This window comes from Lithobates pipiens, unplaced genomic scaffold (assembly GCF_037356315.1).
Source record: "Lithobates pipiens isolate NorthernLeopardFrog02 unplaced genomic scaffold, aLitPip1_a1.2 Scaffold_16, whole genome shotgun sequence".
In the NCBI taxonomy this organism is placed as follows: domain Eukaryota; kingdom Metazoa; phylum Chordata; class Amphibia; order Anura; family Ranidae; genus Lithobates; species Lithobates pipiens.
This window is the reverse complement of record NW_027507748.1, coordinates 214,003,402-214,075,490: the sequence shown is the minus strand read 5'-3', so window position 1 is coordinate 214,075,490 and position 72,089 is coordinate 214,003,402. Positions and strand designations below refer to the sequence as shown.

Here is a 72,089-nt window from a genome sequence, read left to right as displayed (position 1 = left end):
CTGAAATAACAAGTAGAACTCCGTTTAGAAAAAAAAAAAAAAAAAATATTTGACTATATTGGGAGAGCCAAAAAAAAAGAGGTAAAAAGGTAATGGGGTATTGAAGAAAGCATATGTAACTGGGGGGGGGGGGGGGGGGAACGACGGCAGTCATTACCTGAGTGCATCAATTGTCCAAGAAAGGATCAAGACAGTTCCCCTACCCGACATCTACCGCTGGCAAGGTGGGTCATTACAGTCCAGGGTTGAAGACCAGCACAGACAGTCCGTAATAAAATAAAGACTAGCTTACCACTTCTCAGAGTTATGGTCCGGAGGTGTCATGCTCCAGTCGCCTGGTGGCATTAGTTGCGGCTTGTTCAGGAGCCCGATGCTGTCTGCTGTGTGAAGGCAGAGAAAAAACAAAAACAAAACACAAACAAACTAACAAAAGGCAGAAGCAGCACTTTTCTAGCGATGTCCGTCTGTTGAAGCTTCTTGAAACCTCTGAGCCTTGAGAGAGCGGAGGGCTTGGGATCCGTGCTGTGAGGATTGTGAGGATCTTGGTGGGGCCCGGAAGGGACCCGGGCGGGCCACTGCTGCATCGGGTTGAGAAGGAGGGAGGTCAAATTGCAGCTCCTGGAATTGCCGCCTCAGATCCGGCAAAGATGAGGCATGAAACTGACATCCCAAATGATAAAAGGAGAGTTTAAAGGGGAACCCCCATCGGTAGCGGATGTTTCTGGCTTGCAGAATTTGCAGATAGGGCTTCATATTCCGCCTTTTAGCGATAGTGACCGGGGAAAGGTCTGCAAACAGTTGGAGGGTGTTTCCCTGAAATGTAATGTCCGACAATTCTCTGGCCGCTTGGAGAAGTCGTTCCTTGGTTCTGTAGAAGTGAAATTTTATGATCACATCTCTAGTGGGGCCATCAGTTGGCTTGGGAGCGAGGGACCTGTGAATACGGTCGAACTCCAGGCGTTCCGTAGGGATATCGGGTGCAAGCTCCTGGAAGAACGCTGTAGCTGTACCCTGAAGGTCTGTAACAGTCTCCGGGAGGCCGCGTGTACGCAAATTTCCTCTACGGGCCCTATTTTCTGAGTCCTCAAGTTTGTCCTGGAGTGTTATAAGTTCTGCATTCAGTTTCTCCACCTCTTCCTCATGACCCTCCAGTACCGTAGTTGTGAGGTCCATCCGCTCCTCTAACTGATTAGTGCGGTGGCCTAGTTCTTTAAGACCCTTCACCAGCTCAGCTGACAGTTTGCGAGAGGCCGTGGTGATCTCATCCCTTACTATGGTACGGAATTTCTGCAGCAAAGCTTCAGAATTAGTGTCCACAGGGCTTGCAAGGTTAGAGGGAAACTGTGACAGGCTATCGCCAGAATGCTGGATGGTGTCATCAGGTTCCGGCGGTTCGGGCGCCATCTTGCCCTTCCCTTTCGCCTTCACCCGGACCGGAGAGGATTTCTGTTGTGATCTGTTTCGGGGACGGTTCCGGGGCGTATTATACATACCCGCCGGTTGCCCAATAGTGCATGCAGTGATTGGGGTAGATGTGACAATAATTGTTAGCTGAATATGCCTTATCTGCCAAGTGGAATGTTCCGACGGCGCAGTGCTAGGGAATTATGCTGCCATTATCCCTGCGACCGCGTATGCACCCCCAGTCAAGGTATATATAATTACATGTCCATCCTAAGGCCCTCCAGGGCCACTATATTCTGGTTGGGTGGTATGCAGTTGAGGGGGGGAGCAGGATCTGCCTGTGGGAGTGTGAAGGGCCTGTAATGGTGGACTGGGTGTACCAAGATGGCCACCGCCTACCTCAGCCTCCAGTGTGTCCTCCAGATAAGCGTGCGGCCTGACAGCGCCGGTCCTCGCCGCCGAGTTCCTTTCCCAGGCCTCAGGGGGGGCTCCTCTGACACACGATGGGCGTGTGTGTGTGTCGCCGCTATCCGCGCGGCCGTCGGTACTCGAGCGCGGAGGCTCCGGTGTCACTGTAGGCCGCAAGATGGTTGCCGGCGTTCACAATTTGAAGTAGGCCTCGGGCCCGATCGCGGGACTCACAGCCTGTCCGGAGCTGCAATACCGCAATGGCTTCACTCAGGGGACTTGCGGGGAGTATGCTGAGGTGTCCGCCGGCCAGAATCCAGCCTGTGAAAGATGGATGGAGAAGGATTATATCTCGACCGGCGGAGCTCAGCAGAGATGCGTCCTCTCCCCAGTACTTCCAGTCACGCCCCCGCCGCAAGAGTTTCCATTCGGACCATTGACCAAAGTGGTAGCCGTCACCAGGATCGCCATCATTACCAAGGAAAGTCCTACCTTGATCCATGGCAGCAGGGTAATGAAGGTTGATCTAAGCCCAGGAATTGAAGAAAGGCTGAAAAGAGGCAAAGCAGGTGTTTTAAGTCCTCAAAAGACAAGCATAGGAATAAAGGACAGTGATGTCACTCGTTTCACCACAGACTTCTGGAAAGGCCTTTTTCCTCCTGGTGAGGTTTCTACTTCTGGTCTTTGTCCCAGTGTGGATAATAACTAACTGTATCTATCATCCTGATGACTTAGGAACCTTGAAACTCATATGTGGTAAAAGCGAAATACACACCAACCATACTGACTTTCGCCTCAGAAATCGCAGTAAAAGAGATGTCTCTAATGAATTGATTAAAGAAACAGGTTTTTCTGGAAAAATTTTACTGTTAAAATGTAAATATGCTTATGCTAGAAAGTCAGGATATGAAAAATGCTGGATTTGTAGTGAGTACCATCCTGAAACTGCTAAGATCCCACTTTTAGCTGTCCCTCTAAACCTCAAGTCATTATTGAAAAATACTCTAGTCTTAAAGAGGAGTGCTACCTTAAACAAAAAATATAAAAAAGTCAGCAGCTACAAATACTGGATCTGCTGACTTTTAATAAATGGACACTTACCTGTCCTGGGTGCCCGCGATGTCGGCAGCAGATGACGAGAATTCGCTCGTCTCTCTGCTGCCCCACCACCATCCTCTGTCAGGGAATCGGGAAGTGAAGCATTGCTGCTTCACTGCCTGCCCGGTTCCCTATTGCACATGCGCAAGTCACGTGGCGCGTCTTCACTGGTCCCTGTTGTGTCCTGGGAACTGTGTTTTCCAGAACACAATGGGGAGGTGGGGCATCTGCGGCTAGCTATTCCCGGAAGTAAGTGCAGATACCTGGATTATACAGGTATCTGCACCCCTCCCGAAAGGTGCCAATAGGGGGGAGGAATCAGATGAGTGGAAGTTCCACTTTAGGGTGGAGCTCTGCTTTAAGTCTTAAGAATGTCTCAGAACCCCTTTTCTAGTTTGGGTTTAGGTGGAATGTTTTCATGGTTAAAGGACAGAGTGATTATGATTACCATTGTACTATTGTTAGGATTGATAGGCTACCTGATTTTCAAACTTATTTTGCTTTATATTAGCAAATGCACTACACCAGACCAACCTTCTCATGCATACACACAATATCTGCATCTTTATGTAAATTAATACAACAAACGTAGCAAGAACTGTAGATTTCAGGAGGCTGCGGATCTGTAGAAAGTCATATTCATGACTTAAGAGGGGGCTGAAAGGTTATGCTAAGCACCCATCTTGTTTCTATCAGCCATCTTAATATTCACATATTTCCATTTCTGATATGTACAGTTGGAACACACCTTGAACTTCTCAAATATCTGTCTCAGCATGAGATTCTTCTAACTCAATTGTTCTCACACACTCCTTATCTAAACTGTCACACATTCTCTGAGGCCGCGTACACACGCGGGGACTGTTCGCTCAACTTTGTCCGCTGAACAGTGTTTCGGCGGACAGTCCGCTCGTGTGTGGGCTTCAGCGGACAGTTTCAGCGGACAGTCTGCTGAACAACGTTTTTCGGAATTTCCGAAAAACTGTCCGCTGAAACCTTGTTTCAGCGGACAGTCCCCTCGTGTGTAGGCTTGTTCGTCAAACTAAGTTCCGCGCATGCTCAGAAAGAATTTACACGCCGAAGGTTGCATTGCAGTGTTTAGGACGTAGTTTTCTAGTCCCGTCGTACGTGCCGTTCACGTCATCGCGCAGGGTTTCAGCGGACTGTTCGTTCGTCGTGTGTGGGCAAGTCCGTCCATGCTATTTTTGAGCGGACTGTCCGCTGAAACTGTTTGACGAACAAAGTTGAGCGAACAGTCCCCGCGTGTGTACGCGGCCTGACATTCCTTTAACAGTAGAAAACAATGAACAAAAGCTTCTTGTCTTAACCAGATGTAACCATATTAATCACAATTGCGCATGTCTTATTATGATTTTTTTCATGTGACTTGTAATTTTCTATAAAGACGCTAGGATGAAAACCAAATACAGTCAGTTCCCAGAATAGAGTACCGTGTGAGTCTCATTTGTTTTGGGACTTAACTCCAGATATATTTGAAATTGCATAATACATCGATCTGAGGTCTGAGAGGTTTAAGGGACCACCCTAGACACAGGATTAACCCTAACAGCAGGTGATGTGGAGAGTGACAATCTGCAATGTGTGGCAGGTGACGTGGCAGTGACAATCTGCAACGTGTGGCAGTGACAGTCTGCAATTTGTGGCAGGTGACGTGGCAAATGACAGTCCGCAACTTGTGGCAGGTAACATGGCAAGTGACAATCCGCACTGTGTGGCAGGTGACATGGCAAGTGACAGTCCTCAACGTGTGGTAAGTGATGTGGAAAGTGACAGTGCGCAACGTGTGGCAGGTGACGTGGAAAGTGACAATCCGCAATGTGTGGCAGGTGACATGGCAAGTGATAATCTGCAACTTGTGGCAAGTGACAGTCCGCAACTGGTGGCAGGCGATGTGGAAGTGAGAATCCATAATGTGTGGCAAGTGACAATCCGCAACGTGTGGCAGGTGATGTGGCAAGTAACAATCCGCAACGTGTGGCAGGTGGTGTAACAAGTGACAATCCGCATCTGGTGGCAGGCGACAGACTCAGGGCTCTCACTGATTCTGTATTATGGTGAGTTGAACCATTTAATTATATATAATAATGTAATAGAAATAATGCGCTTCAATCATCCTGACACCATATTAACTTTGGTGCCGGGATGATTGAAGCGCTAACAGAAGCCATTTCCCAGATAAATAACCCCCATAATTTTCTGCCAGTGCCTCTCCCAAGACTAGACTCTGGATCCGCCCCTAAATGACATAACCCAGGAATTTAACCTTTTAACGATGGAACTAGCTCTTCTCCAATTTACAATAGAGATTGTTCTCTCAGTTTCTGAAGCACACAACAGACATCTGTGTGGTGGCTCTCCAGGGACTTGGAAAATATGAGGATATTGTTATGGATTGTTTAATACTTTGATTAAATGACTATTTTCTATTATGTAAAGATATATGCTGAATCTCCTTACTCAAAATGCTTCACCTAGAGACCCCCCTCCCATCGGAGAGAGTCCAGGAGTCCACAAGCCATCAGCAGAAAACCTGGATGAAACTGGCCAGGACCCCTTAGATAAGGGTCCTCCAATCTCTGCTTGACAGCACAGAATACACCTGAGATGATGCTTTGCAAACAATGAGTCATCTTCTACTATAAAAGGGGGCTATATGCCCAGAACAATAAAGGACGTTTTTCACTGAACAGTGTGTGTCAGCGTACTCCTTCTAAACATGCATGCGTGGACATTTGAATTAGACCAGGTGCAGATAACTCAGCCAGAGATTTGTCTGGGATCCAAAACAGCTAGGCAGCTCAACGTGAGGCTCTCGGGTTGCGAACCGGAGGAACAGCCGACCAAGAGGCCACTGAGGAGGAATCACCACGGGAGGGACAGAGACTGATCAACTCTGAAAATACGGTAAGATATCACATTCATATCTTGCTAGTATATCCCGTTCCCGTGTGGGTCCGTCTCTGTGTCCATGTCGGCTGCCGAAGGTCGCCAAAAGACCGAGGTCTCTGTGTCCATGTCGGCTGCCGAAGGTCGCCAAAAGCCCGAGGTCCATTATATGAACCTGTATTCCGATTATCTGCAGCCTGTAAGAACATTGTGTTGTTGTATTGTATGAGTCTGTGTTGTTGTATTGTATGAGTCTGTGATTGTGTTGTATGGGTCTGTGATGTGTGATGTTGAAAGAGATTGACACACAGCTGGGTCCCAGCTGACGTGGACAAACTCCTTTGGTAAAGGTGTTAGTGCGGTGTAGCATTTCACCCAGAAGGGGGCGTCAGGGACGTTGATAAACTCCTTTGGTAAAGGTGTTAGTGGGGTGTAGCACTTCACCCAGAAGGGGGCGTCAGGGACATGGACAAACTCCTTTGGTAAAGGTGTTAGTGCGGTGTAGAATTTTACCCAGAAGGGGGGCGTCAGGGACGTGGATAAACTCCTTTGGTAAAGGTGATGGTGTGGTATAGCACGTCACCCAGAAGGGGGCGTCAGGGACGCAGGTAGCGTGGCTGTGTGGTTTTTATAATTCAAGCATACACATCTATTACAAATCATACAAATGTCATGTTATAATTGTGTTTGTGGATTGATGTTCAGCATTTTTGAAGGAGGTTGGAAGGTCAATTGGGTCTATAGAAAGTGAATTTAGAAAGAGTGGACAGGAACCGATAAGGTGTCCTCAACAAGTGGAAGATTTAGAAGAAACAGAGGGAAGTGAAAATTTGAGGATCTCATTGTTGAATATTAACTGCTGATACTTATCTGTCTGTTAAATGTCTTGTTGAGGGAAGTGAGTGGTCACGCACTACCCGACCCCTATTCTGTGGCCGTCTTGGACGGGCAGAACCGTGGCTGAGTCTACGTTTTGGGAAGACGCATCAGGGGCGACCCAGGTGGCAGTCGAGCATTGTAGACAAAACCTCTCTCTGTCGTACTATCTGTTTTGTCCTCGTTAACTTGAGATTGGGATATAGTCTGAACCGGTACCAGGTGACAAATAGAGGAATTGCCAGACCCTTTCAGAATCCAAGGCAACCTCGTGACCCGTCTAAAATCCTGAGCAGACACATAAATATCTCAGTCATCAAAACAGAAAATAATGGGGCAGAAATTGGTTAAGCCAGGGAAAGGAAAACTCGAGAGAGAGAGAGGGAGGAATTATGTTAAGAAAGCAAAAAAATTAGCGAAGATTTGTAGCATCACCATTCCACCAGGGGGTAGATTGCAGCCGGAGGAATGGTGGAAAATACTGAAAGAAAAAACGAGAGGTGTTACCTGACAATGGTTTACTGAAAACTGCAGAAGCCTGGTATAATGTGTGCAATATTGGAATGTATTTGAAAGTATGCAACATGATGAAGCTTTAGTTATGAGCCTGTCAACATTTTTATAATGCATATAACTGATGGGTCTAGCAAAATAGAATTATATCAGGCAATGCATATGTGTGAGAAGTATCTCTGAGTTAAAAGAAATATAAGCCTGAAGACTCATTTTTGAGCATGGCAGAAGCATTCTGCAGCTATGCTCCTCACCCCCATCCTTGCGCTTCACTGCAAGGAGTGAGGTGACCCTTCCCTTCAGATCCCTGTGTGAGAGACTGTGTGTAGGGATAACGGTTGAAAGGCTGTGAGATTACTGGTATAATGTGATGTTTGCATGTGTGGGATATACAGGACCGGGTTGATTTAGTTATTATTCTATCAGGCTAGAATATTAAAGGAATTTTGCAAGTTGAGAAAACAGTAGTTAGACAATGAAACAGTACAAAAGAGAATATATGTTTAGAATGGATGTTATGAAGAAATATGCAAGTGTTAATGAAAGAAAAGGCTGAGAATGTTTTGATTACTTTAAATGTGGCAAAGACCACTCACAGGAAACAATTAATAGAAGAGATGGAGAGTTTTCTGCAGGAAAACAAGTCTCCTGAGGAAAGTTGCCGAGTAATAGGCAGTGGAAAAAACCATACTTAGCAGCATGGAGAAATCTAGTCAGTTTATGTGAAATTAAAGCTGGAGAGACTTACTGGCCCATCGTGGAGAAAAGTCTCCGTGATGCCAGGATTGTCGATGACAATACCTTTAATTCTGGTGTGGAATTCTGTGAGTAGCTGCGCGAGTGAGCGGAGGGCAGACTGGCTGATCAAGCTACAGGTATCCAAGATGTTACTCAAGACAAAACGGAGTCTGTAGAAAAGTTTTACAACGGACTGTCACAAGTTTTTTTCAGATTTGGTATCCATCACCCATAATATGGCACACAGCCAGATGCTGTCTTCAGCCTTTGTGGCAGGCCTCAAGGAGTCAATCTGAAAAGGTCTCACCATGGCCCAACCGGAGTACCATGTGCAGCAGCAACAATATCAAAACCCTGGACATCCCACCTCGGAACACCTGGATCTCCTATGCTAGGAATTGGGCAAGTATGTGTCACTAACCCATGTAAGGGAAACCTCTTCAAAGAATTCAGAAGGCCCATTAGCGAGGGTTACCCTACCCATTGAGGGACATCCAATCACTTTCCTAACTGGCACAGGTGCAGCCAGAAGCGTGATTAGAGAAGAGGATTTACCTGACCACTCATACCTTTCCGATATAGAAAATATCTTGTGTGGACATAGATGGAACTCCCAGAACTAACCCATTGACCAGCCCCCTATAAGTTGGAAAGTACCCAGACCTTCTGGCTCGATTCTTTGTCTCTTCCACCTGTCCACTCAATCTCTTGGGAGCAGATGTACTGTCCAGACTTCAGGCTTTTATTGTCGTCTTTGAATATGGATCTATTACTGTCTCTTCTCCACTGGGCATTAAGGACACTTCTGCTATGGTCCACAGGAGCTGAGGATGTAGGACATTTAAAGGTGCCACCAGTCATGGTGCAGTTGAAACTTGGAGCTCCCCTGCCCTGGAAACCCTCTAAAGTTATCCCAATCTGTAAATCTATTTCACAGCATGTCAAAGCCCTTGTACCCTTTCCAGCGGATACAATTTGACCACATCCAAATGCCAAAGATTGGACGATATGAGTACACCTTAGTAGTTTCACACAGCCTACCACCCCCAGAGTACCAGGAAGGTAGAAAGAATGAATGACACATTAAAGACTTGAATGTTAAAAATGGCCCAAGAGACTGGTATGCATTGGCTGGACAGCCTGCCCATTGCCCTGTTCAGAATCAGATACACACCAAGGGGAGAACACTCCCCTACCCCCTTATGAGATTTTGTTTGATTTAGCCCCTAGACTTGGTTGTTATTTTCCACAGTTATAACTGCAGTATGATGTGTTGACTAATTATGTAACCGCATTATCACGAGAATTAACCCGAATATGTGTCCAGGTGTTTTCTTCCATTCAAGATCCTGAATTAGATACAGGAACACACCAACTACTACCTAGAGATTGGGTCCTGGTAAAGACATTTGTGGGAAAGGGGTCTCTTGAGCCCAGATATGATGGTCCCTTCTGGGTGCTGCTGACCACAAGCAAATCTGTAAAGTTGACTGGGAAAAACACTTGAATCCTCCCCTTCCACTGTAAGAAAGTCCCAAGTCCGGAGGACAAGACATTGACTGCACCATGATGTCTACATTGTATATCCTTTTTCTGGTAAATCTGGTGAGGGCCCAACAGGTGGCTATCACTAAGAGGAGTGCTCCTGAGGGAAGTTTTGACCCACATGTGTATATAGATGCCATAAGGGTCCTGAATGAATTTAAAGCCCGAGACCAAGTAAAGGCAGGTTTTGAGTCTTCGATTCCCATAATCACTGTCACCAAAAATGTAGACTGGATAAATTACATATATTACAACCAGCAGTGGTTTGTAAATTACGCTAGAGACGCCCTGCAGGGGATTGCTGACCAATTAGCACCCACATCTTACATGACATTTCAGAATAGGATGGCCTTGGACATGATTTTAGCGGAGAAGGGAGGTTGTTTGTAAAATGATAGATGGTACAGGCACATGCTATACATACATACCTGACAACACCGGTCCAAATGGTAAGGTCACCCTGGCCATAAAATGTTGGAAAGCCTATCAGTAGAGCTGAAGAAGAATTTGGGTATAGATCAGCCATGGGACTAGTGGTTTGGGTGGTTGGCAGAAGACCTTGGCTCGGATAGCTCAGAGAAGAAAAGGCTGAGCCCAGCCCTGACACCTCTACACAGTCATGTAATGCAAACAAAATTGCTATAATTTTTTTGAGACAGATAGAGCTTTATCTTAATGTTATTTAATCACACTGAGTTTCTGTTAGTTTTTTTTAAACAAAAAATAAATTTAAAAAAATGAAAATTTTGAAAAAAATAAATTTCATTACTTTCTGGTATAAAAGTTTGCAATTTTTCTCCTTCACTGATGTGCGTTCATGAGACTGCACTAACAGGCACTGATGAGGTGGCACTAATAGGTGGCACTGATAAACGGCACATATGGGCACTGACGGGCATTGCCAGGCATCAAGGATGGTTACTGAAAGCCATCACTGATGGACACTGACAGGCAGCACTGGTGCTGTTGGTGCTGCAATGATAATTAGGACACTGATGATCAGTGCCCTGATTGTCAGTGCAGATGTCCCGCTGAGGAGCACCGCTTACTGGCTCTCCTCACGCGCTGTCAGCGAGAAGAGAGGAATGCTGATAACCATCATTTTCTGTTTATGCTGTGATTGGACACAGCTAATTACATGGTAAATAACCTACGTCATAGGCTCTTTACCATGATTGGTGATGCACTGTGTCCGTGGGACATGGTGCACCACTGATCGCAACGAGCCAAGAATGCGACAACATCATTTGAAGCTCCCATCCATCATTTCACTATATGCGATGGGAAGCAGTTAAATTCCAGGTGTTAAGGGGCAGTGGTATCTCTGGCTCTGTCATTCCTACCCAACTCAGATGCAGAAAAGCCACTTCGCAAAAAAATAAAAAATACTATTGTACCCGAAAATTATATTTTGTCTGGTGTGAACACAGGCTTTTCAACCCCATAGATTACTCTGTACTTTACATTCTGGGCCTTCCTTCAACGACCTGAGCAGAATTTGGCCTTAAGTACTCTTAAAGGACAAGATTATTATACACGTGTTTCTGTGATAATAGTTTACTATTGTTGCGCATAGCTTCTTAAAGTGTATCTAAATCATTGTGACATATGTATCTCTGTTCTCTTGTTATTATCTCACATACAGTACCAGATAGCTAGGTCTGTGCTATGATATGTGTGTAGTGGTCACCTTCCAGTATATTAGTAGGTGAAATGTATTACTGCAATAGAGTTTTACATCCAGCTCCTTTTATTTAGTTATCCCTATCCCTTCTGGTCTAGGATTCTATAGATAGTTTTAACTCGGGGCTTAAAAAACAGAAAAGGCAAGCGTAGGGGGTGCTTAACCTTTTACCACGTGGTTTGGTAACCTTCTGCAGGCCACAATGAAATGAAATGGTTCAAAATTCATTTTTTATTTTTAGTAGCATAAGGAAGATTTTAAACAATCAGGATCATCTTTTGCTTTGGGACCCATCCCAATTGGATGTTTACCCACTGTTTTGTAACAATCACAAAAATCATATTTTATTATTAACCAGCTCACCAATAATCCCACTCTTGTATTCGGATGTGGCCAGCCAAAAAAAATCTATGAACCTGTGTTGCAGCCTTCACTATATTGGGGTCTTTGCAGCCATTCCTTGAATGGCCAAAACAAGGACTGTAGACAATCTAAACAGCAAACAGATAATGGAAGCGCATTCCCTTGTAGTGCAATAAACGTCTTTATTAAAGCGTTTGTTAACCAAAAAAAATTAAAAATGGATCCTACTCCTTTAAAGCATGTTATATGACACAGTGCTTGTCCTGTGTCATTTGGCCCCCTGTAACACATAAAAAAACCTGGCTGATCCTACCAGTTTCTCCCCACCCCTCTGTAAACTGACCACGGGGTACCATGGCTGTTGAGCCCTGACACCGTGGTCAGTTTACGTGCCTCCGCTTTCAGCAGCCTGCTATCTGCTCTTCTTTCTGATCCTGTGTCCTCCTACCCCTCCCCTCTCTGTCTGTGTGTGAGCCGCCCCTCCTGCTCTCATAACATTAACATGTATACACCATCAGCACTGCCTCCTATTGCAGTACCCCCCCTCTGTGAATTATTTATAAATATAAATGCTGTAAATACCTAGTTTAAGAGCCAAGATTGTGATCACATGACCAGCCAGCTCTATTCTCCCCTCAAGACTGACATCAGTAGGGGAATTTCAGCCCTGCTCCCTGCATCTCTCAGAGGAGGAAAGGAGAAAGCTGACCAGTCATGTGATCGCAATCTCGGCAGTGAAATTGGGTATTTGCAGCATTTATTTTTAGAGGGGGATACTACAATAGGAGGCAGTGCTGAGGGTGTATACAGTTAGAGTGGCTTAATAACCACTTTAAGCAAACAATTGTGAGAATCCAGCTTCAGAACCCCCTATATGAATGCCTAGAATGATTAGATGTAATCCACTTTGCTAAAGTCTCCTCCCCCCATGTCTGTGTGTTAGGAAAGAAAGAAGAGCAGGGAGTCGGCTGCAATAGTGACTTGTTAGAGGGCCAGTGGCATGACAGATTAGAAGCTAGTAGGGACTAAGACGCAGCGTAGATAGGCTCTGACTCTGAGATCCACACCACAGATTCTGCTGGTTAGAATCTGAATTCCAGGCTGGTTGGACAACGGTTAAACAAAAGGAGGAAAGCCTACCAAGGAGGTCACTTGAGTGGCACACAACGGTTGATTGAAAATATTTTACTGTAGAAAAAAACATGCCATAGAAGTCACAAAAACAGCAAAAAAAAATCAGTGAATGACCTCCAAAATATATTAAAAAGACAACCTTGTCATAGTAAAGAAATCACAGCTGCGCATGCACCTATCCATTCAGACACACACACACACACACACACACACACACACTGCTTGTTGGCCTAGTGATCAAGGATTCTAGATCTTGTAATCAAAGATTGTAATTAGTTGAATGCTGGGGTTGTATTTCCCACCACTGTATGCTGCAGTATCATGGAATTGCAGCCTGTGGCAAATCCAGTTTGAATGGTGGTAGCTAAGTGACCCTGGGAGGCTAATCTGAAGCCAGTCATACCGCGGCATACAGGATACAGTGGCTGGAGGTCTACTGAGTGGATATAGGAGTGAGAAGTAGAAGCACATTGGAGACAGCGGAGCTGGGGAGATCCTTTGTGTGATCCCAGTGGAAGTTTTCAGCACTGCACAAGTGAAGTGGCTCTTCCTTTCCTGCTCCCTAAGCTCCCTCTCTACTCTCTCCCACCACTCCTATATAGAGGAATACCTTTCAGCAGCCTAATCCCAAATGAGGGACCTTTGCTAGACTGTTAAGTCCAAATCAACCAGTTAACACCAAACCCCAGTGAGCATCTGGCCCATCAGAGTTGGAAATCAACTGACCCATTGTGACTAAAAATATTTTCTACTGAGCTGCTCCAATTAAAATCTCTAACTGCAAGCCAGCACCCACAACCTTACTTGTATTGAACGCACTCTTCTCCTCTTTTTGGTTCTAAGTGAATTTTGGGACTGTAATGCAATATCTGATATGTCAATCAAGTTCAACTAATTACAATCTTTGATTACAAGATCTAGAATCCTTGATCACTAGACCAACAAGCAGTGTGTGTATGATTGAATGGATAGGTGCATGCGCAGCTGCGATTTACTTACTATGACAACGTTGCCTTTTTAATATATTTGGATGGCACAGCTTCGGGGGTCTTCTCACTGGACTCCTCCGCCATCTTCTGCTAGCTCTTTTACTAGCGGAGGAGCCCAGCTTTCCTCTTCACCGCCGCCCTCTTCTTCCGACTTTGGGGGTCTTGTCCCCTTCTTCGGTTTTTCTTGCCGGACCACTGCGCCTTCTTCTAGCTCTTTTACAAGCGGTGGCCCGGTCTTCTGTTGCCACATTGTCGCTGCCTTCTGTTCTTTTCTTCTTGAGCTGTTGCCTTGTCGCTGTCTCTGGCCACAATGACAGGCACGCAGCGACTTATATAGGGACATCGCCGGATGATGTCCCCACCCATTATGATGTCACAGTCCCAGAGGATGCTGGCCTGGTACGGCTCAGGGGGGGGGGGGGGGGGGGGCGCTCGCTCGTTATCACCCCCTTTCCTGGCCGGCCGGGTAGCGTGCTGATATGGACTTAGGGGGGGGACACCCACGCCGTTTTTTCAGTGTAGGGATTCCCCTTTAAGTTCATACAAGGTGACGGGGCCAGCGACGCTTCCTTCGCTGGTCCCAGCTACCTGGAGCCGCGCTCAAAATGAGCGGACTTTTCTCTGTGTGTGTGGACAAGTCCTTTCATTTCAAAAGTACGACGGATAGTCCGCCGGACCTAGTCTGCTGAAAAAGTCCCGTGTATGGGCGGGTCCGCTCGTTCGGACAGTCCAGTGGACAGTCCGGCGGTTTGTCCACCAGACTAAGTCCGCCGGATAGTCTGATCGTGTGTATGTGGCATTAGTCTACCTTCGAGTAACAAAAATTCTCCTTAGCTTATTTCTGTTTTAAGCATGGAAAACCCTGGTCTTAAAATGCAAGTCCACTGATGCTCCCTTCCTAGATTTTTGGAAAGCCCTGGTAAATTCTTCTATAACCCTATATCAAGCTACCTATATCAAGCTACCTATACCTCTCAAAGTAAATACTAATGCATTCCAACAATCCCTCTGTACTTTCTTTAAGTATTCTAGAGTAGCTACTTCTAGGTACTGAGGGTCTTGGCCCATGGTCTGGCCTTTTTTTTTGCTCAACCCTGACATGTGAATTTTAAAAAAAACAGTGAAGACTTCCACACTACCTATTAATAAAATGTGTAAATATATAATGGAATATCCTGAAAGTGTACCAAGGTATACATGTCAAAGGGTGTTGCTCGCATCAACATGCATTCCCACAAGGTCATGTAAGCAATTAGCAATAATTATGCAGCGCTCCCTAAGGGTATAATCCTATGTAAAACCATGCTCTATACATAAATATAAAACATGCTTAATACCAAATATTATATCCAAACTATAAGTAATAACTATCCAAATCTTTAACTTAAAATCACAAGGTGGTCAATAGTGTAGCACAAGTCTGAATATAGTTGCTATAGTCTCAATGCAAAGTTTCTTGTCCCAAAATGTGAATATCTGTGTCCAAACAATATCTTCCTCCACTATGTGTTCAAAGAGTGTCACACAACTACACCAACATGCAAGTGGATGCCGCACTTCAACGCGCTTACCTCAAGATGTAGACCTAAAAAACATAATTATTAGGTTCAACAAGCTTTTTCCCCACATGGGGTATGGCAAACTCTATCTTCCTAGATATCTTTAGGGATGATTTCTTTCTTAATGGTAGATTTGGTGAGTGTTTCTTTAAAAGACTGCCAATCCCTGTCTCCTCTGCTGGCAATGCATTCAAGAAAACACAGGGTGGCCTCACAGTGTAGTAAATTAAGCAACAAGTATTTATTAAAGGTATTGCACTTACAAAAACACTGGAGTATATGTGCCTTAAAAATCCTTGCTGTGCAGGCACGATCCAGAACTTCTGTGTCGTCTGGGTCACCCGGCTCCTCCCACCCGTTACATCATAGCCCTCGTGGCTTCATCAGGGAGAATGAGAGAATGTAAGCTCCTGTTTTTTGTTTCCTTTTACCCTCTAGGAGGCATAGAATGTTGGCAAATACTGCATCATATTTTGTGCTTTTCTTTTCATTCTGTGGAACCTAGCAGAAGTTCGATCTGGGGAATTCCCAGAGGCTCTGTTTTGTATGCTCTATTTTTCTATAAACTAAATAAATAGGATTGGTAAAAATAAAAAAAAGTCCCAAAATGAATTAATTCCCAGTGTACAAATAAAAAAAATGTCCAATATCTTATGAGTCGTCTTGTGATTTATAATTCCATGCACCAAATTTTATGTTCAAAAGTGCAAAAATTATGCTAAAGTGCTTAGTACAAACAGTCCGTGATCCCATCCAAGATGGTGACAGTGAATCGTGTAAATTCACCCCAGTGCTTATCTTCCACTAGTCAATGCTAAAACTCACCAGAATTAAATAAGGCATATAATATATAATAATGAATAGGGAAATCAACCAAGGGATGCTTTAATCACAATGATAGGCATAAGAGAAGCGTGATCTGATAGTACCACCATAACATCCCTAATATATGCATACAAACAAAAATGTATTATAATAATCATGAGCCATATGTCAGCTCTTAAAGCGGGAGTCCGCCGGGAGTTCCGCCGTTTTTTTTTTTTTTTAAAGCCAGCAGCTACAAATACTGCAGCTGCTGACTTTTAAAATAAGGACACTTACCCGCCCAGCGCTCCCGCGATGTCAGCACCTGAAGCCGATCTCTCGATCGTCTCTTGGGTGCTGCCGCCGCCATCGTGGGTATGGGAAGCAGGAAGTGGAGCCTTTCAGCTTCATTTCCCGGTTCCCTACTGCGCATGCGCGAGTCGCGCTGCGCAATAAGGATGGACCCGCTGCCTCTGGGATCTGTGTGTTTCCCAGCAGGCAGCGGGGGACTTTCGGAAAGGGGCGTAGATTCACGCCCCTTTCCGCAGAGAGCTATCCCAGAAGTGGGTGCAGATACCTGTACTGTACAGGTACCTGCACCCCCCTCCCCCCTGAAAGGTGCCAATTGTGGCGCTGGAGGGGGGGAGGATTCCAATGAGCGGAAGGTCCACTTTAGGGTGGACCTCCGCTTTAATTATGTTCAATCAATTTTTATTCTGTACCATGTATTTCGCCAAACATGAAATGTGCTTCTACGATAAATTTTTGAATACGTTTTATAATACCGTTTCTATTTTTTGTAATTTTATTTTGCGATATGCCTCATTTAAAGTCCCATGACTAGAATTTTTGTTTGTATTAAACACAATGATGTCACTGTCACTCTCTCCTAAGGGAACTCTCACTTCATGAACCTCAGACCATCCTCATATTGTATCTCAAATAAGAAAGACAAAGCCTGGCTCCGAGCAAGGTTGAATTATTTGATTTTGATCATATATAGTCTTTTAAGTGTATAAAATGGTTGCTTGGCAATGTAGCATCCTTCCGCCTCTGGAAGACGTCAGGAGAAGAAATGCCTATGGAAGGGCTTGCTGAGATGTGACGTCACCACTGAAGTCAACCCCCGTGTTCTAATGTTCTGCCTGTAATTCCAGTGCCAGAGTTGCCACTTTATAGTCTAAGTGCAATTGTTTATGTTTTTTTAATGATGTTTTTTGTGTCTTCCCTATCTGAGATACAGTATGAGATTGGTCAGAGATTCTTAGAGTGAGAGGTCCCTTAGAAGAGACTGACGGTGACATCTTAGTGGTTAAGGCATCCATGTTGATTTCATGCCACATTTCATTTAATTCTGGTGAGTTTTTAGCATTTACTGGTGGAGGATTAGCACAAGTGGTGGCTTTACATGATTTACTGTCGCCACCTTGGATAAGATCATGGACCGTTTGCACAAAGCATTTTAGCCAAATTTTTGCACTTTTGTACATGGAAATTGGTGCATAGAAGTATATATCATACGACGACTGGTAAGATATTGGACTTTTTATTTTTTGTACACTGGGAATTATTTTGCTTTTTGACTTTAAACATATTTTGACATATTAGTCTTTTATGTACTAGTGGCTGTATGCATTTTTGTGGTTTTAGTTGTAATTATTGTTTGGTTAACAGTAATTAACCCCTTCAGCCCCGAAAGATTTTACCCCCTTCCTGACCAGAGCACTTTTTACAATTTGGCACTGCGCCGCTTTAACTGCGTGGTCATGCAATGCTGTACCCAAACTAAATTTGCATTCTTTTTTTCCCCACAAATAGAGCTTTTTTTTGGTGGCATTTGATCATCTCTGCGGTTTTTATTTTTTGCACTATAAACAAAGTAATAGCGGCAATTTTGAAAAAAAACATTTTTTTAACATTGTGCTCTAATAATAATAATAATAATAATAATTTCTTAATGAGTTTAGACCAATATATATTATATTCTTCTATATATTTTTGGTAAAAACAAAACAAAAAACGCAATAAGCATGTATTGATTGGTTTGCGCAAAAGTTATAGCGTCTGAGAAATATTTATGGTATTTTTATGACATTACGGACAGATCGGACACTTTTGACACATTTTTGGGGCTATAAAAATGCACTGATTACTCTGTAAATGTCACTGGTAGGGAAGGGGTTAACATTAAAGGGCAATCAACGGGTTAAGTGTGTATTCCCTCAGTGTGTTCTGTGTGGGGATGTGACTTGCTAGGGGAGGAGACATATCGTTATTCCCACTCAGTAGGAACAAAAGATATGTCTCCTCTGCCCTAACACAAATCCCCATGCTGGCGCTCATGCATGTGATCGTGCGTGGCTGGTGGCATGCGTGCACCCTCTGGCGGCTCTTAAAAGGGAAACCCATTTATATATATAGTAAGAAAAAATTGTTTTTTTGTGCGTTGCGCTGCTGGATTATATATGTCCTGGATGGGGGGAGTGAGGAAGGAAAAAAGAGGGGGTTTTTTATGGGGGAGGGGAAAAAGGTTTGGGGGAAAAAAAACGCTGAAGTTGATAAATTGGTGTGGCGGATTTAGGGATGTCAAGTCTGCTTATCACAGAGTTTTGCAATCCTTGCTCTGTATGTCAGTAAATGCAGCAGAAGTAATGGATAGCTGGCAGGATCACAAATTATAGTCCACAGTTACTGGTTGTGGAAAATAGTCATAGAAAGGGGATGATTTCTTTAGCACAGGCAGGTAGGCAGCATGTTCAAGGATAGAAGGTACCTTGTAAAAGACATATAAACAGAAGAAAAAACAGCGCCAATCTAAGTGCAGTATTGTTGAATCAAAGACATTTAATTTGTGAAGTTATGCACTCACACTCTACCAGAAGGTTTCAGGCACATCATGTATCTAGAGGGCATCGCAGGGCTCTCGAGGAGAAGCGGTAACTCGTTCGGCTGTATCTCTCGTCCGGTGGCGCCGGTGGTTCCCAGCGTCGCACGGCTTGGTGTAACAGCGCTGTTACACCAAGCCGTGCGACGCTGGGAACCACCGGCGCCACCGGACGAGAGATACAGCCGAACGAGTTACCGCTTCTCCTCGAGAGCCCTGCGATGCCCTCTAGATACATGATGTGCCTGAAACCTTCTGGTAGAGTGTGAGTGCATAACTTCACAAATTAAATGTCTTTGATTCAACAATACTGCACTTAGATTGGCGCTGTTTTTTCTTCTGTTTATATGTCATTTATATATATATATTATGTATATATATATGGGATTTCACCCAGGAGAGACATTTTGCCGAAGTAAATCTGCGTGAGCTGATCGGAAACCGGTTATCACCGGATTGGTGATAGCACAGTGTTTTCATATTTATTACATTTTTAGCGTCTTCTTACACCAGGGGTGCCCAACCAGTGGCCTGCGGAGCCCTCTGATGTGGCCCACAACCTCCTGTTCTGGGATGGAGGGTTGGCAAGCCTAGATCGTGCCAACCCGCCATCCCAGAGCATCAGTGATGTGAATTAAGCCAGGCAGTAGAGGAAGCAAGGCGGTGGAGAGAGCGGAGTCGCATAAGCCGATGCTTCCTGTATTTTGCCGGGTCTGTCACAGGCGAAGTGATACCATATGCACACTGCCTGGGACAGCAACAGCCGGCAATACCTAAATGGAAGACTGTTATTGAAGGTACATTACTAAAATCACATTGTATATATGGAAATATCTGTTCTGCAATGGTTACTGGGCTACTTTCAAACTGATCCAGCACTGTTACCAGCACAGTCATAGGCTTCTGTTATCACCCTCGAGTTTGGTGCACTTTCAGAAAGTGCACCACACCTGCAGGATATAATAGAAGTCTATGGCAAAGTGCAGCTTATCTGCAGGAAAGCCACAGGTGCACTGCGCTGCACCTGTAGTGTGAGTGAACCTTAGCGCATTAGTGTGAAAGCAGCCTCAGGCCCCTTTCACATGATCAGTCCGATCCAATCATGCCCTCCATTCACCTCTATGGAGAGGCAGATGTAAATGGACTTGTGTCTGTTTAAACCCACCTACCTCCAATCCGATCCCCTAAAAAAAAAACAGAAGGGCAACCGTGCCCTTCCATCTGGGCAGATCGGATCGGATCGGATCGTGTCTGCTCTGCATATGCAAAGTGGACACAAACCTGTCATCTGCCCGCTCCACTCATTGTGGCCCTCACAACAGATGCTGCTCTGCATCCCTTTTAGGTCTCCTTGTGCAGATTTTTTTTAATGAGTTTTATTGCAAAAAAGAGACCGTCCTCCACAGCATACCTGAATTACAAAGTGATATATCAAAAGATAAGCGGGACATTCTCCATAACTGAGTCTGAAACGCTCCAGTTAGAATTTACAAATGTGGAAATTGTTTACATACAATGGGGGTTATTTACGAAAGGCAAATCCACTTTGCACTGAAGTGCACTTGGAAGTGCAGTCGCTCTAAATCTAAGGGGTAGATCTGAAATGAGTGGAAGCTCTGCTGATTTTATCTTCCAATCATGTGCAAGCTAAAATGCTGTTTTTTATTTTCCTTGCGTATCCCCCTTGGATCTACAGCGACTTTACTTGCAAGTGCACTTTCAGTGAACATTCAAGTGCACTTGCTGTGCAATGTCGATTTTCCTTTAGTAAATAACCCCCAGTATCTCACAAAAGTGAGTACACCCCTCATATTTTTGTAAATATTTTATTATATCTTTTCATGTGACAACACTGAAGAAATGACACTTTGCTAAAAAGTAGTGAGTGTACACCTTGTATAACAGTGTAAATTTGCTGTCCTCTCAAAATAACTCAACCCACAGCCATTATTGTCTAGATCTCTGGCAACAAAAGTGAGCCCACCCATGGAAATGTCCAAATTGGGACCAGTTAGCCATTTTCCTCCCCGGTGTCATTTGACTCGTTAGTGTTACAAGGTCTCAGGTGTGAATGGGGAGCAGGTGTGTTCAATTTGGTCTTATCACTCTCATTCTCTCATTAGGCTAGGTTCACACCGGAGCGGACTGCTGGGAGTGTCAGTGAAATGTTAATGACACCCCCAGATCAGTCCGCATATCGCAGTGCGATCTGCAAACTCGGACAGGAATCGGATCGCATGGTGTGAACACCCATGTGATCCGATTCTGCTGCGGACCAAAAAAAGGGTCGAGTTTGCGGCGGGTGCGATGCGAATTCAGCCATACTATCTGTATGGCTGAACTCGCATCGCACAGAGATCGGATGTGATTTGCACTGCAGTGCGGTGCGAATCACATCCGGCACTCGCTGCCGCGGCTGTGTGAACCCAGCCTAATGGTCACTGGAAGTTCAACATGCCACCTCCTGGCAAAGAACTCTGAGGATCTATAATAAAAAGAATTGCTACTCTACATAAAGATGGCCTAAGCTATAAGAAGATTGCTAAGACCCTGAAACTTAGCTGCAGCACAGTGGCCAAGACCATACAGTGGTTTAACAGGACAGGTTCCACTCAGAACAGGCCTCGCCATGGTTGACCAAGGAAGTTGAGTGTCTTTGGGAAATAGACGTATGAGTGCTGCCAGCATTGCTGCAGAGGTTGAAGGGGTGGGGGGTCAGCCTGTCAGTGCTCAGACCATACGCAGCACACTGCATCAAATTGGTCTGCATGGCTGTCATTCCAGAAGGAAGCCTCTTCTAAAGAGGATGCACAAGAAAGCCCACAAACAGTTTGCTGAAGACAAGCAGACAAAGGACATGGATTACTGGAACCTGAAGTCTGATGAGACCAAGATAAACTTATTTGGTTCAGATGGTGTCAAGCATGTGTGGTGGCAACCAGGTGAGGAGTAAAAAGACAAGTGTGTCTTGCCTACAGTCAGGCATGGTGGTGGGAGTGTCATGGTCTGGGGATGCATGAGTACTGGGGAGCTACAGTTCATTGAGGGAACCATGAATGCCAACATGTACTGTGACATACTAAAGCCGAGCATGATCCCTTTCCTTTAGAGACTGGGCCGCAGGGAAGTATTCCAACATGATAAACGACCCCAAACACACCTCCAAGATGACCACTGCCTTATTAAAGAAGCTGAGGGTAAAGGTGATGGACTGGCCAAGCATGTCTCCAAAACCTAAACCCTATTGAGCATCTGTGGGGCATACTCAAACTGAAGACGGATGATGCGCAAGGTCTCAAACATCCACCAGCTCTGTGATGTCTTCATGGGGGAGTGGAGGAGGACTCCAGTGGCAACCTTTGAAGCTCTGGTAAACTCTGTGCCCAAGAGGGTTAAGGCAGTGCTGGAAAATAATGGTGGTCACACAAAATATTGACACTTTGGGTCCAATTTGAACATTTTCACTTAGGGGTGTACTCACTTTTACATTAACCCTTTTGCTGCCAGGCCTTCTGCTCCATTTTTACCCTCAGGTGGAGGGACCATTTTCACAATTTTTCCTTTTCACTTATAGCTTTCAAAGTTTGTAAAAGACCCCCCAAACCATATATACATTTTCTGAAAGCACATGACCAGTAGAATAAAAAGAAGGTGCTACTGATTTCTAAGGTCCCACGATTTGTGCAAATCTTTATCAAAACAATATTTTTACTAAAAATCCACAAAAAAAAATGATTAGCAGATAAATACACAGCAAATTGTACAATATTCTTACTAAATATAAAAGCTTAACCTGTATTGAGTTAATAACAAAAAAATATTATTTTTTACAAAATTTTTGCAAAATGGTGAAAATCGAATGTACACAAAAATTTAAATATCCAAGTTTCTCTAACAATCTGAAGGTTTTCATTTTTCCCTTACAGCTTTCGGAATTTGTGAAAGACCCCCAAAACCATTTATTTTTTGAAAGCATATGACCTCTAAAATTAAAAAAAAGGTGCTACTGATTTTTTAGACCCTGCAATATTTGCGCAAATGTTTATCAAACCAATATGTTCGCAAAAAATACACTAAAACCATTATTACCCAACTAAAAACAGCTAATTTTACAAAATTCCTGCTAAATCCCTATCAAATATAAAAACGTAACCTGTATGGAGTTAATAAATAACAAAAAATAACAAAAAAACTAAAACATTGCGCCCTTTTGCAAAATGGTGAAAATCAAACGTACGCAAAAATGTAAATATCCAAATTTCTCTAACAATCTGAAGGTTTTCATTTTTCCCTTACAGCTTTCAGAATTTGTAAAAGACCCCCACCGATTTACAATGAGTATGAGTACAGATACTTTTTTTTTAGTACTTGCCAATACCAATTACCGATACCTACCACAGCGGTTTTGTTTTCACTTCAACGGTCAGCAATGGCACAAAGCATTAAAAACTTATTTACAAATGAAATAAATAGATTTTCTTTTATTTTGCGCTTTTTCAATGTGAAATGTGTAAATATATGTTAATATATATGTGTAAAAATATTCACTAACAAAGCAAACAAAAAAGGTTTTAATTGTTTATCGTTTATAAAATAGACGTGAAAAAAAAGCAGGAAAATAATTAAATGGAGAAGAATAGGGAGTTATTTATGGCTAATTAAAGTAAATCAAGGGTTTATAAGGGGTTAAACAGAGGAACATTTGTTCATCCCTTTGATCTGCAGATGATGAAACAGAAAGATTAAAAAAGAAACAATGTTTATTTTTATTTTAATGTTTCAGCATCTGAGCAATGTTGTTAATAAACATTTCTGGCTGCTTTTTTTTGACAGCTCCAATTACTGGACTTCTTTAACACTTCAGCTGTCAACAGGGGAGACCCACTGACAGCTCAAAGAACCGAGTCTGAAAGTGTCGCTTTCAGGTATCGGTGCACTTGCACGAGTACCGATACTTGTGCAAATACTCGGTATCTGCACCGGTACTGATACTAGTATCGGTGCAACCCTACCCCAAAGCATACATTTTCTGAAAGCACATGGCCAGTAAAATAAAAAGAAGGTGCTACTGATTTTTAAGGCAGTGCAATATTTGTGCAAATGTTTATCAAATCAATATTTTCGCTAAAAATACACTACAAAAAAAAACGAATGGTGTACATAAACACAACATAACAAAATTTCTGCTAAATTGCTACTAAAGCATTGTTCACATGTGGCATACTAAAGTGTACGTCCATGGAGGGCCATGTTTACCTGCACAGGAATGCACAGGCGTCCCATGCATCCCCCGTACAGGCAGTCTCATTTATATCGATTGGGATGCAATGGCTGCCCAGGCATAGCTGCTGTTCCCAATCTGACATCCTTGTGGGTACAGCACCCCATACCAGACATTGTGAGTTCAGGGACATGCATGCGGACCTACATGGATGTAAAATTGGGAGCAACGGCTCTGTTCATGCAGGTGCTACATCCCAAATTACATCCATGGGACAACCTGCACAGAGATGCATGGAACTCCTGTGCGTCCCCGTAAAGGTACGCTGCATATGCCCTGTGTGAACAATGCCTTAGGCCCCTTAAACACAGGCAGACCGAACGGGTCTGCCTGTCTGTTTTTCATTATTATTGAATTGTTTTCTAAATCCCTTTACTGATAATACTTGTTTGTACATTGGATGTATGTACTATTATTAATCGCTTCTTATATAAAGCTTGTATTATTTCCATATACCATATATACTTATGGTTAATGTTATGTGCTGGGTGCAGTAGTTCTTCTGATCCCAATTACTTTGATTAGATTAGTAATTAATATCCCAGAAAGGGAATCCCCTCTGTTCACAGAGACCATGTCATGGGTGGAGGCACTGCTAACTTTATTATCAAACCCACTCTTCCATAAGGATGAGCTCAGGCGTGTTGGCACAGCTCACGTGCAGAGCCCGCCAGGAAGTTCGCACTGCGCTAATCACAGGCAGTGAGACATTTCCTGATCTCTGCAGCCGTGGATCGGGAAAATGTCTTGCTGCCTGTGATTAACGCAGCGCAGTCTTCCTGGCGGGCTCTGCACGAGGATTGTGCGAACACGCCTGAGCTTATCCATATGCCGCGTACACACGACCGGACTTTCCGGTAGAAAAGGTCTGACAGAATCATTTCATTGGATATTCCGATCGTGTGTGGGCTTCAGCTGACATTTTTTTCCAAAAATTCTGATGGACCTAGAATTAGAACATTAGAGCAATTTGCTTTAAATCTTTCAGACGGAATTCAATTCCTATTGGGAAAACCGTTCGTATGTATGCAGTCGGACCAAAAACAACGCAAGGGCAGCTATTGGCTACTGGCTATTGAACTTTCTAGTCCCATCATATGTCATTGCGTTCTAAACGAACGGACTTTGGTGTGAACGTGTGTAGGCAAGTCTGTTTCAGCGGAACTCCCTCGGAAAGACCGTCAGAGTTTATTCTGACGGGAAGTCAGGTCGTGTGTATGCGGCATTACTTTTCCACTTAGCCTTGGTTCACACTTTAGCAGTGAGGGAACCAACATGATTCCAGCACCGGTTCCGCAATCGCATGTCTCCCGCAGGCAGTTCACACTGCCCTCAGCGAACCGCTGCGGGTGTCAATGCATTGTTAATGACACCCCCAGATTGGGTCGCAGGACAAACTGTGCATTCGGACAGGAATCAGATCACATGGGTGTGGAAAAAAAACCCTGCACCTTTTTTTTTATGTGAATCCAATGTGAGTTTAGCCATACAAACATTACTCAGACATCGAATGTGATCGTCACGGCAGTGCGGGTGTGAATTAAATGCTATGTCTGTGTTCTCTATAGTGTGAACCTGAGCTTAATGAAGGTTCTGGTTTTCTAAGGCCTGGTTCACACCTATGCATTTTTTAGTGCATTTTCAGTTTTGCAGAAACACACTACAGTCCATTTAACATAATTTCCTATGCTTGCAGTTCACATCTGCAGCAGATATGGAAAGAGCCAGGGATTCTTTTCTGGTTTTGGTTCCACAGACTTCAATGGATTAAAAGTTAATTGAAAAGTGCAAAATGCACCAGTAATATGCAAACTGCACAAGTGTGAATCTGGCCTTATGGCCCATTCACACAAGGTACTGCATGTGAATCGCACAGGAACGCTGTGCTGCTCCTATGCAATTCTGTGCATTGCACTTTCACCCCCATTCATTTTGAATGGGCTGAAATTGCAGCGCACCAAAAGCAGAAACGCACGGCAACTGCATTCCATTCTACTTTTGTGCCACGCACTGCGTTTTGGGGTCTCGTTAACTTTGAACTTACCCCTGGAACAGATCGCAAGGGCAGCGCGAATGGAATGCAGCGGTGGGGGGGCGGGGCACACAGGAACACGGCTCTCCTGTACTGCATTCTAGAGTGTACAGGTCCTTGTTTACCACAATATCCTGTATGGGGAGGGTCATTCGTTATAACCCCTCCCCAAAAAGAATGAAACATGCAAAAAATGAATGCCTGCAGTTTAGCTTTGGGGCCTGCTGATAAAACCCACACCACTGTAATGCTATAATAGCATGACCGATATCCTAAGCTGCCTGTGAACTCTAACTGAGCCCTTTTCCAGGTAAGGAACAGCAGCACATCACGGGACGTGCGTCACCGTCTTGGCAGGCTACGTACGTAACGTCACTCAGTGCGGAAGGCGCGGGCTGTGCATGGTGTAGTTTATCCCCCCTCAAGTTCCCTTACCTTACGGTCAACCCTAGTGTAATGTTTATAAAAGATATAATTACAGCGGCGATACCAGGCTTGCTGTACGATTAGTTGGCTTAGGAGAGAGCAGCTTTCATATTAGTTTGCCAACAGTGACACCGTTCCATCACTTTTGGCTGGTGAGGTGCTATTATTTGCCCTCAGTAAAGATGGCCGAAGCGGCATCAAATGTCGTCAGTGCCGGCGCCGGCGAGTGCACGTTACAATCTCCGCCCTATTCCTGCTTTCAGGGCGCGCTGCTGCCGCATCTCCCGGATCTGTTCTCTACCGACGACATGTCTGCCAGTAGCCTGCTGGAGCCGGTAATGAGAGCTGCTTTGGTTCGTCCCCTCCCTCTGTCTTCCCGTGTGTGTGTTTTCATGGCGCCTCCATCCTCCCCTCTTCCTGGTGTATTGTATTCTCTCCAGTAACAGCTGTCATGGTTTCCGTGTTTGTCCTCATTAGGTTGTGTTTTCCCCTCTCCATAATCCTGACCTAGGTGTCCCTCCCTCCTTCCCTCTCTCAGGTGATGTCTTTATGTCTCAGAGCTCTACTTCCGGTCTGTTTCCTCACCATCCCCTGTCTGCTCCAGCCTTTCTTCATCACTATCCCAGGCTTTTCTTATTTCTGGGGGAGGAATAATGCGTTGAGGGGGATCTGTAGTCTTCATCTACCTTCACCTAGACTGCTAACTCAGATTTAGCTACATGCTGGGCTGGCCATACACTATAAAATCTCCTTTACATCCACCAACATCTTCCTACTACCAGGACCTGCCTTATTGGATACACATCGTTTTGAAAGGTCCTATGGTGAGCCTAATGTGTATCTAAATCTAGGGCAAAAGTGGAATATATCGCAGCTTAAAGAGGAAGTAAAGGGAAAAAATAAAAACAAACCCTGCAAGGCAAAGGCATAATGAGCTAGTATGCATAGCATACTAGCTCATTATGAATGGCTTACCTGAGAACAAAGCCCCCGAAGTGGTCCTCCGTCTTCCTCTTCGCCGCTGCCATGTATCCCGGAGCGACTTCCAGGTCTCGCTGCTCCGGTGCTGTGATTCGCCGGAGCCGCCGCTCGCAGCATATTGCCATTAACTGTGGCGCGCTCCTGTCTACGACGCATGCGCCGTAGACAGCGATGCCTGTCTTTCGGCAAATATCTCCTAAACCGTGTAGGTTTAGGAGGTTTTTCTTGGACCTACAGGTAAGCCTTAATCTAGGCTTACCTGTGGGTCAAAGTGGTTTGTAAGGGTTTACAACCACTTTAACAAACCTTGGATGAGACGTGTGTGTGTGTGTGTGTGTGTGTGTGTATGTATGTGTATATATATATATTCTCTCTCACTCACACACACACACACACATCCAAGATTTGTTAGAATGAGGCTTACCTGTAGAATGGTGTGTGTGTGTGTGTATATATGTATATTCTCTCCTCTCTATCCTGTTTCCCCAAAAATAAGGCCTAGCGTGATTGTCGGTGATGGCTGCAATATAAGACCTGCAAGGACTTTAGGGCTTATATTGCAGCCATCACCAACAATCACGCTAGGTCTTATTTTCGGGGAAACGGGGTATGTTCTTTTTTTTGATCCTGCCAATAACACACTTCTGTTTTTTAGGGTGTTTCTCACCTTCAATTCTGTTTTGCTTACCGCTGGTTTACCTTGACCCCCTCTCTCTTTGCTGTGAACGTTTTATCCATTGTTTTTGCTTCTACAGTTGTGTAAACTTCCCTCCCTCTCTTGGGTTGGCCATATTAATGCTATGAAAATGGCGGCCCTACCTAAAGTCCCTCTACTCTTAGGCTGACCATACATTATACAATTTTCTTGTACGACTTTCCTCTACTCTTACGCTGACCATACACTATACAAAAAATCGGGCAAACTCAATTTAAAAGAACAAACATTCGTCCGCCAGGCCAAACGTTGCCGTCATCATGTAATGACCGATAAATCTTTCAGTGGACATACATTTTATGTTCTCTTTTTTTTTTTTTTTTTTTTTTACATATACCTAGTGCAGGCAGGTGGGATGGGAAACACATTAACCTTTAAATTTATAGTTTGTTCGGCAGAAAATTTCCAAACCTGACCTTAGTTTTTTTTTTTTTTCAGTTCATAAACGTCCCAACAATTATCGATTTTTGTGCCCATTAACTGCCCGACAGAATGGTCTAATGGCCAAATTTCGGACGATTTTTCGTATAATGTATGAAGGCGCAAGGAAAAGATTGCGCTGAACCACAAAAAAAATGGAAAAAGCTGCTGACAGTTAAAACGGAGTTCCACCCAAAATTGGAACTTCCGCTTTAAGCACTCCTCGTCCCCTTACATGCCACATTTGGCATGTCATTTTTTGGGGGGGTGGGGGGCTTCATTAGAAGGGGGTCTTCCTGTCCCACTTCCTCCATCCACAAAGGTGACTCCTCCTTTTGCCTTAGGCGGCCCCTCCCTCTAGGCGATCTCCTGGGACGCGTGACAGGTCCCAGGAGATCGCCTGTCCATTACGGGAGCACGATGTGCCCGGCCGAAAGCTGTCACGGCCAGGTGCCCAGAGTGGCAATGGAGGTGCCAGCGGAGGGGAGTGACACCCCGTTTGGCCACATTGCTGGACCGTGGAACAGGTAAGTGTCTGTCTATTAAAATTCAGCAACTACACTTTTTGTAGCTGCTCACTTTTAATAATCTTAAAAAGCCTGTAACTCCCTTTTTAAACTTGAATAGTAGATCAAAAAGTACAGTGCTAGTATGAATGATAAAGTGACATATTACATCTATCTTGTTGCAACATAGATAAATAGTGTATATCGACAAGAGAACTAGTGTTGAAACACATAAAGTGCATAAAGCTATATGAGGTAACAGTCCATAAAAATGTGGAAATTAAGAGAAACTCTTAATGGGGTGACACCAAACAGTTGAGCAGAAAAACAACTTGTCTGTAGTCACTCTGAGCAGTGCTCCAAAAGTAAGTGAATAAACACTCTGTCCAACTGGGGTGGACACGTGTCATACAACAGTGAGTCAAACAGGCTTTTAATCCTATAGGGGCTGAAGCTGGTGCTGTACCCTGGAGATGGTTCGCTGAATCCAATATGGGATGCCTGACTCTCGGCTCCAGACCGTTCCCGCAATGGGTGAATATTGCTGCAAGGCAGCTCCTCATGGAATGCAAGAGGACATGTGAACATAAAACGGGATGGAAAAAGGGCCCCAAATAGTGCAGGTCAAGCCAGGAGGTTTATTAAAATATGTCCTAAGTGACAAAATGAAAGTGATCACGAGTTAAAATAACAAATAAAAGCAATTTGGGGTACATTAAATGCTTTCCCGACACACGTTTCAACACTAAAAGGTCTGTAACTGGGGCATTATGCTGGCCATACATTATACAATTTTCTTGTACAACTTTCCTTTTAGATTTACCATAACCATGTAATAGAAGGTAAAACTTAAACGCTTTCAATTTGTATGCAGTCAGGCAAGCCCTTGCACTACATAGTTGAAGGTAAATATAAAGAAAATTGAATGGGAAAATTGTATGGCCAGCTTTAGGCCCCTTTCACACGATCGGCCCGCTTGGATCTGCCTGTCCTTGTGGTGTGGTTTTTATTTTTTTATTTTTTTCTGACAATATCTGGTCACAACAGATGGGTGGTGACATGTTCACCATCCATCCTGTGGATGGGATCGGATTAAAATGGACAGGCTGTCTGTTTTCATCCAGTCTCCCCATAGAGAACAGCAGGGCTCTGACAGGTCTGTCCCCGCAAAGTGAGCAGAGATGTACCTGTCATGCGCCGGCTCTAGCGGAATGTAAAAAAAAAAAATTTCTTCATCAATTTAAGGTTGAAAATATTTTTATTAACACATTTTGATGGATTACAAAGACAATCCAAGTGCATAAAGTAGTAAACAAAATGGAAAGTACATGAATTCCAGAGTTAGATTAATAAATGCAGTGTACCAAAAACGCATAAATATATATATATATATATATATATATATATATATATATATATATATATATATATATTTGCAAAAAAATAAAGTATGCAAACCCTTTTGGAATGATATGAATTTCTGCACAAATTTGGTCCTAAAATGTGAGCTGATCTTGATCTAAGTCACAACAATAGACAATCACAGTCTGCCTAAACTAATAAAACAAATTAAATGTTACCATGTTTTTATTGAACACGCCATGTAAACATTCACAGTGCAGGTGGAAAAATGTTAACCCTTGGATTTCACTGGTTGAACCTCTTTTGGCAGCAATAACTTCAACCAAATGTTTCCTGTAGTTGCAGATCAGATGTGTACAACAGTCAGGAGTAATTCTTGACCATTCCTCTTTACAAAACTGTTTCCGTTCAGCAATGTTATTCGGATGTCTGGGGTGAATCGCTTTCTTGAGGTCATGCCACAGCATCTCAATCGGGTTGAGGTCAGGACTCTGACTGGGCCACTCCAGAAGGCGTATTTTCTTCCGTTTAAGCCATTCTGTCTATTTACTTCTTTGCTTTGGGTCGTTGTCCTGTTGCAACACCCATCCTCTGTTGAGCTTCAGCTGGTGGATAGATGGCCTTAAGTTCTCCTGCAAAATGTCTTGATAAACTTGGGAATAAATTTTTCCTTCAATGATGGCAATCCGTATAGGCCTTGACACAGCAGAGCAGCCCCAAACCATGATGCCCCCACCACCATACTTCATAGTTTGGATGAGGTTTTGATGTTGGTGTTCTGTGCCCCCCCTTTATTTTTTTTTATTTTTTTTTTATTTTTTTTTTGGGCAGGACAGCTGTAACCAGCACCTCCAATGTCATCTTCTCATCTCATTGATTTGGTTGGACTCCAGTTTGCTGACACCTCGCTCCACTTAGCTCTTGGAGATCTCATTAGTCTAGGGGTTCACATACTTTTTCCAACTGCACTGTGAATGTTTACATGGTGTGTTCAATAAAAACATGGTAACATTTAATTCTTTGTGTGTTATTTAGTTTAAGCAGACTGCCATTGTCTATTGTTGTGACTTAGGGATATCAACTTGCGCGATTACAACTGATCCAAAACACGGCGGCAAGGCTGATAACAGGAAAAAAACCCTGGGAATCCATTTCTCCTTCACTGAGGAGCTTACATTGGCTAACCGTAAAAAATCGGATCACGTTCAAGACCCTTTGCCTCACCCACAAATGCGTGCATAGAGAAGCTTCGCAATACCTAATGGAGAAAATAAATCATTACACACCAAACCGCAGTCTTCGATCAGCCAACAAAAACCTCCTCCTCGTGCCCAAAGCCCGGTATAAATCCAAGGGTGATCGGAGATTCGCTGTCCAAGGGCCTCTGCTATGGAATGCTCTACCAATCAACATCCGCCTGGAAGAAAATCACCTGGCTTTTAGGAAAAAAACTCAAGACCTTCCTCTTTTAGCAGATGATCAAAGCTCGCCACAGCGCCTAGAGGCGATTCAGTTCGCATTGTGCGCTATATAAGTATTTCATTCATTCATTCATTCAATATCAGATCACATTTTATGACCAATTTGTGCAGAAATCCATATAATTCCAGAAGGGTTCACGTAATTTTTTTGCAACTGTGTTTATATGTGTGTATGTTTGGGGGTTCTAAGTAATTTTTCTAGCAAAAATATTTTAACCAACAAATGTCAGAGGTTTAAGTGGTTAAACTTCCCTCGTTTACACACCAAAGTGTATTCCTTTTGAGCTAAAGGACACATTTTTACAATGTTTATACTTGGGTTCAACTGCTAAGGAATGTTCTGATTCTTGGCAGACTGCCTGGGTTTTTTTTTTTCCCTTTCTTTGACGGCTGCCTGCTTGAGCAGAGAGAATTCTCTGCATAGAAAGAATCGGGAGATACTTTGTCAAGATCGCAACGGGGGAAAAAAATCGCAATATCGATTCTTGGAGATTAATTGTGCAACTCTAAGTCAAACTTCATCAATTTAGGTCAATATGTATTCTATGTATTTTTGGTAAAAAAAATAAAAATCCCAGTAAGCATATATTGGTTTATGCAAAAGTTGTGTCTACAAACTATGGGATATTTTATGTTTGAATTGTTTTACTATTAATGGAGGCGATTGGTGACTTTTATAGCGGGACTGATGTTGCGGCAGACAAAGCGGAAACAAAAGGGTTTTATTTACTAAAGCTAGAGAGGGCAAAATTAGTCACAATGGTTTATTTGCAAAAATCGGCTTCCAGGTTTTATTGCTAAAACTTAAACAAGCTGAATGGTTTCTCTGCAGAATTTTGACACATTTTTGCCCTCTAGCTTTAGTAAATCCCCATCTGATACTTTGTCGACCACTGACACTAATGGTGATCAGCAGATCTAAAAAAATGCACTGTAACTATATAAATGACACAGGCAGGGAAGGGGTTAACAGGGGTGATCAACAGGTTAAATGTGCCTGACCAGTGCTTTACTACTGTGGGAGAGGTGTTTGTATTAGAAGGCATGGATCAGTGCCCCTGCTTAGCAGAGACACAGGATTTGTGTCTTCTGTAGTGACAGAACGGTGATTTGCCTTGTTTACATAGGCAGACCGCCATGTTGCCTGTGCACCGATGCAAGGGTGAGTGCCAGCAGACATCAAGCCCGCTTATCAGCTCCCATCGTGTCTTATCGCAGTGGAAGTGGGCTTGCAGCATTGTGTGACCCAGAAGTGCTGTGCAGGAGAGCCGCTGTGTTTATGTACAGTCAGCAAGCGGTTAAATGGTTTTTGCAGCTTTTTCCAAGAGTTTTACATCTTCAGGATTTTTGTTTAGCCAATAAAAAGCACTATGAGGAGAAAATACGGGTGGAGAGCTGCTGTTTGAGCAGAATATGCACACCAAAAGACTCAAGTCAGGCCTTTCTATTGAAGTCTATGGGCCAAAAACGCTTGTAATCTGCCAAAAAGCTCATGTGTTTTTTTTTTTGAACGACACGCAGTTTACTTAAATTGACAGAATGCTCAGATCTGAACAAGGGCCATTGAAATTAATGAGATTCGGCTTGTTGAGCTCTTGGAGCTATAAGCTTCAAGCTGAAAATCGCTTGGGTGTGAATTGGGCCTTAAAGGGTTACTTAAATCCGTGTGTTTTATTTTTTAAATTTTGTTTACAAACCTGTCATACTTGCCTCCACTATGCAGTTGGTTTTGCATAGAGTGGCCCCGATCCTCCTCTGGAGCGCCCCATTAGAGAAACTCTCTCCTTCGGGACACCCGTGTGGACCTGTTCTGCTTCTGCGTCTATAGAGACAGAAAGCAGGACCCGCCCCCGGAGCCTGCATTGTTTGACAGCAGTGGGAGCTAGTGGCTGCGCTGCTATCAATCTATACAATCGGGACACTAGCCATAACTGGTGTGCTCGTCCCCAGGGTGAAAGAGGCAGGGCTTAGTTAAGTGAAACGGGGGTGGGTGTCTGAGTGGCTGCAGCATGAGAAGGTTTTTCATAGAATGCATTAAGGTGAAAAACCACAAGGGTTTACAACCCCTTTAAAGGAGAAGTTCAGCCTGAGCTCTTTGGCTGGGTTTCTCCTATGGGTTACAGGAGTGTAATTTTTTGCACTCCTGTGACCCATTTTCGTTGCCAATTTCAGTACGGGTACCGCGTCATCCCGACTGGAAGTCCCATTCTGCCAGGTGCCTGGACTGATGGCTGTCTCAGCGTGCCACTAGGACGGCTGCTTGTTGCCCCTCCACAACTCAGCTCTCCAGTGAGCGTGGAGGAGCAGAGCAGCTGATTGACAGGCAGCATCTCTCTGCTTGGGGAGCCGAGAGAACAGCCATTGGCGGTGTTTGATGGCTCGGCTCTCAGTGAAGAGGCAGCGGGGGACAGATGGAGCATTCTGAACAGGCTGTCCTCCAATCCTCTAGGTCTGTCAGGGTCACAAGGTGTCGTTCTCAGTGACTCACATAGCAGAGTGTTGATGAGTAGCTTATATGTTGGAGAAAAGTCTGGGGGACCCAGGGGAGTGTAGGCAGACATGAATTTTTCTGAAACAAGTCAGAGCATGTTGGGTACCCCCAAGTCCCCTTGCAGCCTGTAGGTACTTGCCTAGGTGGATGCAGCATTGGACTGATGCTGCATTCACCTGGGTAAGTATGATTATGGGGGGGAAAAAATCCATACTGCTAACTACTTCAGTACAGGGCACTTTGGCACCTTCCTGCCTTTTTGTTCCCACCAATAGATCTTTCTTTTGGTGGTATTTGATCGCCTCCTGCTTTTTTTTTTTTTTTTTCCCGTTTTAGCAAAAAAAATTTATAAAATTTTGTAAATCAGTTTTCTCCTTCACCGATGGGCACTGAAAGGCTGCACTGATCGATTTCACTGGTGGCACTGGCAGGAATTTTTTATTGGCACTGATTGGCATTTCCTGGTGGTCCTGGCAGCATCCTGGTGGTCTTGAGTGGGTATCCGAGGGGGGGGGGGTGCTAGTGTCTGCGCTTATAAACAATCAGCACATACCCCTCCCCCCCTTCAGAGCAGCTGAGCGGCTCTCCTCTACTCGCGTCTATCAGATGTGAGTGAGGAAAAGCCGATCAACAGCATTTCATGTTTACAGCGTGATCAGCCGTGATTGGACACAACCACTTTGCCGACATTTTGTTATATGGTGGGAGGCAAGTGGTTAAAGTTCCACCTTCTGATCTCTATCTTCAGTGCCGGATCCTCTTTTATTTACAAACATGCCAGGATCCCTCGCTCTACTCCTTTTTATTCCTACAGGCTGCAAGGGGACTTGGGTGTACCCAACATGATCTGACTTTTCTTTCAGAAAAAATACTTTGGACATGTCTGCCTACACTCCCCTGGTTCCTCCAGACTTTTCTCCATCATATAAGCTACACTTATCAATGCTCTATGTGAGTCACTGAGAATGGGACCTTGTGACCCTGACAGACCTAGAGGATTGGAGGACAGCCTGGTCAAAATGCTCCTTTAACATGACTACTCTGAAATTGGCTTAAAAGGTTCTCTTTAGTAGTAGTAGTGGGTTCCTTGCCTGTAAAGCTCGTGAATCTGAATCAGTGATTTGATTCAGAGGATGTGGACAACGCTGTGTTGTCTTCCATATGTGGTGGTCCTGCCCAAAATTGATGGTGTTTTGGTCCAGAACCTTTGGTCTGCTTTAAACAGTTACACCTAATAATTCCTAAAGGGTTTTTTTTTTTTTTTTTGTAAACTGGCTTTACTTCATTGCTCCATCTCTTGCCTTTTTTTCCTTGCCAACAGAAATTGGTGTACCTTTTTCTGGCTGCTAAGCAGGCAATAGCCAAGGTCTGGAGGAAGCCTTCCATTTTGTATCCAGAAAATTAAAGCATGAACACTGATTAATGAAAAGGTGTCCAGTAGCCACAACACCACCCAGCTAAAATTCCTTAAAATATGGGAACCAGTTTTCCCCTCAGCAAATGCATCCAGTCTGTCCTTCCCTTTTTAGTTTACCTCCCTGGTTGGTGCTGAGTCTGTGGGGCATGAACTTCTGGCTATCTAGCCCCCTTCTTGTGTCCCCCCCCCCCCCCCTCCTATCTCTCCCTTTCTTCCCTCTTTTTTCTCTGTTGAGTGTCTATTTCTTAAAGAGGACCTACACTGCATCTAAGCACCACAACTCAAAAATGCTATTTGAATTCGTTTTTCATTTTAAAAGCAAGCTCACCCACCCATCCATGTCTCCATGCTTTATTTTGCTGAGAAATCACTTTGAAAAACAACCCCCTTGCATTTCTGGCTGTGGTCATCTTGAATAAGGGCAAGATGATTCATGTAGTATTTGCTTCCTGGAATTTGTCTGCCCTTAGCTCAGACATGAGGGTGGTGTTAGCTATGAAAAGCCCTCCTGAATAGTCCTAGGATGTATGACATAATTTATCTAGGCAAGAAACCAGGGAGTAATTGAAGAAATGTAAAAAAGTCTTTAAAACCATCTATCTGTCATTGGATGTGCCTTATAATTCTTGATGTCAGTCTCTGTATATTGAACTTGTTAAGTTTGACTGCGTTCGTTCTTTTCTAAAACGTTTTTTAGTTCTTGTACAATTTTGCATTGACCTGTGTGGGCGATTCTGCTGTTATACTTGTTTCTATGAAAACTAATAAAAGTATTGAATGAGAAAATCCACCAGATTGGTGAGTGGGAAGGGTCAGAATGGGAAACTTCCAGACTGCCTGCAGTGGCAAATTATGATGGTTTACTGCTCAATCACACTGTCTGATGCGCATTTTTCTGCACTGGTTATGTGAAGGTCACCAATGGGGCACTTGGAAAACAATGTTCTGTGTTTCATTGACACCATAATACAGCATGTCCCCCATTTATGTATTGCGTGGTGCTGCATGCACCGCACAGCAGTGCTAATGTAAATCTTGCCTTGGTAGACAGTCATCCAGTTATCATCTTTGAGGCCCTAGCCGCTTGGCCCATTTTGGGAGAAGTGACTGTGAGCGCATAGCCCACTCACCCCAGACATTGTATAATTACGCAGTCGCGTTCCCTCGCCACCTCTGCATCGCTGGAGATATTACTAATAAAGCATTTCTTCTGGGTATAGGGGAGCATGACTTCACCTATGTGCAGTGCTTGGGCCAAGTCATCAAGCACAAACACTTGCGTGGGGATTGCCATAATGTCATTCAATGTCAGTTGACACTGAGCAGGGAAGCTGCAAGGGAGTGTAGCTTGGCAAGTTTGCATGATTGGGGTTGCAGCCTACATGAAGACACTGTTACTTTGGGGTTGATTTACTAAAGGCAAATCTGCTTTGCACTACAAGTACACTTGGAAGTGCAGTTGCAGTAGATCTGAGGAGAAGATCTGAAATTAAGGAAACCCTACTGATTTTATCATCCAATCATATTCAAGCAAAAATGCTCCCCCCCCCCCCCCCCTGCATATCCCCCTCAGATCTACAGTGATTGCACTTGCGGTGTAAAGTGGATTTGCCTTTAGTAAATAAACCCCTATGTCTTGTGACGACATGACAGTTTTTATTTAAAGATTAACATTTAACATTTTCCTGATGTAATCCACGCTGCTGTGCTGCAGCACACCCAGTCCCACACCGCCATCTTCTCTTAAAGCAGAAATAAATCCTTGATTTAACTGCTTCACAAACAGTTACATTCAAGGCATGCTTGTGCTCTCAACCGAACTGCCAAGCAATCAATTGACTGGTGCCATGACTGAGCACATGTGCAAGCACAATGGTAACTGCAGATCAAACGAGCTTGGATGGCAGGTTCCTGGGCTATAAAGTAGTGTTTTTTTTTTTTGTCAGGTTTAAAGGCTAAGCTTATCTTTTGGAGCATGTTACACCCATATTTTAGGATTCCAGCACCAGTCCCCAAATCCCCCAACACCCCCTAATCCCAAGTGACAACCGGTAGGGGGAGCATCTCCCTGCACCTGCTGTCAGATTTCAAAATGCAGAGCGACTGTGCAGGGCTCTGCCTCCACTGCCATGTCATTCAGTCACGGTAATCTGAATGAACTAAAGTACCATCTGCCACTGCAGCAGACTGCTTGTGATTCTTATCAATCTGCAAGGATGCTGGTGAGTGCCCTTGTACTTCATTGACACTTCTGATAGCTTTCAAAGAGAGCTATAGCAAGTATCCACAGGAGCCTGACGTTCACTGATCGTGGGTACAATGCTCTGCAGATTCCTGAGAAAAAAAAATAAATGCATGATTTTTTCTTTACCTGCAAAATGTGCTTTGTTTTTTGGTTTCTTTTTATTAAAGGCAGATGTTTTTGAAAAAAAAAAAAACCTGTCATGCTTGCCTGCTCTGTGCAGTAGTTTTGCACAGAACAGCCGCAAACCTCCTCTTCTCGGGTCCCATGCCAACATTCTTGGCACCTCTCTTCTGCCAAGTGCCACCATAGTAAACAGCTTGCTATGGGGGCACCGAGTAGGCTCTCAGCCAATGAGGCAGGTGGGACCCGGGAGAGCCCCTGCTTTTGTGTACATTTCTGGATGGAGATGGGGCTCAGGTTAGTATTTGAATGCACGAAAGTAAAAACCTTGAGGCTGGGTTCACACTATTGTGAATTGGATGCTAAATCCCTGCATCTAATTCGCAATAGATTGTGATTGGCTCTCTATGGAGCTGGTTCATATATCTCCGATGCGACTCCAGTGCGAATTTGCACAGGAGCCTTGTGTTGTGCCTCTTTTGGTCCATTTCAGGTCAGAAGTAAGTCCAAAATTTGGACTCAAATTGGACCAGAAACAGTGAACCAGGATGCACAGGACCGCTGCTGTGAGCTACATCGGTATGCAGTGTGAAAAAAAAAAAAATTATATATAATTTATTACACTCACTGTAGGGTCTGAAGGTCTGCTGTAAGCATCGGCATCCAATGCCAGCTAATGATCCACCAACATGTGGCACACCTCAGCATTATTGGGCATACTGAAGTCATGTGGTGTCTTTCCTGAGTTTTGACTGGATGTTGCTCAAAACTCAGGAATAGGAGTGTGTAGAGGTAGATGGGAGTCTTGTGACATCACGACTCCACCCACTGAGCTCCAGAAAAGAGACCCACCCACAGATTCTATTCTTTGCAGGGCTCCTATTGCTGAAGGGGATGACACTTGCAAGGTAGGGATACACGCAGGAGGCTTGCATGTCTATATACATTAATACTGTGACATTAGTTTTATACTGGGTGAGTGGTGGGTTTACATCCACTTTTAGATCAGCTTGAGTTCTAACAGCTGCAAGCTACTTAATCATGTCGATAAGTTACCAATCCTCCAACTTGTGGATACAAGTCATATTGTGAAAGTCACAACAGATTACTTTTAGATTGTGCATGTCGTCATTGATCTGTGTGCCCCATTTATTTTCTTATCTTTTGGGTCATCTGTTTATGTGCTCTCTTTAGTTATCTTACTGTTGAGTTCTGACTGTACTTCCTTTTTTGTTTTTGCAGAGACCCAAAGGGCAAGGAAGCAAAGGTGAGTAACATGCAAACAATGTATTTCGTAGGCATTTGATGCCTGAGGGGGAAACAAGCTTTGAAATTCAGTCTTTAAAATGGCAAGGAATTTTGCTTTTAGCAACAGTGATGTAGGAAGCATTAGAGTAGCAGATGACCTCCAACTAGAACAGGCATCTAAAGCCCCATACACACTATCAGATTTTCTGCTGATTTTTATTTATTTATTTATTCCCCCCCCCCCCCCTCCTTCAGATTTACCAAAACCATATAATATGAGGTCAAACCTTAGGAGTTTCAGTGTGTATGCAATCAGGCAGGCCCTTTCACTACATGGGTTTTGGTAGATCTGAAGACCAAAATCAGCAGAAAATCTGATAGTGTGTATGGGGCTTAAGAGTAACTTGTGCTCATGCAAAGCAATAAACATGTTTGCTTTAGGCTTGATTCACCCTAGTGCGTTTTTTGATGCATTTTGCAGAAATGCAAGGAAATGTTTTAACATGGGTTCCTATGGAACATGTTCACATCAATGCATTTTTGTGCCTCTGCGTTTTTGGAAAGGGTCGGGGACTTTTTTTCACGCAAAATGCAGCGTTTTGCATGTAATAGAAGTCAATGGACCTGCATCAAAAGCGCGTTTACCGCGTTTTTTGTTTTTTATTTTTTTTTCACTGTATATCTGGTTTCTGAGCAACCACAGTGTAAAAAAAAAAAACGCAAAATGCGGTAAAACGCGTGTCCAAAAACGTGGCAAGCACCGCAAAAAAGCACTGCAAAAACGCTCAAAAGCAACATGCATAGATTTGAATCCAGCCTTAATGCTCACCTCCCTAGCAGCATGTACTCATCTTTCCTTTTCTCCCCTTTTGCTCCGTTCAGCTGCTGATGTGAAGAAAATGCCCTTTTGGGTATGGTGAAGCAATTGACTTTCCCCATGTGATGGTGTTTTGGTGATTGGCCTGGTCACATAAGGAAAATCCTAAGCCATTTGTTAGCTTTGGCTGGATCTTTCATAGGGCTTTCATTGTTCACTCCCAGGCACTGGACTTGGGTGTCCGTTTTTTATGAAGCAGTGATCCACAGGATCGCCGCTAAGTCCATGAACAGTTTATGAAACAGATATTTGGGGGAGAAGTGTTTGAACATGTTCTTCCGCTGATTATCTCTGTACATGAAGGCTCCTCATTGACTGGGCCATTGACTCCTCATTAACGGCCATTTTATGAAGCTGCGATCTCAGCGCTTCACTGGCAATCAGTCAGAATTCACCCTCCCTGATTCACCAGCTTAGACATGGAGAATCGGGGAGTGAAGAGGGAATGTAGGGGGATCTGAGGAGGAAAGGACTTCTTTTTTTTTTTTTTTTTTTTTTTTTTTTTTTTTATACTACCTTGCCCAACACTGTAAGAATGTCTCCCTGACCTATTTTATGTGTATGGTAGGGGGACTTGTTGTTTTTACATTCTGTCCTAACAAGGGGTTAAAGGTCTCAGGGCTTGAGTTTTGCCTTGCTAATGAGAGGACATTTTGTTTTGTCCCTGCAACTTTCACATTCACTTTGCAATTGTTCAATCGTTCCCTTTATATCCTATGGGACTTTTCACATCACTGTGCTTTGGGTGTGGTGCGTCTTGAAAAGTCCTTGGTGTGGTTTTTCAAATTGCACCAAAAAATGCAGCTTCCCACTGAAATGTAAAACGTGGTAAAAATGCACTGCGTTTTGCATTTTTGGTGCGTTTGAGACATTTTTCACAGGTGCAGGCAATTGAAAAACACACCAGATTTTACTACAGAGCAGTGTAAAGGGACCCTAAGAGCCGGTTCACACAGGGGCGACTCAGATGCGACTTCAGGTCGCCCCTAGTCGCCTCAGGTCAAACGTAAAAATCAATGTAAGTGAGAGCCGTCTTAATGCACACTACTGAAGTCGCTCCGACTTCAAAAAAGGTTCCTGCACTACTTCAATCCGACTAGTAGGCGACTGGTACCCGTTGATTTCAATTGCGGTCGCCTACAAGTCGGATCTCCGTCTATACAGAGGTGACTCTCACAGAATTATCAGCTCTCAAGAGGGAACTCCATGCCAAATTTATTAAAAAAAAATTTGGCGTGGGTTCCCCCACCGAGAGCATACCAGGCCCTTTAGGTCTGGTATGGATTCTAAGGGGAACCCCCTACGGCGAAAAAACGGCCTGGGGGTTCCCCCCAGATCCTTACCAGAGCCTTATCCGAGCACGCTACCCGGCCGGCCAGGAAAGGGGGTGGGGACAAGCGAGCGATTTTTTTTTTTTTTTTTTTTTTTTTTTTTTTTTTTTTTTCCCCCCCCCCCCCCACAGGTGAATGGGTAGGGGTACATTGTGCCCCATACTCATTCACATAGGGTGGGGGGGCCGGGATCTGGGGCCCCCTTATTAAAGGGGGCTCCTGGATTCCGATAAGCCGCCCCCCCCCCCCCCCCCCCCGCCCGCAGACCCCGACAACCAACAGCCAGGGTTGTTGGGAAGAGGCCCTTGTCCTCATCAACATGGGGACAAGGTGCTTTGGGGTGGGGGGGCCGTGCGCCCCCCCTTCCCCAAGGCACCCCCTATGTTGAGGGCACACAGCCTGGTACGGCTCAGGAGGGGGGGGGGTCGCTCGCTCGCCCCCACCACCTTTCCTGGCCGGCTGGGTAGCGTGCTCGGATAAGGATCTGGGGGGTACCCTCACGCAGTTTTTTTTCGGCGTAGGGGGGGTTGCCCTTAGAATGCATACCAGACCTAAGGGCCTGGTATGCTCTCGGAGGGGGAGCCCATGGCTTTTTTTATTTCAGCGTGGAGTTCCCCTTCAGAGCTCATTCTCTGGCCTGGGGCGACTTAGTCGTGTTGTAAGTCGCCCCAGGTCTGTCTAAGTCGTGTTCAAGTCGTCTCCAAGTTGCCTCACAAAGTCGTCCTGGAAGTCGTGTCGCCCCTGTGTGAACCGGCTCTAAAAGTCATTGCCTTTTTTCATTTCTTTGTTGGTAAATATTTAGTTTATAAAAAAAAAAAAAAACACACTTGGGTTTAATGAAAAGCCAACTATATAGTCTTATTTTAGTTATTTCAATTTGCAGTCACAGGAGGTTGTGTGAACTGAACATATTGTAGATAGTCATAATTTTGATAAAAGCATGTTCGTCATAAGTTTAGACTGTACATATAATGCAAAATACCGGTGGAGATGGATGAAGTAGGTTAAGTTTTGGAACTCAAAGTCAACTTATGCACACCCCCTCTTCTGCATAAAGGCAATTTCCTGATGATCTTAGCACAGTGATGGCGAACCTTGGCACCCCAGATGTTTTGGAACTATATTTCCCATGATGCTCCACTACACTGCAGAGTGCATGAGCATCATGGGAAATGTAGTTCCAAAACATCTGGAGTGCCAAGGTTCGCCATCACTGTCCTAGCAGCACATGGAACTAAAATCTCCAGTGCTTCTGGGTATGGAGATAATGTGATTGGCTAAGTGTTACATGTCAGTGGGAAGAGGGCTTTCAGTCCTGTGTAAGCTACAAATTAGCACTGGGTGGCTTTACTTTGCTCCAAAGCTTCCTCTTGAGTTTTGAGGTGTTTGTTATAAAAAATAAAAATCTAGGAAGCCTTTGTAGAGGTATATGCATTATGTTCCTTAAGTAATTGCTGTATGTGTTTTCAGTTCAAAATGGAAATGTTCATCAGAAAGATGGAGTTAATGATGATGAATTTGAACCATATCTACATACACAAGAACGACAGGTAATCTTTATTTTTTATTTTTTTTGTCATAACTGTATCTACTTTTACTTTCTTACACTTGTACATTTTCTACTGGTCTGATTTTATAAAAGTGCACTTGTTGCTCCATTACGACTAGAAAGATGCATGCTTTCATCTGTTCCAGCTGTAGGGCAGAACTCAAGTCATATTTTCATACTGTACAACCTGAGATAGCTTTCATTGTTGGAAGCAGGATTGGATTTGGATTTGCAAATGATATCTTTATTTCTATTTATACTATGATTTTTTTTTTTTTTTTTTTTTTTTTGCGCCCTGATTTAAATTTTGCAGTGTTAAGTGTTGCACTGTAGATCAGCTACCAAAGAGCCAGTTTGCCACCTGTACATGATCAAGAGATATAGGAGTGGATTTACTAAGAGTGCAAAATCTGGTGTTAGCTGGTGTCATGCAGATGCCAGTCATGTAATTTTTGTACTGGGTTTAAAGGCTACCACTGCTGACCGTTCTGCCACAATATGCAAAAAAGTCAGCCTTCATATTTCCCTCAGTAAATTTATGGACCGTGAGACCCCTTTCACACCACACAGCCCATAGCGTGGGCAGTAAAATGCCGCTATTTTTAGCGGCGTTTTACCGGCAGATTTACGGCGCATTTCGGCCTCTAGCGGGAGGGTTTTACCCCCTGCTAGCGGCCGAGAAAGGGTTAAAACCGCTGGCAATATGCCGCAATAGCTGCGTTTTGCCGGCGGTATTACAGCGCTTGCCCCATTGATTTCAATGGGGAGCAGCGGTGGAGGAGCTGTAAACACCGCTCCAAAGAAGCTGGTGGCAAAACGTCCTGATGTGAAAGGGCTCTGAATGTTTCTGTCCTAGGCTTTGCTTACTGACAATGTTTGGCATACTAGATGGTATTAGGATGTTTTTAAAAGGGTATAAACAATTGTTTTATACTCCAAAGAAATTATGGAAAAAGTGAGCGCTATCAGGGAAAGATGTGGCTAATGTACTTAAAACTGAGGGAGAGATACACTTACTGCGCCAATTACCAAAACGTTGAGATGCTGTGTAAAATCTACATAAAACAGAATGCAATAATGTGCAAATATCATAAATCCCATATTTTATTCACAATAGAAAATGTTTAAACTGAGAATTTAAATTTTTAAGGAAAAAAAATAAGGTAATTTTGAAGTTGATGGCAGCAACACATCTCAAAGTTTAAACGGCCATGTTTTCCACGGTGTAGCATCCCCTCTTCTAACAGCACTCTGTAAATGTCTGGCAACTGAGACCAGTTGCTGGAGTTTTGAGAGAAGAATGGTCTATTCTTGCCTGATATGATTCTAACTTCTCAACAGTCCTGGGTTGTCTTTGCTATTAAGATGCACCAAATATTTTTCATTGGTGAAAGGTCTGAACTGCAGGCATGTTGGTTAAGCACCTGGACTCTTCTACTGTAAAGTCATGCCGTCATAGATGCAGTATATGGATTAGCATTGTCCTGCTGAAATATGTAAAAGCTTTCCCTGAAAAAGACATCTGCATGGCAGTATATGCTGCTTTCTAAAACCTCCATATACGTTTGAGAATTGGTGCCTTTCCAGATGTGTATGCCGCCCATTCTGTGTGCACTAATGTACCCCCATACCATCAGAGATGCAGGCTTTTGAACTGAGCGCTGATGAGCCAGAACGTCTCTCTCCTCTTTACTCTGGAGGATGTAGTGACCATGTTTGCCAGAAAATGTCAAATTTCAATTAGTCTGACCACATATCAGTTTTAAACTTTGCAACAGACCATGTAAATGAGCTTTGGCCCAGAGAGAATGGTGGTATTACAGGATCATGTTCAGATGGTGCTTTTTTTTTTTTTTTTTTTTGCATGATCGCTTTCCTTGAATTTTTGGATGGCACGGCAAACTGCTAAGAATCATGGCTTTTTTTTTTTATGCAGTGCCACCTGATGGCCTAAAGTATAAAGGCATCCAATATTGTCTTTTTGACTGTGTCCCTAGTGTACAGATTTCTTCTGATTCTTTAAAATGTATTTATTTTTTTTGAGACCTGTGTCCATCAATTTCAAAAATCTTTCTTCAAATGGTACATTTTTATCTGTTTAAATATTTGATATGTTTTTCATTTTCTGTTGTGAATAAAATATGGGTTTGAGATTTGTAAATCCATAGCATTCTGTTTACGTGGATCTTACACAGCATTCCATTTTGGAATTGGGGGTTGTAGAAGTACTCTATTTAGCTCCGCTATTAAATCTGTTGGCACATGCAACTTAATTGGACATTCACATTGAGTAACTGTGGGTGTCAGTTGGCACTATGCATTTCTATATGATTACATTACTTTTTTTTTTTATGGTTGATGTTTATTACTTAATTTTTTGTTCTTTTTTTGTTGTAGAATAATGGCTACACTGCCTTGTCAGACTCGTACCTTCCTAGTTATTATGGACCAGCCATTGGTTTCTCCTACTCTCTGAATGATGCTGCATGGTCTACTGGAGGGGACCCGCCACCAACCATGCCTTTTCTTGCCTCCTATGGACAGTTGGGCAGCGGTGAGCCCCACTTTTTACCAGATGCCATGTTTGGACCTCTGAGCAGTGCCCCTTTTTTGGGACAACCTGGATTTAACTTTTTTCCTAGTAGCATGGACTTTTCAGCCTGGGGTAGTGGAGGAAGCTCTCCTGGTGCATCTGCTCCTAGTTCTGGTTATGGTGGTAGCTATGCATATGCTCCAAGCACTTTGGGAGGAGCGGTTTTGGATGAACAGACCAGTTTTGGTGGTGGCAAAGCAGTTGGCAGTCTAGAGCAGAGCATGGGGGCATTAAAACTGGGCGAAGGAAATGGTATCAAAACAAGTGTAAACCTTCCACCTGCAACCATCGCTCCACCAAAGCAGGCATCTTGGGCGGACATTGCCAGTAAACCTGCCAAACAGAATATTGGAAAGGCTCTTCCTCCACCAGTGAAGCACAACATGGAGATTGGAACTTGGGAAAACAAAGCACCCTCCAATAGCTGCCAACCACCATCACCTCCAGTGGCACAACAGCCTACAGTGACTCCATCTTCACATGCTCCTGCACGTTGGTCAGCACCACGCAATCGAGGTGCAGAGCAAACTCAGGCTTCACATATTTCATCGGACCCTCATCCTGTTTTGGAGAAACTGCGTTCACTCAATAACTATAACCCTAAGGATTTTGACTGCAACCCAAAATTTGGACGTGTGTTTATTGTTAAAAGTTACTCAGAAGATGACATACACAGATCCATCAAATACAATGTGTGGTGCTCCACTGAGCACGGGAATAAACGCCTGGATGCAGCTTATCGTTCTCTTAATGGAAAAGGTCCAGTGTACTTGCTTTTCAGTGTTAATGGTAGTGGTCACTTCTGTGGTGTGGCAGAAATGAAATCTGCTGTAGACTATAATACCTGCGCAGGTGTATGGTCTCAGGACAAATGGAAGGGACGTTTTGATGTACGTTGGGTCTTTGTTAAAGATGTTCCCAATGGGCAGTTACGCCACATCAGATTAGAGAACAATGAAAATAAGCCTGTTACCAACTCTCGAGACACTCAAGAGGTTCCTTTGGAAAAGGCTCGCCAAGTTCTCCGAATCATAGCTAGCTACAAACATACCACTTCCATATTTGATGACTTTTCGCATTATGAGAAGAGGCAAGAGGAGGAAGACAGTATCAAAAAGGTACTCCTCCTTCAAACTTTTAGTTTTTGACCTTTCTGTGCTTGAGATTAGTTAGAATTTTCATGTAAATTAGCTTGCTTATAGGAGAAATGTAAATTTGCATAATCTTTAGGAGTGGGAGAATTTAGGATTGTACTTAAAATATCGAAGGTTTGCGGTGGGGGTTTTTATTTTTTTAATGAATAACAAGCATGTTATACTTATGTCTGCTCTGTGCAGTCCCAATCCTCCTCTTGGGTCCTAGCTGACACTCTAGGCCCCTACCTAGTGCCCCCATAGCAAGCGGCTTGTTATAGGGTTCCCCAAGCAGGTGCTCTTGATCTGCTTATGTGTGTCCATTCACACACAGCACGGCTGGGCCCTGTCCCCCCGCTTCCTTGTTGGTTTACTGGTTCTGATTGGCAGGAGCCAGTGGCTACTGCTGATGTCTCAGCCAATGAGGAAAAGACGCGGACAGGCCAAAGCTCTTGTGCACATCACTGGATCGACTACTACTACCACTATGCGCTTTGCCCCCTTGCAATAGGAATAAAGTTAACAAATTAAAAATGTATTTTTCTGTGTTAGGGTCTACAGCATATCTAGTTGCAGTTAAAGGAGAAGTCCAGTCTGGGCTTCTCCTAAGGGTCACAGGAGTGCAATTCGTTTTGCACTCCTGTGACTCATTTTCAGCAGAGAGCAGTCCTGAAGTTTGCTTTCTGCTGATGTCGCCAGGATCAGTCGAGGCTGGATCCTCCAGCTGCTTTTACTGATGGTGGCCTCTGCATCTCAGCGAGTGGCTGACAGCAACTCTCCGCTCGGGGAGGTGAGAGAATCGAGCCATCAGCGGTGTTCGGTGGCTCAGTGAAAGGGGGGGGGGGGGGACAGATGCAACATCAGTCTGATGCTTCATCCACCTATAGCGAAAAAAAAAAAAAAAAAAACCCATGCTGCTTTTAATCATTCAGCTGGATTTGTTCTGTGATGACGAAGATGTTTCGTAGCTTGGCCTTACCACTTTGGTCTTAATGAGAGCCTGGAAAACACTGCAGCATCTAGATCCAAGCAGGTGCCACCAACACTTTTGATTCTGTTGCCTTGGAAAGGCAGATGGCAGGAGTAAATTGTGGAATCGCCCTATTCTAGTAATTTTAATCCCATCCTTGGTGTCAGGAAGGCTTCATTTATGTTTTGTTCTTACATGACTGAAGGTGTGAACTTCTGTCAAAATGCGGAGGTTACAAGAGAAGTATGGCTTCCCGGGGGGGGGGGGGGGGTCACCCTTTATGCTCACTTAGGTGGATGCAGCATCAGTCTGATGCTACATCTGTCCCCTGTGGGCCCTTTAGTGAGGTCTGAGCGATCAAACACTGCTGATCGTTAAGTTCTCCTCTAAGCCGAGGGCCCTGACTGTCAGGGCTGTGGGGGGTCGGTGGTCTATTTGCTGGGTCAGGCTCTTGGCAGATGACTAAAAGGCTGAGCTAGGTGCCAATCCAGACTTCTGGGTGGATCCTGCCCATATGGTTGAAATTTTTCCAGAGCCTGGACTGGCTGCTCTGACATCAGCCGACAGTGGGCTTCAGCTCACAGTCAGCTGAAAACGGAACGAACTGCGCGCTGGTGTTCCACAGGAGAAGTATAGCCTCCTTTTTTTAAAGATGATAAAAATGCCATATGTCAGACAAATGGTTTTGACAGTCCCCACCACTGTTCAACGATGGTTATTCCAGTTTTGATGTAGGTGGCCTCTTGTGAACTAGTTGACCTCTGTGTCCAAAACAAAGTACAGAGGGATGCAATGTTAAAGTAGGATTAAACTCCCATGCGTGATTTTATAACTATGTACGCCTACAATAAGGCTTGCCTATAGTTACTATAAAGATCTCCTAAATGTGCTCCATTTAGGAGACCTTTACTGTCCCATGCAGCCGGTGATGTCAACGGCGTGTGGAAGACCAGGTGAGGATAGAAGCTCCTTCAGCAGCGACAGCACATCGCTGGAAGGTTTCTTTTTCAGTTAGTGGATGTAAACCCAGTTAAGTGAACAGCCTCCATTTTTGTTTTACATGTATATCTGCTGTCTTCCGCTTTAAATGTTTAGAAGGTGCACATTGTGTTAGAATTTCACTCCATTCAGCTTTAACTGTGTAGTGTTTTATCACACTTCACGGACTAGGCCGAAACCGTGGCCTTGCCTAAAATCCCCTGCTCTCAGGACCGGCGTGGTGCTGGAAAAAAAAAACTAAAGATCTGCTTACATTTTGAATCGATTTGACCTCTCAACTCGATTTTTAAGGTGTGTGTGTGTTTTTTTTTGTTTTTTTGTTTTCCCCCCCCCCCCAGCCCTAACTGAGACACAGCAGATGGGTAGAGACTTTCAGACCTGTCCTGTGAGTAAAGCAGCTTTCTGCTAATCTTTAGCACCCACCCACACAATTCAGCCTGGTTTTGACTTGTCAAAGAAATTGTCAGTTATGCTAACAGAAGAAAGGAGCAGGAGACAGTCACTAGACTTAGTGCTTTGAAGAGACAGAAAACACTGCAGATATGTGCCCAGCTCAAATTTCATGAATCGGGGTTTACATCTATTAGAGCTGCACGATTCTGGCTAAAATGAGAATCACTACTTTTGGCTTTGAATAAAGATCATGATTCTCGTGGCGTAATATCTTTCACATTCTACAAAAAATTGGGCTAACTTTTTCCTGAAAGTGTGTGTGTTCCAAGTAATATTCTAGCTTAAAATACAGATTTTAACTTGTAAGCAACAAATGTCAGAAAAAGGTTTTAGTCTTTAAGTGGTTAAACTTCTCTCATTTACAGTTCATCACCTTTGATCTAAGAACAAAATGTTTACAATGTATCTATCTCCAATGTTGAGATAAACTTGCCTGGAAATGTGTTTTTTTTATTTTATTTTTTATTTGGTCTGCTGTCGCAAGTGACTGTACTTGCATAAAAAATGCTGTTTTAAGATCCAGAGGGGAGTAGAATGTGACTTTAGATTCTTAACGATTAATCGTGCAGCTCTAACATCCACTTTTGACATGCGATGTATACTAGCTAGAGGTGTGCCTCTTCACTGTCTCATGCATCAATTCTATTACGATTTATCCTTTCAATGATTTGATTCTGTGATGCATCACGATTACTACCCATGGTTTTCATCAAAAAACAATTGAGGAAAAATGCCCAATAAGCCAGTCATCACTGGAAGCTATAAGAATGTATAATAGGCGTGCGAGTGAGTTTTGAAGTGTTACTTTTTTTTTTACACAGCATGGATCACTGTTCTGCTTAGAAGCTTCATTTAGCCAAAAGGTAGAACCTAAAATGAGGACCTTTACACCATTGATTCTGCCTTCCATGCACACACCCTCGTTAAAGAGTTTGTAACCCTACCTTATGCTTTGCTGCCATCCTGCACTATGTAATTGGTTAAAATTGATGCCTCCAAATCCTTTTATTTTTTTATGTATCTTCAGGCTGGTCATCTGACTCCCGGCCGCTCTAACACTCCAGAGTGGGAGGGGCTGAGATCTCCCTCTGACATCAACTGGGAGGTCACGTGACCACCAAGCTGGCTGCTTGGCCCCTCCCACTGTAGCCCTGCATCGGAGTAGCACAGTAGCCGTGAGTCGTGTGACTAGCCCAAAGATACATCACAAAAAGGTATTTAGAGGCATACATTTTAACCAACAAAGTTGGAGGCTTTGTTTTTAACAAACACTTACTTTCACAGTGCAGGATGGCAACTTAAACTCGGTGAGAGGGGTATGATATATCCATTTGTTATGCATTCCATTGTGTTTTTTGAAAAGAAACAAAGGAGCCACGCTCTTTTGTGTCATAAATGACCTATTCCTAAATCTGTGTATATGTATTGGAACCAGTGACCCTTTTTGCTGCTAGGTGAAAGTGGTAACCACTAATATTAGATATATTTTATTTTCATTTGATTTATGCATAATTGTGAAGACCATGTATAGATTCCACACATGAATAACATCCTCGCTGAGTATAGGAGAGGTTCCTCTCCACCCGCATGCACACATTGCATTCACTAGACTGAATTGACCGCCATTACAGGGAGACAAATTACGCATATGGCAAAATTCAAGGTGTCATACATGAGGTCACAGGAATTAATCCAAACCACTGCTGTCATCCATTGTGTGTGTCAATGTACACTGCCTGAGTGAGCACTCATGGTTACTGCACAGCACTCTGCCCATTCTTCCAAGGAGCTCCATGTCTGGAGGGGTAAACTGGAGTGGAGGAGAGTCAGCTGAAGGGCCAGTCCAGTGAAGGGGGGAGCTCTCCCCTTTGTGAGCAGATGTGCGGACAGTGTCCCTATGTTAGGAAAAGCATTACTGGAGGCACTGTGAGTCCAGACTGAGAGCAAGGGGAGGTGTAATCCACTGAAATGAAGAGGTGAGTGCTAATGTCACCAGCCCCTCCCCCTCTCTGCCACTGATCTCCCCCCCACCTCCACTAATCCCAAGGGGATACTCAGGGGGGATTAAAGGGTACTCTGGATGTACTGTTTTTTTTTTTTTTTTTTTTATTTTTTTTTTTTTTGGATCTTCTCAAGTGTCCCCCTTGGATTAGTAAGGTCAGTAGCAGAACTACCAGGGTCTCAAAGGTCACACTGGGCCCTGGCGTTCCACCACCATGGGGGGGCCTCAAGACTGCCCGAGGTGGCCTGCTTGCAGAACACGAGAAAGGGCCCTGGGATGGATGGGGTCAGGGGGCCCTTCATGGTTTCTTGCACCGGGGCCCTGAAGGTTGTAGTTAAGCCTCAGACTCCCAGCATACTCTAAAGCAGTTAAAATAACGGTCTTATTTGGTCCCCTATCTTACAAGTGCCCTACTGTAAATATTTGTTAAATATGTAGCTGGGTGCTCATGTGACTGCCTACCACTCTCCTTCTCCTTACAATCTGAAAACCACAGCAGGAGGGGCCCGAGAATCCCCTGCTGACGCCAGCCAGGAGGAGAGCGGAGGGCAGTTCCATGGGCGCCTCTATAAAATACGATATACGGCTACATAATTTTCATAAAGCATGTACAGTGCGGCTCATAACGCAAGACAGGATTGAATAAGGGTTATTTTAACCGCTTTAAAGTGGAGTATGCTGGGAGCCTTCTCCCAGGAGTGTCAGGGCATGCCTGGACAACTTAATTTAACCAGTCACATTGTAGCTGTTCTCTGCATTGATGCAGAATCATTTAAAATATTCAGCGCGGTTCGATTTAGACTACACCCTTAATACTAGCACATTATGACATCGCTGTTTTTTTTTTTTTTTTTAAACCTGAAAAGGCAGTTTACTACTAGCCAATCACATTATAGCCAAATGGCGGCAACAGCACGGCCGAGTAGTTGAAGGACGCTCTCATATGATGCCGTGGTGTGTGGGTGGCACAATCTGTCATCGCAGTGTCCGGAGGATTGAAATTGGTGGCTCTTTGCCACGTGATTAGCTGTGTCCAATCACAGATATCAACAGAAGCCAGATATTGGCACTCCTTTCCTCATGCTGACAGCATGAGGATCGAGAAGAGAGCAGATAACCAGCGTCTCTAAAAGGAACATGCATGATTATCTGTGCTGCCAATCAGAGCAGTCTCATCGGTGAAGGAAAAAAATTACCTGTTTGGATTTTATAACAAACTATGAAAATGTTTTGCAAATTTTGAAAACAAACAAAAAACCTTTTATTTAGCAAAAAATTAAATGCCACCAAAAGATATCCGCTTCTGGGATCATGTCACAAAACCGGCCTTTATACGGGAATGGGAACGCGATCTGGAGTTTGTTCTCAGCAGACCAACGGTCGCACATGTATAGACTCGCACACTGCAGCTCCATCAATTTCCAGGACACAAGACGCCACAAGCTTCTGACCCACTTGGTACCATGTTCCTGTGGCACTATCGCTCATCTACCCCTCAGCCACAGACCGCTGTTGGCGTGGCTGTGGCCAGAAAAAACACACTCCTCCCATGTTTGGTGGGACTGTCCATTAGTTAACCCATTCTGGCTACAAATTCATACCTATATAAAAGATGCCCTGCAGATAAAAATCCCGTCTTCCCCACCTTATTTTCTCCTGTACCTCCCTGCCTTCTTTTGAGCCACTACAAAAAAAAAGCACACTCCCTTACCTCTTAAATGCTGCTAAACTGCTTGTACCTCTCTACTGGAAACACCCACAGATTCCTACTATAACAGAGTGGCTTAAGAAGGTGGATGAAATTAGACGGAGGAGTGGGTGGCGAGGTGCAAGGACAGGAGTGAACGTTTCAACAGTATCTGGGCTAGGTGGTGGAATTATACTGCCGACACGCACCCATTACCATCTAGCCTGGATTTTATGCTCTTGGAGTTAGCAGAGCCCTCACCAAAGCTGAAGAGGCCTGTGAATAGCGATGTGCATACCTGATCATGATGTCTCACAAACCCTAATTGCAGTGATATGACCTGTACCCCTCTCTTCCCCTCTACGGTTCATAAGTGGAGAACTCCAAGGTGCAGCACGCCCTTTGTAACCTGTTATGTTTTTCCCTCTAGCAAATATTTTCTCGGCCTTCTGATGGTTACATTAGACAGAAAACTCACCTGGTAACGCTGGTGCCCCAGTAGGACCCGCATCCGAGAAGGCCACAGAGGGGGCCCGCGTGATGGTTACACCCCTCCCCCCCCGACGGCCGTATGATGGAGGCTTTTTAGCCCCTCTATGCCTTGCAATGATATCTGTTTTTATCCCTGTCCCCCATTCCATTCCCCATGTCTCCCCAGTTTTTATGGTTTTTGCTTCACTTAAATTTAGATGTTGTACAACGATATCCTCTTAGGCTAAAACAGCTGCTCTGCACCCTCAATAATGAAACATGGTTGACTCTATTGTACTTTGTTTTATGTTTTAATAAAATAAATATTACATTAACAAAAAAATGCCACAAAAAAGCTCCATTTGTGTGAAAAATATAATTTTCCTTTTGGGTACAGTGATGCATGACCACCCAATTCAAAATGTGATAGTGCTGAAAGTTGAAAATTGGCCTGGGCTGGAAGTGGGTAAAAGTGCCCAGAAGGCAAGTGGTTAAATGAGAAACATGGCCGGGACTTTTTTTTTTTTTTTTTGACCCAGATTCAGCTGACAGTGGACAAATAGAGCTTTCTTTTGGCTGTCATTGGCTGGCTGAAATTGCCTGCAAAACTTGTGCTGAGTCCAATCACAGCACAGAATGACGGGGTGTGCACGATGTACAGGTACATCTCCCACCTGGAGCTGCTGCCCGCTCTGTTAGTCCTCTGTTCAGCATCTACAAGGTCAAGAAAAAAAAACAATTCAGTTTTCTGATGCAGCAATTGGCTGACAGTAGCTGGAAATGCTTTTGATACCAGTGGGTTCCATTAACCTGGGTCTAGGCCTTTCCTCCATTGTTTCTCAGACTTGAGAAGACCTTTCTCCCTTTTTTGCATTTACTCAGGTGAATATTCTCCTTATTTGCTCCAGGATAGGCAGATTATTTTCAGGCAAGTTCTACCTTAGCGCTTGTTCCAGGGTAAGCTTGTCGCAGTAGAGCCCGATCCCTCAGCCTTATCAGATCTGTATTCCTCCTTGCAAATGTTGGTGAGCTTATACAGGATCTCGCAAAAGTGAATACACCCCTCGCATTTTTTGTAAATATTTTTTATTCTATCTTTTCATGTGACAAGACTGAAGAAATGACACTTTGCTACAATGTAAAGTAGTGAGTGTACAGCTTGTATAACAGTGTAAATTTGCGGTCTCCTCAACTCGACACACAGCCATTAATGTTGAAACTGCTGGCAACAAAAGTGAGTATGCCCCCTAAGTGAAAATGTCCAAATTGGGCCCAATTAACTATTTTCCATCTCCGGGTGTCATGTGACTCAGTGTTACAAGGTCTCAGGTGTGAATGGGGAGCAGGTGTGTTAAATTTGGTGTTATCAGTCTCACGCTCTCATACTGGTCACTGGAAGTTCAACATGGCACCTCATGGCAAAACTGAGGATCTGAAATAAAAAAAAAGTTTTTCTACATAAAGATGGCCTAGGCTATAAGGTTGCCCAGACCCTGAAACTGAGCTGCAGCATGGTGGCCAAGACCATACAGCAGTTTAACAGGACAGGTTCCACTCAGAACAGGCCTCGCCATGGTCAATTAAAGAAGTTGAGTACACGTGCTCAGCGTCATATCCAGAGGTTGTCTTTGGGAAATAGATGTATGATTGCTGCAGAGGTTGAAGGGGTGGGAGGGTCAGCCTGTCAGTGCTCAGACCATACGCCACAAACTGCATAAAATTGTTCTGCATGGCTGTCATTCCAGAAGAAAGCCTCTTCTAAAGATGTTTGAAGACAAGCAGACTAAGGGCATGGATTACTAGAACCATGTCCTGTGGTCTGATGAGACCAAGATAAACTTATTTTGGTTCAGATGGTGTCAAGCGTGTGGTGGCAACCAGGTGAGGAGTATAAAGACAAGTGTGTCTTGCCTACAGTCAAGCATGGTGGTGGGAGTGTCATGGTCTGGGGCTGCATGAGTGCTGCCAGCTACAGTTCATTGAGAGAACAATGAATGCCAACATGTATTGTGACATAATGAAGCAGATCATGGTCCCCTCCCTTTGGATACTGGGCCGCAGGGCAGTATTCCAACATAACGACCCCAAACACATTTCCAAGATGACTACTGCCTTACTAAAGAAGCAGAGGTTAAAGGTGAAGGTGATGGACTGGCCAAGCAAGTCTGCAGACCTAAAGCCTATTGAGCATCTGTGGGGCATCATGAAATGGAAGGTAGAGGAGTGCTAGGTCTCTAACATTCTCCAGCTCTGATATCGTTGTGGAAGAGGACTCCAGTGGCAATATGTGAAACGCTAGTGAAATCCATGCCCAAAAGGGTTAAGGCAGTGCTGGAAAATAAAGGCGGCCACACAAAATATTGACACTTTGTGCCCAATTTAGACATTTTCATTTAGGGGTGTACTTGCTTTTGCCAGCGGTTTAGACATTAATGGCTGTGTTTTGAGTTATTTTGAAGGAACAAATTTTACACTGTTGTACAAGCTGTACACTCACTACTTTACATTGTAGCAAAGTGTTATCGCTTCAGTGTTGTCACATGAAAAGATATATTTGCAAAAATGAGATGCTGCATCTACCTTCTATCCCCTGCCTAATCCTTGTATAGGACCCCTCACTTGCCTTATGGGTTATGCTGGGTCTGTGGAATCGAAACCTGATTTTCGAAGGGAGTTCTCATCAGCTAATGCTTCTTATAGACAGCACTCTAAAATATTTGAGTGTCTTTTATTAAAGTAGCTCTAAGCCACATCTTAACTTATTTTCTTAATTGGACTCCTGGTGTGCAAACTACTGACTCCAATTTAGCTTTCGTTAAAGTGGTTCTAAGGGCAGAAGGGTGTTTTTTTAAATTTATTATATATATTCATAATGCATTAAGATAAAGCCTTGTGTGCAACAGCCCCCTCAATACCTACCTGAGCCCATCTACATCCATCAATGTTGCACGAGAGACCGTCCAGGTCCCACCATGGGCTTCTGCTGCTGTCAATGAGCCAATAAGGACAAAGGGGGGCAGGGCCAGACTGCGTCTCCATGTCTACATGGATACAGGAAGCTGGGGCTGGGCTCGGGTGCCCCCATAGCAAGCTGCTTGCTGTGGGGGCACTGAACAGGAGGGAGGGGCCAGGAGCACCGAAGAGGGACCAGAAAGGAGAATCTCGGCTGCTCTGTGCCATTAATCCTGAGTCATGGGTGCATCTTAAAATAAAAACATTCTTGTAATGAAATCGTGTTTTTGTAAAGACCCTCCCAAGAATCTTAACCCCATCCTATCTGTCTTTATTACTAGCTTTTAGTTAAAGCCATGGTCACAGGTTGTAAATGATGGGTGGGCATTATTATTTTGCCCAGGGCTGGGCTTAAACATGAATTGTGCAAGCTTCATTGAAAGGGTATGTATAAATCTTTCTCTGGCGCACTTACAGAATTAACAACTTGAAGATGAACGCTAGGCGCAAAAGTATTCTGCAGTACCCAGAAAGGATATAAATCCATTTTGTGCACCAAATGCCTTGGCAAACCCAGATTTTGGCTTGTAAAGTAGTGATGGCATCTTCACTGTGCTTTAAGTAACATCTATTCTGTTCTGCTCAGGTTCAGCAGATGCTCTGTTTATGGATCCCCTGCTGATTTGTACCAGACGCCACTTGTCTGAAAGCACCCTAAATGTTCAGATTCTTGTATTTAAATTTAATTAAAGTCGTTCTTTTTAAGCTAAATAAGGGAGAACATATAAATCCATAGCTAAGCCGGCACATTTACTGAATAATTAGAAACTTGTGTAAGCCTAGTTGTGACTGATTCTCTTCTAAGGAAGTATTCAGGCGTCTTGAAGCTTGTGAGATGCTTTGCTAGTGCTATGTAAAGAATTGCTGTAATGGTTACTTCTGGCACTGGCATTTTCAATCTATTGCTGTTGTGAACGGAGTCTGAAAGGGTCTTAAAAGATTAGTCCACCCAAAAGCAAAATTGAATAACCAAAACATGGTTTGATGGGTCATCCTTTTTGGCTTTCTGTTTTTGGTTATGCCAATGGAGAGACCTGGCTTCCATAATCTGTAAAACTGAGTTTTGTCTGTTGCAACTTCTATTGCATACTCTATAACAGGGTTCAAAAAGTCCTGAGCTACTAGCTCTTATATAGAAACCTTATCGAGCCCTGTATAAAGATCTTTCAGCAATTTGCTACATCCAATACTCAGAAATATCACAACCTGAGTAAAGCAAAGCGTCTGTTAGAAATGCATTAGCTATTACGTTTTTTTTTTTTTATTTTTTTTTTTTTCTTCAGGGAGGCAGCCTTTTAGTACAAAATCGAGTGGATTATATATTAACGAAGCCAGTAGGTTGCTGGCTGATAGACGCGTATCTGAAATTACGGACCAACCCTTTACCAGAATTCCAGCTGGAACTCAGGACCTTGGTACAAGAGGCATGGGAAAATGGTGCTCACCAAGAGACAATTTATGTTGTCATCATAGTGTAGAAACCCTTCCTTCTACCTCCTCTCTAAGGTTAACAAATTGTTGGTCAACCCACCGGGAAGACCAATTGTGACCCGCATTAACAGTTTTATAAATGGTGTATCAAAATACATTGATTTCTGTTTACAACCTTTGGTGAGTCAATTACCCTCTGATATTAAGGACTCAAACGAAGTGATCGAAACCCTTCGACATTATACGTGGGAGGAGGGATATTGGTGGGCATCTCTTGATGTCACCTCTCTATACCCCACGAAGTGGGCCTGAAGGCTATACAACTTTATTTATTTTTTTTTGTCTAAAAGTGGAGATTTTAATTTTGTTAGTCACAATTTTTAATCCAAGCTTCTGAATTTTGTCTAAAACTGAATTTTGCTTTTGGTGAGCAGTTTTATTTACAACATAGGGGTACTGCCATGGGGGTGAACTTTGCCCGGTATATACCAACCTTACCATGGGCCTTTGGGAGGAGGACAGCATCTGGTCCAACAATCCATTTGCTGAACACATTGTGTATTTTGGACTGTACATCTACAATGTGATTTCTCATATGGAGCGGGGGGCCTGAGCTCCCCCCCCCTCCTTCTTTAGCCCATTTGCAGCGCTAACCCCCTTGTCTTTTGCACATGTTTTGGACCCCCACGAACTTGTATTTTTAGATTTAGTACTGTCCCATGATCATTACTAGAAACTAGGGGTGCACCGAATGGGTTTTTTGGTGCCGAAACCGATACCGAAAATGAGAAAATACACTAGGCCGAAAACCGAAACCGATACCGAAACAGCACCGATACCGAAAATGACTGTTTTTAAAAAATATTTTCATACAGCAGATGGTCAGAGACTGGGGACATATTACAGGAGGTGGTCAGAGACTGCAGGCATATTACAGGAGGTGGTCAGACTGCAGGCATGGTACAGCAGATGGTCAGAGACTGCAGGCATGGTACAGCAGATGGTCAGAGACTGCAGGCATGGTACAGCAGATGGTCTGAGACTGCAGGCATGGTACAGGAGATGGTCTGAGACTGCAGGCATGGTACAGGAGATGGTCAGAGACTGCAGGCATGGTACAGGAGAGATCAAAGCAGCCTCACCAGTTCCCCTCAGATGCAGCCTGCCTGATAAAAATACATGCACAGTGTTTTCCATGTATTCCAATGGCTTTAGTTCACACCATGCAGTCAGTTTCCGGTGCAGAAACTGACTGCATGGTGTGAACTAGAGCCATTGGAATACATGGAAAACACTGTGCATGTATTTTGTGCAAAAAAAAAAAAGCACACGGAACTGCATCTGATGTGAACTGGCCCCCCAAGCAAGCTACCTGGTTCCGTTCCAACAGACTTCTATTGGGAATATTCATATCGTTACCTCTACTAGCAATAACTTAACCCTTCCCCATTCTATCACATGGTGATAAAAACCTAGCTGGGTCAAAATCAAGATTATTATTTTTTTTTATATGGCAAATAAAGGGAGTACAGCCTTTGTCCTGTGAGCTAGTTTATATAGCATGGCTACATTCACACAAGTGGCCAGAGGTAGATAGTTTCAGACTTGTACTTTATTTTAATTTTTTTGGGCCAGTTTGATATATGCAGTAAGCAGCATGTTGCATCAAGTACCAATGTGGTCTCTGTAATCAATATGATTAGTTCTATTACTTTGTCCTAAAAAGAGATGATTAAGGCACACTGCCACCAAATATGTATTAAGGATCCAATGTAACACATGCATCTCCGCTTACCCATGCCCGGATCAGAGCGGTGATCTCCGTGTGTCACGGAGCTGTGCATTGAATTTCCCGGGCGGATGCAGTAACAATGTCCCGCCTCCTGTAATATCGTCACGCTGATTCAATGTCCCGCCATTGGATCAGTGTACCGTCTGTCACAGGAGGCGGGACATTGTTACTGCAGCCGCCCGGGAAATTCAATGCACAGCTCCGTGACACACGGAGATGACCGCACTGTCGGGCGGGAGGAAAGGAGGAGGGGGGATGGAGGACGAGCCAGGAAAACACCCGTGCAATGGGCGGCACCAGGGGGCGGAGCCCCGCACAGGCCCCACCCCCATTTTCGGCCCCATTATCGGCAAGATTTTCCTTTCGGCATTTTGCCGAAAACACCATTTTCGGCCGATATGTTTCGGCGGCTGAAATTTCGGTGCATCCCTACTAGAAACCATATAAAGCCCACTAGTGGTAATTCTTACCTCCATTTTAGAAGTTGTCATCACCCCCACAGGGAAAAGTGGAGTGGAGGATCATGTAGAACAATATCCTTGTGAGCTTCCTAGCTCCCCTAGGAAGAAAGTTTCCAAAATAAACTACAATATTTTATTGTTAGACCAATGCTTGGCTCCGGGAATTACCAAAGGTACCTCAAGTTACCTTTTTCGTAGAGCTTGCACTATAAAAAAAAATGTATTGGCACCAAGTAAAACAAGCCAACTAGATCCCCTTTGGATATCTGGTCCTATTTTTAAAAAGGGCATTTTCCAGTGTGTGTGTGGGATGCCTGACCTGCCAATTCATTACTCACGGGACTAGGGCCGCGTACACACGCGCGGACTGTTCGCCCAACCTTGTCCGCTGAACAGTGTTTGGGCGGACAGTCCGCTCGTGTGTGGGGCTTCAGCGGACAGTTTCAGCGGACAGTTGGCCGAACAAGGTCTTACGGAAATTCCGAAAAACTGTCCGCTGAAACAAGGTTTCAGCGGACTGTTCGCTCGTGTGTAGGCTTGTTCGGCCAACTAAGTCTCGCGCATGCTCAGAAAGGATTTCCACGTCGGAAGGTTGCATTGCAGTGTATAGGACGTCGTATTTTTCATCCCGTCGTACGTGCCGTTCACGTCATCGCGCACGGTTTCAGCAAACTGTTCGTCCGTCGTGTGTGGCCATGTCCGTCCATGCTAAGTTTGAGCGGACTGTTCGCTCAAACTGTTGGACGGACAAAGTTGGGCCAACAGTCCGCGCGTGTGTACGCGGCCTAGGACAATCGCTCGCCACTAATTTTGGTAAGAATTACGATGTCAGGCAGTTCATAACATGTTCTACCCATTTTTGGGTCGTACTGTTCACGCATTACGTGTGAGAATAGGAGACCACCGTAGACTTATTGCCAAGGGTTGTGACGAGCACAGCATTCCCCGGCATTTTAAACGTCACCACAATAAAGATATCAAATGCCTGGAAGTCTTTGGAACATTTACTACAAACGAGATTTTCCCTTTTATGTAAAAGGGAGGTGTTCTGGATATACATGCTTGACTCACTTCTAGTATGAAGAACTAGACACATGCAGTTTTATATAGTGTGTGTTTTTTTTTATTTTTTTTTTATTTTTTATTCCTATTCTAACTATAGGTGTAAAAATCTTCTTCTTTTTAATTTTTTTTTTTTTTTTTTTTATTTTTTTTTTATAGAACATATAAGTATATTTTATAAGGGGGTGTGTGGTGTTTTTTTTTTTTTCATTTGGCCGCGGAGTCCTCCTCTGTGCGCCAGCTCAGCTAGAGATTATCTCTGCTGAGCCGGTGGATGACAGGTCCCTCTCCGCTCACTGAGGGGGGAGGGGCCTGTCGAGCACCACTGGTTGCTATGGAGGGATCTGATCCGCCAGGGACGGATGCGAACGTAGGGCCATCTGTCTGATTTTAGTGGACCGGGTCGGATGTCTGTGGACATGTCTAAGCTGACATCCGTCGCTCCATAGACTAATATGGAGCGCCTGTTTCAGGTCCACCGACAAAACTGACAAGTAGACCTGAATGGTCTGTTCGTGTGAAAGGGGCCTAAGACCCCTTTTACACTGGGGCGTTTTTCAGGCGCTTTAGCGTTAAAAAAAAAAAAGCGTCTCTAAAGCGCTTGAAAGAAGCCTCATCTGCAGTCCCAATGTGAAAGCCCAAGTGCTTTAAGAGCCCTTTCACAATGTCAGCTCCCGAAAAACACTCAAAGCGCCGCTTAAACTAGCAGCTCTTTACCAGCGTTATTGGGGTGCTTTTAACCCCTGCTAGTGGCCAAATAAAGGGTTAAAAGCGCCCACAAATGCTGCTGCCAAAAGCGCTTTTCAGGCGTTTTACAGGCGCTTCCCATTGATATCAATGGGGAGGGGCGCTTTAGGAGTGTTCACCGCTCCAAAAGCGCTACAAAGAAGCTGCTTGCAGGACTTTTTTTGATGCCCTGCCAGCGCAGCGCCTCGGTGTGAAAGCACTCAGGCTTTTACATTGGGATTGCAGTTGCGGCTTCTTTCAGGCGCTTTTTTTAAAGCTAAAGCGCCTGAAACGTTCCAGTGTGAAAGCACTCGGTCTTTTACATTTGGGTTTGCAGTTGCAGCTTCTTTCAAACGCTTTACAGGTCCTTTTTTTAACGCTAAAGCACCTCAAAAATGCCCAAAAAACGCCCCAGTGTGAAAGGGGTCTTAGAGATGAAGAAACTGCCAGTTGCAAGATTGTTCTGTGTCTAAAGAAAGAAACAAATTAGCTTGTTACAAATCTCAACTCCTATAGCGTTGCCTATAGCAATGTTAATGTGTGAGATGACATTGCGCTTTGCTGTTTCCTTTAGCAGAGATGGGGGGGGGGGGGGGGGGGGGAATACATGTTAATGTGGATGAATTTCCTCTACTTATCATTCTGATCTTTCATTTTTAGGTAATAAAGAATTAGAATATCGCACCAAGAATCAGGTAAGCTGACAAAAAATGTGTATACATGTTTGCCATTCTGCATCTCCATGCATGTCACAAATTAATTATCAAAGTCGTTTAGAGTTTATATAGGCACAGGTACTATATTGAGTAACACAAGGCTGGACAGATCCCATAAACCGTGGGGGGGGGGGGGGGATTTTTTTTCTTTTTTTTGCTCTTACTGCCAGTGGTAACAAATGAGCATCCATGCATCTAGACCAGGGGTAGGCAACCTTTCAGGAGTGGCGATCTACCTGGACAATATTGAAGATCGCCGGGGTGTGGTCTTGTCCCTCCCAGTGTTTTTTTTTTTTTATATATTTAAAAAAAAAAAAAAAAAAAAAAAAAAAAAACATGGGGGGGAGAATAGGAAGGCTGCGGGTCTGGGAGGACACAGTACAAAGAGGTCAGGAACGCATATTGGTACTGGGGGGAGAGGCAGGGGGGCACAGAGGTCAGGAGGGCATTGTAGACAGAGTTCAGAAGGGCATGGTACTGGGGGCAGGAGGGTATGGTACAGGGAAGTCAGGAACAGAAGTAGTTTTCTGATGCAGAGTGGCTCAGGGATGCTTCTGTCACAGATCTACCTGATGTGGTACGCTGATCATCACTGGCCCCCTTCTTTCATTCATCCCATGTGATATCAGACAAGTTTTTGGATGGACTTGAGAGGGGGGCTGGCAGGGATCAGCATACTACACCCTGGTGTAAAATAGCCCAGATTTGCCCCAGCAGTACTTTTGAGCCAGCCTCACCACACAAATCCAGGGATGCAGCACTGCTATCCAAGCCGACAGAGCTCTGTAGGAGGCACAGACATGCCCCGCAGCCATGTGACGGGGAACGTCTCTGCAGCCTAGGGTACGCTTTCACTGTTTCCCGGATGAAGAGCTCGGGTGACGAAAGCCTGAGCTGTTTGTTTCCTGAGCTGCTATGCCGCTAGAACACAAGGGTGGGAAAGGCAGAGACCTAATTGTGATCTACTAGTCACATAAACGTGGTAGATCACGATCGACAGGTTGCTGACCCCCAATCTAGACTTAACAAAAAATGTATATCCCATATCTAAGAAAGATGCTGCCTAAAGTGAACCCTTGTCTTGTCCACCGGGCTAAACCACAGGTTCCATATAAAATCAACCTCCCAGCTAGAAGATGGTTGCTATGCACAGCTGTTTTAGTAAATTCCCCTTCTGCCAACCTGTAATCTTCCAAGGATGTATTCTAAATGTCATGGCATTGAAATGGTAAAACAAGTTCATGGCTGCAATAACGGGAAGAGTGGGATTAGCTCCTCTATCTGCTGCTTTAATTTCTAGTCACTGAATGGGGAAGAGAAGTGAGCAAGCTGTATTGCTTAGTGATTGTAAAGGTTCAAAGCGTGTGTGTGTGTGTGTGTGTGTGTGTGTGTGTGTTTGTTTTTTTTTTTTTTTTATATAAACAGGTCATACTTTGCTCTATGCAATTGTTTTGCACAGAGCAGGTTAAACCTCCTCTTCTGGGATCCCCTGCCTGCGCTTCTGGCTCCCTTTTTTCCCTTTCTAGTGCCACCTGCTATGTGGGCCCCAGTGTGATTTGAACCCGCCCCCCTGCTCCTTCATCACAGGCTTTGCTTGACAGCAGCTGCATCTGCATCCTGTGAAGAGAGGGCACACCGCTGCTGCTCTCAGGCACATGCTGGATCAGGCTCAGTTAAGTATTTTGACAGACGTTTCCATCTTCACCCGGTCTTCCTTCCGTGCTCCCTGTCCTCTGGATGTGCCGTGATGAGGTCTCTCCCGCATATGCGCATGGGAGTCGCGTACCCTGGCACAGAGCTCTGAAGGGATGGTGCGGATATACCGTCATACGTGACATCATCGGCTGCATCAAATGTGAATACCTCCTGAACCGTGAAGATATTCATAGTACCTACAGGTAAAAGTTATAGACTTACCTGTAGGTACAAGCCTGCAGAGTGGGTTTACATCCTCTTTAATGCAGAAAATGCATTAAGGTAAAAAAAATAAAAAATAAATACCTTTTTACAAACACTTTAAAGAAGTTGTAAGTTTTTGACCTTTTTTAAAGTGGAGTTCCAGCCACCAAATTTTTTGTTTTTTTTTATCTTGCGACTTAGGTGATCCTCTTCTGGCCATTGCCACGAAAAGTGGGCATATGAAGTCAAATCGCAACATCTTCCTGCATAACCAATTGAGAGGTGCATGCTGTGTAACTGTCATGCACCTTGATCTCATGCATGTGCCATGCTCCGGCGGTCAAAGCGCTGATTGATTAGCAAGTTGCCATAACGGGTGGTGATGGAAGAGGTCCTGCCCCGTTGTTATGATAACATAGATCTGCCTCTTCCTGTCGGGAAATTGCGCTCCCCCCCCCCCCCCCCCCCCCTCAGCCCTGCCCACTGACTCCTGGGAAATGAGTTGCATTTCTTAGGAGTGCAGGCGAGGGAGGAAGCGATGTGGAGTCAGAAGTGGCAGATTAGGAGCCACCACCTAGTAACTGGGCACGTCTGGTAAGTTAAACATTGGAGTGAATTTTTTTATTTTTATTTTTTTATTAATAAAAGGCTGTGAAAAATGTTTGCATGGTGAAACTTCGCTTTAATGCTTTCTATGCATTAAGGTGAAAAACCTTTTTGTGCTGCAGCTGTGTCGCCACCCCCCCCCCCACCCCCCTCCCCTCAAAGAGTCCACCTTTTTTATTTATTTATTTTATTTTTCTTGCCTAAACATTTCGGAGGACTAGCACACAGCAGCTCCAGCCACTGCCTCTGGTCCTCATTGGATAGATGTATACAAATCAAAATCCAGTGACACGGGGGCGGCGCCGAGTTTGGCTGTCCGTGGACGCAACTGGACCTGGGACTGTGCTCCAATGGAAGCTGCTCTCTGTGGGGGCATACGAGAAGAGGAGGAGCCAGGAGTGCCCCGGGGGACTCCAGAAAAGGAGGATCTTTACAATCCCTTTTAACTCAGATTGGTTCTTTTGTCTGCCAATGGCATTTAAGATTTTGTTCACACTGCTTCACACGGTAAAATGCAGAATTTTATTTTTTGTTTTTTACCGTGCAGACATGCGTCTTGTGTGGTCCAGCAGGGGGCAGCGATTTCAATGAAACTGAGTATACTTACTTTTTTTTTTTTTTTGTTTCACATAGTTTAATCAAGTGATGCATGACATCACATTTTTCTACATTGCACATCACCGCTGTTGTAGTGTGAACGCAAAATTCCAATAACTGATTCCCATATGATTGGTGTTTGTCCAGTGCAGAAAAATGCCAGTTGCACAGTGTGAATGAGTTTTAAATGTAAGTGCTTGCAGGGAAGAGTGACAGATCCTTTTGGCAGATAAAATAAGAATTACCCACATTCACTTTTTTTTTTTTTTTTTTTTCTTCGGATACTTCGTTCTTAGAATTCAACAGAGATGTGTTGCTCAGAATTGCAAACATTTTAGCACACAACGTGTTCCCTGATATGTATTTCACTGATTTATTAAGCTGGTCATTTGACATTTTAGAACTTTTTACTTTAAATGCAAAAGGTTGTGTGCATCAGGTTCTAATGGATTGTGTATCTTTTCATAGGATCATCGAACAGACTTTCTCCTGCACACACGTGTAGAACATAAAGGACTTTAAGCATATGGATGATTTACCACATTACAGGACAAACTTAAAACTTGGGGCCAAAGCCTCCAAATTTTACCTTTTCATTTTCAGGGATTGAACTATAGGATTCAGTGCTGGGATGCGGTTCAATACGTTTATACCCCCAGGATCTGAGATCAAGATTGGATTTTTTTTTTTCTTTCCTCCATAGAGGCTGGAGACTTGTTGGATTTTTTTTTTTTTTTTTTTTGGCAAAAGCCCTAGTTTCTTTTCCACAGCTCCCAGTAAGCACATGTGTGATTTTCGTAAAGACTTTTGTGTGTTTGGGGTTTCTTTGCCATTTTCATATTTGGTGGTACATGCACACATTATTTAGATATGCTTTCACGATATATATTGTGCGGTGGATATAAACTTTTTTTACCACTTGTAGATGTGACAGAATAGCCATCTATCTGATGACTCTGCTGTAAGCGCTTAGAGATAAAACGATATATATGGTACATGCATGTCTATTCCTACTGTGTGTGTGCGCCCTCCGGTATCAGGAGCATGCCTGGGCATAATAAATGTCTAATGTTCAATTTAATTTCTGTAATTATGTTAAATTTAACACAGAACCATGACTGCAGTTCTAATTTAGCTTGACTATAAAGGCTTTACTCATAACTCTTGTATACATAATGATTTAAGATTGCAATCCTCACATGTCCTGTCATTGGCCTTTTTGTGTACCAGCTTCTTATTTATTCTCAGCTAATAGCCTTTCACCATTCAGGTTTAAAAATGGGGTACTAATGTGCCCCCTGCTTATGTGTGTATTTAATAACCTTGTTCATTTTAAGCCTGCTTTTTTTTTTTTTTTTTTTTTTTTCTAGGGAAATGTATTTAAAGCTGATTTGTCTCATAAAGCTTAGAAAATGTAAAGGTTTAGTTCACCTTTGTGCACTTTTTCCAAAAAAATGCTACATTCTTTCGATCACCCCCAGCACATTGCAAAATACTGTTCAGGTTTTAAAAGCTGCCTATTTCTCATGGTATACTTCAGTGTCCTGCATGGGCCGGTCTCCAAAAAGCTTTAGGTGGTTGACACCCTTTTAACCTCTGTCCTAGCTAAATTCTAGGACAGGATAAAATAAGGAAGAGCCTAATTATGGGGATGGAGATCCCATACATGTGGGGAGTATTTAAGCACAATCTGTAGTCACTCCATTGTATGAAGGCTGACAGGTGTATACAATTGCTAGTTCTGGCTGTTTAATTTTGATTCAATGAAACAGCACTAGCAATTGTATACACCTGTCAGCCCTTCACACAATTGAGTGACTACTGATGCTTAAATACTCCCCACATGTGGGATCTCAAATCCCCCCATGATTAAGCTCTAGGGGTGGCCTGGTTGGATTCCATTGGGGATGATCACCTTTCTCTTCCTTCAGCTACAGCTAGGAGGCCAGGCTGGGCTCCATCCCCTGCTAGCACTCCCAGCAGCAGATGCAGAAGAATCCACATGCATACCCATATCAGCTGTGCACATGCACACCGGACAGGATGAATGTTGGACAAGGAAAATGGCACACTTTGTCCATATGCAGCGCTCTTTCCTTCTATTAGAAGCAGCTGAGCCTTGTGCAGGCAGACCGTATAGGACAATAGGGATGTACAATGTGAAAGGGACAGTGTTTTTTTTTTTTTTGTTTTTGTTTTGTTTTTTCTAACTGGCAATGACAAACGTGGAGGTGCAAATAAGATAACACTTTAAAAGCTTACGTTATATGGGGTGACCATACGACTGAAGATTTCCACTATGACATTGAGCACCAGTACAAGGGACCCTTCAGATTAAATTTATGTGAAATGTCCCCTGCTGATTCATTTTTACTGAACGTAGACTTAAAACAGATACCCACAGGTGCTGCTTACAGAAGGCTGAAGCAAAAACACATCCTCCTTTCAAATGAGTGCACCCCTTACTAACTTCTGAACTGCAGCACTGACTTTCTGCATACAAGTTATGCGGGCTGCCTGAATGTGGTGCAGTTGGACCTACCAGAGGTATGTGAAGGTATCTGGCAGTACTTGGTTTCTCAAACATGCACATGGCTTCCTTTATTAAAATGTGTGCGACAAGAATTCTTGAAGTTGAATTTCTCATTTGATTAGTAAAATGACATCCAAAACTTAAAGTGTGGGAGAAAAGGGTCGGGTATGAAAATTAGTTGATTTTTCCATCAATACCTGTGATACTCGCACAGAAAATGAATCAAATTCCCCTTTGGAGACCGCACTATTAAGCGCTAGCTGAGGTTATCGCCCAAAAGTACGAGTTTAATTCTGTTTGTATGTTTGGAGCGTTTTCCCTATTTCTGAATGAGCGTTGCTAGTGTGTCTCTCTACTGTGAACACAGACAGTAATAAAAAATCTTCAGCATGTCTGAGCCTTCCCTGCTCTACCCAAATATAGGGTGTCAGTTTTGAGTTTAGAAATGTTTTCGCAAATACATTCAGAGTTTGAATCGTTAGGTAGGTGAACAAAGGTACAGTTTTGTCATTCTATATTTGTTTGCATTATAAATTACACTATGGCGCTACGGAGTCCCCAGGGGAAAAAAAAAAGGTAATAAGGGGTTGAGGCTGCTGTTTCCCTGGATTAGGTCTTGATGGCCTAATGCACATAAATTGGAGGAGAGGGCGCGCACTATCGAAGTGTGACCTGTAGTAATGCTTAAAATAAGATTAAGTAAATGCACTTGCTTTTGTGTGAATCAAATTTAGCCTGTAAAGATGGTTATCTGTAAGGTTGCAAAGATTGGCAAGGCAAGCTGCTGGTGAATGCAGAGGTTGGCAGGAAAGCAGAAGCAGCCGGAGGATTCCATGAAGCCATGAGTACAGTGTGATCGCTTGCGTTCCATCTCCAAAATAGCAGGAGTTCCTTCTCCTTTACAATTCAGTTGCCTCCCGGCCAAATTCTGCTTATACCAGCTGCTTTCCTGCCAACCTCTGTGTTCACAGCCGCTTGCCTTTCCAATCTCTGCAAACTTATAGATGGTCATCTTTACATGCTTTTATTCACACAGGAGTGCATTTACTTATTTTTAAGCATTACTACAGGTTACACTTAAATGGTGCACTCCCTCTATTTCTCCAATAGATTGAAGTGCTTTTGCAATCCAGAGTCAGTGTTATAAAGGGTGAGTGCCAAGAATGTTGCACTTTTTTTTTCTTTTTTTTTTTTTTTTTTTTTTAGATCTTTGTTCAAGCCCCCTACTTTTGCTAGAACATTTTAGCATTATCTGATCACCTCTGGCTGTAGTGAAAGGCTTGGGAGTATATGCTTTTAAGGCCAGGTTCACACTATACCACACAACAGTGTAAGACTTTCATCCTACTTTGCTCTGCGACATCAGTCCTACATTGGTCCTACATCCATCTGACTTTCCATGAACAAGGATACTACTTTGATCCGACTTTTCAGATAGTAGGACTTGTCCTTTGACCAATCAAAACTAACACACAATGGGAGGGGCTACAGCAGGGGGCAGGAAATAACACAATGTTTGATGCCAAAGTCGGATGGTTAGGACAAGGATCCAACTTTTCGTAGGATCAAAGTCAGGCCAAAGTAGTACAGGGAGCATTTTCAAAGTCGGACCGACTTGTGTTGGACCAGTCAAGACGGCTCCCATAGGGAAACATTGATTTTCACACATCATGGCAACATGAGCTCCCAATGTTGGAGCGTTTTTCGTACCAGTGTGAACCTGGCCATAAAAATACTTGTGTTAACGGCCACCTGTTTTCATAAACCTTTGCTTGGATGGTATATCTGTTTGAATAGTTGCTAAAAAGTTTTGTTTGGGTTTTTTTTTTTTTCTCTCCACAAAAAGGCCTTTTACGTCATGCCTACATATTTGTGTGGGCAGTAGTTCTGCTAGGTAATGTTAATGAAGCATAAACGTGGATAATTTACACTGTTTTTGTTTTAATAAAAATTATTTTGGGGTGTGGGGGGGGTAACTTGGTTGCCTGTTTTTAGATCTTTTATGCTTTTAAGTTGGAAGAGAGAGAGACTTAAATGTGTATGCCTTAATAGAGCTGTACACACTTGGTTACTTAAAAAAAAAAAAAAAAAAAAAGGTGCGCCTACAGAAGAGACTAAAACGAGGATGCACATATTTTCCTTAATCGGTGGAGACTTTGTGGCTGATTTTACTAAAACCGGAGAGTGCAAAATCTAGGGCAGCTCTACATAGAAACCAATCTGCTTCCAGTTTTTTTTTTTTTTTTTATTCCCCCCCTTCCTCCTCCTCCCTTTGGTCAAAGCTTAAACAAGCTCATGTAAGAAGCTGATTGCACCAGATTTTGCAGACTCCAGTTTTAGAAAGTCAACCCCTTAGTGTCAGCAGCCCTAGTCGCAGGACCGTGTGATTTGTTCCAAACTCATTTAACAGTGCTGAGAATAAACAGTTGAAGCCTGGCAAAGCTTTTAAAGTAATTGATTTCAAGGGCAGGTGCTGTATTGGATTGCTTGCTCAGCTGTGGTGAGTGAAGGAGCCTCAAGCGCTCCTGGAGTTGGACTCGAGCATTTAATTCTGAGTCAGGGTGAAGGCTTTTTGTAGTATTCCCTTTTTCAAAATGAAATTTTTTTTTTTTATGGTATTGCTCCTTTATGCTTATCAATTCGGAAAGCCGAAATGAAGATCAGAAGATGTTGGCTAAAGATCCTTTGTGCACAGGCCCTTTAAAGCTACATATAAAGCTGCTTGGAACTATATCATCGCAACTCTACACGAACCAACAAAAGGCTATATGACCTCTACAAATGCAAGTTGCCTGGTTCAAGATTACCCTCTTGCTTAAATAATTTGAGCCACTGACCCAGAACAAGCATTCAGACAGGGCGTTCTGACTTGTTCCAAGTCTTTGACACAAGTGGCCTCCATAGAAGCCAGGCTGCTTTTATTTTTATAAGGTCTGAAATGGCAGCACCCAAAACGTCAAGGATCGTAATTGTACATGGCATCGATTCTTGTTTTATGTCAAGCTTAGTCTCATTTTCTGGGTTGAAAAGAGCTAATGGGTCCTGCTGTCTATTAATGTGTAATATTGTACTTTTGGTCAACAAAACTTTTCCTTTTGCATTTGGCTAGACAGGATAATGTTTGCTTTAATATTCTCACATATGTATAACTGTAGTTGTAATGGCTGAAGGTTTTGCTATTTTGTTCTAAACACCACAATTGGCCATTCAGATGTTCCAAGCTCATTTTTATTTGGCTTTAAGCTAATAATCATTTCTGAATGATCACATTTGAAAAGGTGAAATACTGTTCCTTAATCACTTCGTCTCAGAATAAACATTTGTATTCCTTTCCAGTTCTGCTTCAGCATCAGTTTGGTTGTTCAGACAAGTTAAGTTTCATATGTTGTGTTTGAAGTTGGTTGGAATGTCAACAAAATATCAGAATTTTGAGAATCCTTGCATGGTTTGCTAAGTGTTTCAGCCCTCCATTGAAATCAGTATTAAAATTATTCCATCCTGGCTCCCAGCATTCTGTGAGTGTAAAACACACGACTCTGTAGTTCTTTCAGTTTGGGT

General features: G+C 43.7%; 1 protein-coding gene across 1 annotated transcript; it reads left to right on the top strand.

Moving 5' to 3' along the window:
* The first annotated feature begins 26,799 nt into the window (after positions 1 to 26,799).
* Positions 26,800 to 67,157, top strand: YTHDF2 (YTH N6-methyladenosine RNA binding protein F2). The gene is made up of 6 exons (XM_077480992.1): positions 26,800 to 26,980; positions 39,626 to 39,650; positions 43,310 to 43,389; positions 45,786 to 47,099; positions 62,841 to 62,875; positions 66,467 to 67,157. The coding sequence occupies exons 1-5, from the start codon at positions 26,828 to 26,830 to the stop codon at positions 62,853 to 62,855; spliced, it is 1,587 nt and encodes a 528-aa protein (XP_077337118.1). The 5' UTR covers positions 26,800 to 26,827; the 3' UTR covers positions 62,856 to 62,875; positions 66,467 to 67,157.
* The last annotated feature ends 4,932 nt before the right edge of the window (positions 67,158 to 72,089 follow it).

What these genes read in the sequence shown, in the direction of transcription:
- YTHDF2 (XM_077480992.1), top strand. Translation starts at nt 26,828, where the DNA reads ATGGCCGAAGCGGCATCAAATGTCGTCAGTGCCGGCGCCGGCGAGTGC. An exon ending in CCAGTAGCCTGCTGGAGCCG is followed by an intron (nt 26,981 to 39,625) that starts GTAATGAGAGCT and finishes TTGTTTTTGCAG; the next exon opens with AGACCCAAAGGGCAAGGAAG. An exon ending in CAAAGGGCAAGGAAGCAAAG is followed by an intron (nt 39,651 to 43,309) that starts GTGAGTAACATG and finishes ATGTGTTTTCAG; the next exon opens with TTCAAAATGGAAATGTTCAT.